Here is a 71,909-nt window from a genome sequence, read left to right on the forward strand (position 1 = left end):
GGCAGCACCGAGGGGAGGCTCTCGGCCCTCCCCAGGCAGCCTCGTGTTCTCTCGGTGGAAACACTGCGCCCTTTGTTGTCAGCGAATAGCGCGGGCGGGCACCCACACGCTGTATTCTGCCATCGGTCTTCTCGGTACGGGGTTAGAGCCCCTTATAAAATCATAGACATATATGTGTGTGTGTGTATTTAAATACGTATTCTAAATATGTATATACAACTAAGTACGTACAGCCCTGCACGCACACGACTAATGACGTACGCCACCGCCCTATACGGGCGCGGAGATGTCGAAGCCCTCCCCCTAACGGCCGCTGGGTGGGGCCGTGCGCGAGCCCCGCCCACCGCGCGGCTCTCGGCGGCGGGGGCGGGGCGCTCTCGGGGTGAGCTGTCCCTCGGAGGCCGCCGTCGCGGTCAGGTGGGCGGTGTCACATGACGGCGGTCGCTGGTGGGGCCGCTGCGGAGGGCGGCGGAGCGCAGCGGCGGGGCCTTCGGGTGTGCGGGCTCCCTGGGCCTGCCGAGGGGCGGCCGCAGCCTTCTCCCTCCCACAGCCCTGGCCCGCCGGCGTGCCCGTGGGGTGAGAGCTGCCCCCCACGGGGACGGGCGGGTGGGGGGTGCCGGGGTGGGGGCGTGCTGCCGCACGGCCGCTCACGGGGGCTCTGGCGGGCCCGGGGGCGATGCGAAGGTCTCCGCCTGGCGCCGCGGCTTCCCCCAGGGCTTGGGCGCCCCGGGCCCCTCAGCAGGCGGCCGTGTCTGTGAGCCTCTGCAGGGAGTGGCAGGACAGGGGCCAAGTGCCTGCCTCCCCCCGGCACCCCAGGCGTCTGCCGGCTTCTTCGGCTTGTCTGTATAGCTTGCACGCTCCTGAAACCGCTCCTACCGATGCCGCTTTCCTCTGCGGCTCGAGGAGTATTTAAATAGCTCTGGTTGGGTCATGTAAGAGCTAGGAAACGTTCCGTGGTCATTGAAGGACATAGTAAATGGTGCTGTCTTTGTGGGGGTTTGCTCACAGAAGTAGTTTCAAAGGGAGGACAGTTCTGCTGTTCCATTTGTTCAGGGTAGTTCCTTTTCTTGCTTTTGTTAGAATCATATTTTCATTCAGTTAGACAAACGAGGTATGTTTGTTAGGGATGGGGCAGAATGTGCCAGTTTGTTCTTGTTTGCTTCTGTAAAGGGAGCCAGTAAAGTCCAGAAACAGGCTGCGTGGAGAGGCTTGGTACGATTTAGGTCGTAGGGAGTTCCTGCTCCGTCCGGGTCTCAAGCCTCTGCAAACACACTTCTTGTTTTGGCATCGAAGTCAGGTGGAGATTAAACTGTAAAGGAGAGAGGAAGAAGTGGTGAAGGTCACTGTCTATGGTAATGTAGTATGTCCTGATGAAGAGCTTCTGTTCGTATTTATTTTTCAGTTTGCTTTCTGTGCAGTGATGATACGAATTTTCTTCTTAGTCTATGTAACATGGGTTTTAATTTATATAACTTGTGGGATTTTTTTTCTGAAGTTGTAGTTCATGTGTTTCTAATGTCTAAATACTTAAACAAATACTTGCACTAAATCAGCCCTAATATGTGGGGATGATTCCCCTTCCTTCGCTGATTTGGAAGGAAGGCATTTTCTGTTATCTGTAGGGCTGCTTGGGCATTGCAGAAGAGAGGTCTTTATTAAAATAACTTTATTTGATTGTTCAAGAATTTACAAGACTTGGAGTTATTTAGTAATGGTATGTATCTTTTATTTTAGCAAACTTGTGATTAGTTACAGTTTAGTGTGTAGGTATGGCTTATTTTTGTTTGTTTCTGGGACCTCACATTTTAGAGGCTTTACAAAACTGATTTCTCAGAAAGTACTGAGTACAGTTTTAGGGAATGGGACACCTGGAAACATATTTTCCTTTTTATTTCTTTAAAATATTGGACAGATACTCTGCTCTTTAATACTTTAATAAGAGGTCTCAAATCTGACTTTCATTTTTAGGTACATTTTAATTATCAATTAAGATGGATATCCGAGGTGCTGTAGATGCTGCCGTCCCAACAAACATCATTGCTGCCAAAGCTGCTGAAGTTCGGGCAAACAAAGTAAACTGGCAGTCATATCTCCAGTAAGTAAAAACGTTCCACAATTTCTTTTTCCCTTCCCTCTTGTTTTAGACTTTTTGAGATTTTGGGTTACATTGGAACATTAGGTTACAGTGAGGAACATTCTGTCTTGGTCCCATGGAAGTAGTTGGAAAAAGTCTACGTTAAATGGAAGTGGTTGGGGAAAATTTCCTTATTACCAGAAAGGGAACTCCACTTTTGTGAACTGAACGCTGTAGTAATAAATAATGTAAGTTTGCACAAATGTATGGTAAAACTGTCTGTTTTTTTCTCATCATTCAAACACCATTCTCAATTTTAGCCTTATTAGATGAGTACTGAAGTAAGAAAAGTTTACAGTAAGAGTTGTCTTACGTGTAGGTATGTTATCTCTAATGCTGAAGTGCCTTTTGTGTGAATACAAATTGTACTAGCAAAGCTGGACTGGTAGTCCAGGAAAATAAGCCGTACCTCAACTAAAGGAAGAATAGTGCTGGAGAGCAATTGGAGCAAGTAAGTTAGGGAGTAGGCTGAAACAAATACTTCAGTGTGGGGAGAGCTGTGCTGCCATTTCAGATAAGCTCAGTGTTTACGCTGGCAGGTATATAATGGTACTGGGAGTACCGAGAGAAATATTGTGAAGAGAGCACCTAGGGACAAGCTGAGGAAAATAGATTTGTGTATGAGGTAGGGAACAGGGGGAAGAAACAGACTTTTACTAGTCCTCTGTACTCCGAAGTGAAATGCAGGATTCTTGCATCCCTGCGTTCCTCATGACAGGTACCTATGAAGAATATTGGCAAAGTGTAAATTAGCATTATCTCTTGAGGGTCCACGTATAGTAGCACATTACTTCAGTGTTCGTTGCTTTGTAACTGAAGTAGCAGAAATCTTGATGATTCTAGAGGTACAAGCCATGCTGATGGTGCTTTGTGATTATCAACATTACACCACTTTGTAAAAGATAGGTTTTTTCAGATAGCTGTGATGCATAAATATATCATAGATATTAAAATAATGTTGCAAAACTGTACATATGCAAGCTGAGAAATGCTAACATGGTGGAACCTTATTAATGACTACCTGCTTTGCCCTGTGCTATGTAGCTCAGTCTTGCCTATTCCATTCATTCAGTTGTATTATTTTTTCTCTTTGTGTTTGTATATCTGCATTGTAAACTGGATTAAGGAACTGTTCTGCTGAAGAAACTTCCTTTTTCTAGGCTATTTTTTCAGATGTATCAGTTACTTGTTCAGTTTGTGGTGTGACATTACAGAAGCTTTGCAGGCAAAAGAGCAAGGTTGGTGTGGTAACTTGACAGTGGCAGCTACCAAGTATTTGTCAAACAATCTAAATGGCTTTTGCTGTTACTGTGTGCCCTGTTATCCATTTGATAGGAAGCGTGTCCTGGGGAAGCCTGGGCAGCTGTTCTTGCGCTGTCCTAGTGGCAAGTGAACAGCTAGTTTGCAGTTATTCAGGATGAAAGTGGGAGTACAATTGTTTACTGTCAATCTAAGCAAATATTGGATAGTCTTTTTCACTGTGTCTCTAGTGGTTCAGACTGTAGGGCTGGTGAGATTCATCTGTTGCTTTTGTTAGTACAGGGGATGGTTCTGTTTGGCAAGGAGTTGTATTTTGAATACATATGTAGTATTAATTGCTTGACTGTGCTTTATGTGGTCTACCGTTTATAATTTGCCTTCATTCTTGGGGTTCTGTCTCTCTTGTGCTGAATAAGGATGGGGAAGTTTTGTTTATTTATCTGTCAGCAAATTTCTGTGTAACTTCTTTTGACCAGGAGGCAGGGTTGATAGCTCTTCTTCAGATTCTAGATGAAGAATTTGGCTTTGTTTTGTTCTGGAATCCATGAAAGAAGAATGTACTAGTAATTTCCTCTCTTTGATGGATTAGCCAGGTTTTAGAGGCTACTGTAGTGCATCTGGTGAGTATTTGTGATCCCATGATGAGACTGCTCAATGCTTGGTGCGCTCTGTATGTCAATGACAGTGTGTCCTATTTATTATTGCTCTGAAATAAATGTAATCTTTGTGTCTTTGTATTTACGGATAACAGCCCGGCTGTCTGGCGAAGGTAACTTCAAGGATGAACTTTAAGTGGTGCCAGAGGGATTATGGAGCATTGTGAAGATAACTGTAGCTCCTTGGCTGAGGGGTTTGCTTATCATTAGTTATTGGAAAACATCAGCAGAACTTTTGGTGCTTCTAAAGAGGAAATAAAATTATACCTGGTTTTGGACATGTCCCTTTTACAACAGGCAGGTTTTGGACGTGATGGTGTCTTTGAGGCTGGTGCTTTAAGGGATTTGTTGAAAAGTCAGTTAGTGCAGCTATATTAACTCATTTCTAGAGTGAAGCATGTTATTAATGAGTGGAAGCTGCTTCTGATGTGCCTGTTAGAGGCAGGTCAGAGTGGTTTGTTCTGGTCTGTAGAGTAGATGGAAGGTGTCGTGCTGATGATTTTGAAGGACAGTTCTTTTGCTTTCTATTGAGCTCCCGTTATGTCAGTCTGTGCATTTAGTGTGACTTGCATATAAATATATGGATGCATACTTAAAGTCTTCAGATGTTTTTACATTAGAGGAAAGATTTTTATTTGTTTTCCCTAAGTTAACACATCAATTCAGGCATGACATAATTTGTATTCCTTGAACTGTAGGTAGTATTTATGTAGTTGGAGTCAAAGAACTTCACAAGAAACTCTGAAGTATTTTTTTGTTTTTAAATCTGGCTGTGACAGTTGTATGTGTATAAAGATGCTTTAAAGATTGCATCAGTTTCAACAGCACTGGAATCTGGGTCACACAGGAAGGCATTCTGAAGTTCTTTTCTGCTCTCTCTGTTCTTCAGTGGAAAAGTAAAATGGCTTACTAATAGTTGGGCAGACTCTAGTAGCCTGACGTCTCTTGTAGAGTCGGTTCAAGCTAAAGATTAACTGGCATATTGTTTATTCCATCTCTGAAGGTTATAACTGTAAACTAAATGTCAAACTATGCTAACACACGACTGCTGACTTCTAATGTTTTCTGTGTATACTGTTGGCACAGAAAGTGAAATATTTAGGTATGACAACTGTACATATTACTAGTTTGCCACTGTGTTTACTGCTCACTTCAAAATCAGGCTGTGGAAAAAGACTTTTTTCTTTTTTTTTTATGCTAAAATTTACACTTTCTTTGTGTTGAATTCCAGGTAGGGTCTGTGTCTGAGGGAGAAGAAAGTAGCAAAACTTGGAACAGTGGAAGGTGATGTGTAGGTCTAGCTACCTTCTGGAAACTAAACGTAGTTGAGGCCATTAGTTCTGTACAGACTGTCATGCCTTTGGATCTTGAGACTTCTAGTAGTTTAGAGGTGTCGATGTCCTCTGCTAGTTGAAAATACAGTGCATTGCTGTTGTGTACTGTGTGGTTGCTTTCAGCATTTGCCTCAGGGTGTCAGAATGCCTTTGGAGGGTGTGTTAGCTTGCTTGAAGCAAGTTTGGTTTTGCTTTCGAAGGGTAGTATGTGAGTTCTGTGGAAAAGTGAACTCGTTTCAGAGTTTAGCTTACATCTTACTGCACTGTAGGTTTTCTAGGTATACAGCATCTGACAATACTTCATATTTAATCAGGTGAGATACCTGATGGCCAATTTGTACATGGCCTCCCACATGTCTTCAAGTACTTTACATACATGTTTGAATTCTGATGTTAAAATATCTATTTTAGTTTCCTGGGCATGGGGGAATCTTGTGAAGTTGGTTAAATATCTTAGACTTTAAAAGTAAATCTTGTCTTAGAAGAAAGATAGAAGTTTCCTAACTTAGTGTGTGGGGCTTTTTTTTGTTTTGTTTTTTAAATTTGGTCCAGTCTTGTAGAGTACTTTCAGCCTATCTTACTGTTTTAATTTTGTAATATTAAAACTGTTGAGCAATTGGATCAAATTAATGTCTTAGGTACATGCAAAGTCCTGTAGATACCTGGATAAAAGAAATTATGCCTTGATGTGATGACTTCATATGAACTTCATATTTGCTGTAGATGTAGTCAAATGTTTGTGGGTTTTTTTTTAAAAAAAAACCCCAAAATTAAAAACCAAACAAAAAAACCTCCACCCTTTGCCTCCGGAATGACTTTTGTTAAGTCATTCAAACAAAAAAAAAGGAACAAGAGCTGCTGGAGGAAATGCATAATAGAAAGAAGGAATCACAAGTTTCTGAATCATCTTGAGAGACCAGGAAGTTTTAAAAAAAATGATAGTCTTACAAGTTCATGCTTTCTAAATCTTACAGAGCTTCAGTTCACTCCTCTGTAGCTAGTGCTCAAAGGCACGCCTCAGTATCTAAAGCACAGTGCTTTAAAATGTGGTTACAGGACTCCTGGTCTAAACCTGATATACCCAGACAACTGAAGCTCAGTCAAATTGAGTCTTACCTATTGACAAAAGACTGTATAGACACATCCTGGAAAATAAGAAATTAAATGGCTGTTAGGAAGAGGGATGGAGGGAAGCTTTGGTTACTTGCATTGTTTGTGGCAAGGTAATGAGAAATTCCTGTGTCTTTGAAGAGGGGATGAGGAAGATGTGGTAATAGCATCACGGCAGCCAGTACCAGCTGTCTGAGGCTGCTTTGCATTTTTTCATGGTTCTTTTGCACTGGTTGCTAAGGTTTACTACATAATCAGTAATTATAATTTTGAGATGAATGGAAATGGTTGCATTTGAAATTAATAAAACTATTAATCAGATGTGTGAGATCCCTGATAAAATATTAACAACTTGTTTACAAAGCTGTCAAATTCTTTGTACTGTTTTCTTTGGGTTGGAAAGTGTCTTTTTGAATGGTACTTGCAAAATAATAAAGAGTAAACCCTAACTTCTTTTCTTCTCAAGGCAACATCAATCCACACACCTTTTTTTTTTTTTTTTTTTTCCTTCTTTGTTTTCCTGTGGTGTAATGTAGGATGAAGCCAAAGGCTTGAAAGCTTTTTTTCCTTGACAGTTGGTAGAGCTCTTCTAATAGCCTGGCTATAAAGAAGCATCTTTCTTCGTGGGCTAAGGCTTTTTGAAGTGTTAAAACTAAAAATTAAGGGTCCACCTTATGTCAAAGTGCTTCCTAAATGGCAATGTTCTTACAAATAAGCAGCTCATCTTCCAGGAGTCCCTGGCTTGGCCAGCGTTGATTGAAACGTGAGAGGCTTCTAGTTATGGGTCATTAAGTCCAGTATTTGTGGTGGATGAATTGCCCTCCTCTTTCAACAACTGCTCAAATCCATCCTTAATAGGCAAGAAAGAATACAAGTCAATCTAAAAGGCATGTGATAGCAGCATGGTCATCATTGGCTAATTACTTTGTCATCTATAATTAGTTAAGTTTTAGTAGAAACTAGTTGAGGACTGCCACTGGCTTTTTGAATCTTCCATCTAGTAAGTCTTAATTGCCTTTGCTTTGCATATGAGAATATTTCTTACAAAGCAGCTAGAATACAGGAATGGTGTGCGTAGTACTGGATTACTTATGTTCTTTGCTTGAAAAGTAAATAGGTAAAAGATGGCTCTGTGATGAGGCCATCCTCAAGACAAAACCGTTTAAATAAGAGGGAAGATAAGAACACATTGTAGGTCTTATTTATATTTCTGTGTTTCAAGAATCCAGGCAAGCCAATTAAAAAAAAAAAAGCAAACATTTCATGTAAGTTTACAAGGATTTTAATGGAATCCCTAGTCATGGAACATCTAGAAACTGACTGGAACATGGAAAACATGGGTTAAAAGAATCTGTGCTACATAGCTTTGCTAAGTGGAAGAGGCATTTGACTCATGAAATGTAAGAGGAGATGAGTCTTGGAAATATCCGAGGGCAATGTCTAATACTTTCATCGCCTATTACTTCTGTATTGATGATGATGTGCAATTTTCTTCTTTCCTGAAGCGCTTCTGGTATTAACTAGTAAAGCTAGTCACCTATTAAAGTCTTGAGTATTTTCAGGACTGTTTGATTTAAAATTAATTTTCTTACCTGAAGAGTACCTGACTGTACCATTGCAACAAGTTTGTTATTTGTTGTGATGGTAAGTTTTGTATTCTAACAAAAAACGAACAGTATTCTGCCAGCTCTTCAGCTGAGTCAACAGCTTTCTGAAATAGCACTGATGATGGCAGTAACCCCTTGAATATTAAGTTAAAGAGAAGATCAAGTAGAGCTCTGTTAGCTTATAGGTGTCCACAGCAGTTCACTATATCAAGCCCCCTTGCTATGTGTTTGGATGAGCTTGCATACATATTGGTTTTTAATCTACCAGGAAAATCTGAAGTGTCATAAATAGTGAAAGCTAAAAATATATTAGGAACCAAGTTCTCTGTGCTCTTAAAATTCTCTTCAGTGCTTATGGCAAACTTAAAATAACAGTTCATTTTATTTTTCAGCACTTATTTCAGGTATGTCTAGACTATTATTCATGTTATGTATTATAATTTTGGCATATGTGCTAGCTGTGTCTATTTCAGTTCTTACAACTATTTCCACTGACCATTGTGTTCAGCCTTCAGTTTAAAAATTATTTAGAGAATGCTGTTGAGCAGAGGTGATGCATAAGGAAGAGTTTAGAGAGATCATTCTGTCATTAGGTTTAAATTCTTTGTGCATGAGACCTTTTGCAGAAAGTTCTACTGTGGGATATAGGATTGATAAAGCGGTACTGTTGAGATATCAAGTTGAAGAAAATAAGGTTTGTTTGGCGGGTTGACCTTGGCTGGCTGTCACGTACCCACCAGGACACTCTATTACTCTCCCTCCATTAGAAGGATAGGGGAAGAAATACGACAGAAAGTTCTTGGGTCGAGATAAGGACAGGGAAATCATTCACCAATTACCATCATGGGCAAAACAGACTCTACTTGGGGAAATTTAAATTAATTTATTGCCAATTAAATAGAGTAGGATAATGAGAAATAAGAACAAATCTAAAAAATACCTTCCCCCCATCCCTCCCTTCTTCACAGGCTCAACTTCACTCCCAACTTCTTTACCTCCTTGCCCTGAGTGGCGCAGGGGGACGGGGAATGGGGGCTGCAGCCAGTTCATAACACTTCATCTCTGCTGCTCCTTCCTTCTCATGCTCTTCCCCTGATCCAGGATGGGGCTCAGACACAGTCCTTCATGAACTGCACCAGCGTGGGTCCTTTGCCACAGGGTACAGTCCTTCAAGAACAGACTGCTCCAGCATGGGTCACAAGTCCTGCCAGTAAACCTGCTCTAGCATGGGCTCCTCTCCGTGGGGTCATAGGTCCTGCCGGGAGCCTGCTCTAGCGTGGGCTTTCCATAGACTGCAGCTTCCTTTAGGACATACCTACCTGCTCCAGTGTGGGGTCCTCTGCGAGCTGCAGGTGGATATCTGCTCCACCATGGACCTCCATGGGCTGCAGGGAGACAACCTGCCTCACCATGGTCTTCATCACGGGCTGCAGGGGAATCTCTGCTCCGGCACCTGGAGTACCTCCTCCCCCTTCTCCACTGAACTTGGTGTCTGCAGAGTTGTTTCTCTTATGTATTTTCACTCCTCTCTCCGCCTGCTGTTGTGCAGCAGTTTTTACTCCTTCTTAAATATGTTATCACAGAGGTGCTGCCACTGTTGTTGAGTGGCTCAGCCTTGGTCAGTGGCGGGTCCATCTTGGAGCTGGCTGGCACTGGCTATTGGACATGGGGGCCGCTTCTGGTGTCTTCTCATAGAAGCTGCCCCTGTAGCCCCTCCAGCTACCCAAGTCTTGCCACATAAGCCTAATACAGTTTGGAATAACTTACTGTTCATGTTGCTTATGGTTTCATATTTTGCTTTTCAGAGGGCAGATGATTTCGGGTGAAGACTGTGAATTTATTCAAAGATTTGAACAGAAAAGAAATCCAGAAGAAAAACAGGAGTTGTTGCAAACAGAAGGCAATCAAGTAACTTTCCTTTCTTTTAATAAACTATGTTTTGAGGAGGAGGATGGAAAGAAATTTTCGTACCAACTCTATTTTAATGTTGGCTGTATACAGTTAAGATGTTATGGAAGAAGTACAAAACTTGCTATTATGATTTTTTTTTTCTAGATATAGGTTGGACATTATTTTAAAAACCTATTTAATAATTATTAAATGTCATCTGACTTTGAAGGGCTCTGTTGTGGGACAAGCTAGCTCAAGTCTTTCCTCATCCCGGTTTACATAATCATGGACACTTGTACTTGAGTCACTTTTTTTATGAGCTTTTTTCCTTTTAGTTTATTGATGAGAGCTACTGCCAGTGATATTTCCACTTAGCTAGCTGAACAATTATAATGTAGTTCCAGCAACAGAACCCACAGGTGTTATTTTAGGCACTGTAAGATAAGAGACATCTGCACTGGACAGAGCTGATACAAGGTTGATAGGTGACCCATGGCATTTGACTTACGGAGTCTAGGCAAGATGCCCAAAGACACTTTAATGATACTTTAAGCAGTAGAATCTCAGCCTTGAGGCCTGAGGTTCTAGCAGACAATGTCAGACATCTAGAGGATTGGGTAAGGCAGCGCGGAAGAGTAGGAGATGCACTCAAGACACAAAACTTTCCAGCCCCTTTTTCTATTTTAATTTTAGGCTCTTCTGGGTTCCTCCCCCCCCAAAAAAAAATTGTATTGTGTGACTGCTATGTAATGGACCATAATTTGCATAATGACAACAGCATATATGGTGAACATTATATTCCACTATGTAATTACAGTGTAGCAGTTCAGAGCTCCATTTTTCTTTCAGTTTTAGTTGAATGTGGTGAAGTGGAAGGAGGAAGTGTAAAAAGTAGTGTTGTGACTGTTCCAGACTATTTTGTCTGTTGCTGAAATTGTAGAGTTGTTCAGGAGGCAGAAGACAGCTCAAATATGAACAAAGGTTTGTCTACAAGGTGTAGGAAGTGAACAGGTAAGAGTGACCTGTCTTCCCTCCTTCCCATTCAAGTTGCTGAAACCTTCTTACATCGTGTCTAAGTTTGTTTCTGTTTTGTAATTTACTGGGTTCTTCTCACTGCCATAAAAAAGGATGCTGATGAAGATTTTTCTAATCAGTCCTTCAACAAAGCACCTTGCTGACCTTCACTAGCGAATGCTTGTTATTTCATTTGAAAGCCATAAAACAGTTTATAAAGGGTAACAATCAATATGACAGAAAATTTTCTTTGTAATATAATGTCAAATGTATTAATCTCTTATTGCAATTGAGTAAGATGTTGGGATGCTGAATGCTTATGTAAGACTTAACTGTGAATTAATGAGGTCCTGTTTTATATTATCAAAAGGAAGGAAGATAATTGCTAATATTAATTTTAATGTCTCTTTTATTTTTCTAGTGTGCTAAAACATTTATAAACTTGATGACTCATATCTCCAAGGAACAGACAGTTCAGTACATTCTGACTATGGTTGATGATATGCTGCAAGTAGGTCAATAACCTGTCTTATTTTTAAGTCTTTAAATGCATGCTTGAATGTTTCCTTAGCCTAATTCAGGTCTCTTCAGGTGTTTGTCATACTGTATCAAAAATATTTTTTGAAATTTTCAGATCTTGTCTTCAGAAGTTAAATGTTAGGACTAAAGTTATATGGGTAACTTAGTCTTGTGTATATATATGTTCATATGCTGGAAATAAAACATACCTGTATGCTTGTCTGTTGGCTCTCAGCCATGTATGATGCAAAACTTGGATGTTAAGGGATGATGTGTGACCTCAGCCCTTTCCTGTTCTGTAGATAGCATGTAACTTCTAACATGAAGTTGTTGAAGCTTTTCCCATGAAGGTGTTAATTTGGCCACCCTCAGCAAGAAGGTTTGGTTTCTGCAGCTTCGGGTTTCCATCTAAAGGTAGACTGTTTAGGAGAACAGGTTCTGAAATTTTCTGCATGGTTTAATTATAAAACAGGAACTTATGATTCAGTGAAGTATATAGCTCTTTGTAGCTATGGGATACAGTGACTTACAAGAGTAGGCTATTAAATTTGGTGTCAGGACTGCTGTGCTGACCTGGACAAGTCAAGAGGAGACTTCACTCAATAGATAATCCTGGTTTTGCATTTCTTTGCTCTCTAGACTAAGAGAAGGTGGTTGGAGTGGTGATGTAACAAGATGGATTGAGCTGTGAAAGTCTTTCTCCTGGTATTCACATAGAATATCTGGCTGTTTGACAGTCTCTCTTCTGCTGTTTTATGTTACGTTTAATACAAGGTAACAGTGAAATGCATCTAGTGATACATGTGCCCTTGTGGCCAAGGCTGGACTGCCCATGTGGCCAAGAAGGCCAATGGTATCCCAGGGTGCATCAAGAAGAGTGTGGCTAGCAGGTCGAGGGAGGTTATCCTCCCCCTCTACTCTGCCCTGGTGAGGCTGCATCTGGAGTGCTGTGTCCAGTTCTGGGCTCCCCGGTTCAAGAAGGACAGGGAGCTGCTGGAGAGGGTACAGCACAGGGCTACAAAGACGATTAGGGGACTGGAACATCTTTCTTATGAGGAAAGGCTGAGGGATTTGGGTCTTTTTAGTCTGGAGAAGAGAAGACTGAGGGGGGCATCTTACTAATGCTTATAAATACTGAAGGGGTGAGTGCCAGGAGGATGGGGCCAGTCTTTTTTCAGTGGTGCCCACTGACAGGACAAGAGGTAACGGGCACAAACTTGGTCATAGGAAGTTCCATCTAAACATGAGGAGGAACTTCTTTACTTTGTGGGTGGCACAGCACTGGAACAAGTTGCCCAGGGAGGTTGTGGAGTCTCCTTCTCCGGAGATACTCAAAACTCGGCTGGACACATTCCTGTGCAATCTGCTCTAGGTGAACCTGCTCTGGCGGGGGGTTTGGGGTTGGACTAGATGATCTCCAGAGGTCCCTTCCAACCTCTATCATTCTGTGATAATGTAATGGTTTAGGGCGTTGCCCTAGGAGGTGAACCATGTGAATTCTAATTCCAGCTCTGATTACTCGGTATTGTCAACAGGAAAGTTGAAAAGTATGAATCTCTCCACAGTATGTATAACATGGGGATTATGGTGTTCTTTCAGGTGCCTGTGTGCACATTAGAGCCCCAAGTGAGTGTGCTGACTGCTAGAATAATAGCCTGTGGTGGTGGTGACCGTTTATTCATGCCCATCTGCAGCTTTGTCACTCTAACCCTCTTCCTCTTTTCTTTTAGATTTACTTTTTCTCAAATGTGAAACAGACATCAAGAAGCAGGGAAGACAAAAGGGATCCTTACTGTCATTTCTTGATTAGGACACTTACTTGGGACTACCTTGTTTCGGTGTATACATTTGATGACAAACTTTGTCTTAGTGTGCAAGAACTCTCTGTTATCGCTACTTTTGTAGGGAATGGGTCTTGTTTTCTGTGAGAGATATATTGGTGGCCATAGAAGTAATCATTTCACTTGCTCTTCTTCGGAGCTTTTTGTGAGCTTTAGTAGGCCTTGTCGAAGCGCGCATAAGCAAAACGTTAGCACATAGCTTGTAGCTACAATACGCGATAGCTGGTATCATCTCCTGTGCTGTGGAATTAATACCCCACAGATAAAGGCTTTCACTGGCCCACTCTTGAACAATTGCATTGCATTAGTTCTAGCTGGTCACAGAAAGTAGTTTTGAGTAATCTCTTATTTGCCATATTGGTGCTGTCATTATGTGTCTAGATGAACACGTTTTCTTGACTTTATGGTCATGCACTGACATTTCTGTATTCAGGGCCTTACCCTGCCACAGAACTGGCGTGTGTGGAATTCTTAGTGTTAAACATAATGACTTTAAATTGTCCAGGCTTTATAGTGATACAGGAGAATAGAGGTGTTGGTGCATAGTATATATTTGCTTTTGTTTGAAATTGGATGCCTTTTTCACTTTAGAAATTCTGCTTCAGTGTCTGAAAGGCTGCACTGGCTTTTGCAATGCTCTGTGTGACTTCATTATTTGGGGATATCTTGCTGCTGGCAAAGAGGGCTTGTGTGCAGGCATCTGCATGGCATCATCCCAGGGCTTCCTAACCCTCTATGCCTCCACTAGGCAAGGCTGAAACAGGACTTCTATTTTCTTTCGGTTATGTTCAGATGGTAGAACATGCTGTCAGTGATGCCTTATGGACCCTTGGTTGCACATTTTCAAGGTGTAAGATTCTTGTCAGAAAGCAGCATATTGGCCATTGACTGTGTGACTGTGAGTTTAGTGCAAGGGCTCTGCAGACTGCATGGACAGAAGAATCCACAACAGTGGATATGAAGCTTCCTGTCTTTGCCCAAGTAGTCTTAATTCAGTACGTGCAAGTATTTTAAGCGAGAAATTGTTCAAGGACATGGCCTGTCATGGTGCCACTGACTCTTTCAGTAAAATTGTGTTGAGCAATGATGTTCACTGCAGTTGCATGAGATGAACAAATAGTATTTGAAAGCTTCCTTTGATAGCTGAAACTTCTAGAAACTATCATAGGTAACAGTACTCAGCTTTTGTCTATGTTGATAATGACTGTCTGTAGTTCTTCTATTATCTTTCTATGCTTTTCTTGTGAGGTTGTAAAAAATCATATTAACTGTTTTCAGCACACCAAAAGCCTACCTGGGTGTCTAGGATTGTTCCAGCAGTTCTACTTATGGGTTTATCGTTCTAAAAAAGATTTCCTTTGGAGGCTGTCAGAAGTGAAATTAATGTGGTGATTGCCTTATAAGAATACCACCATTCTGCTTATTTCTGAAGGTGGAGAGTGTTAGCATACTGGAATCCCTGAGGAAACACTTCTTATTCTATTCATATGATAAATACTTGGAACAATTTCTCTGGATTAGTGATCTTGTCACACTGCACAGTGTGTTACTTGTGATATCTTCTAAGAGCCTGGACTGTAGTTGGTACAGGTAGCAGTACCAGCCAAGTGAGCTTCATTATGCTCCTTCAGAAATCACAGATGCTAAATTATTCAACTGTTGATGGGAGAACTTCAGGAATTCCTTTTTATTGGTGTAGTCAGTAGCTGCCTAGGAAGGTGCAGCACTATGTATTTCAGGGCCATAGGCAGTTCTCCACTCCTTCCCTCCTGTCTTTACCCCACACCTTAACAGCAAACTAGACTAGTCTTCTGATTGACAGCATGTTGAAGTTATTGCAGCTTTTCTGCTTCCAGACCTGTCTGTCTCCTCCTTAGTTATGTTGTAAACTGAACTCGTCGAGCTAGTTATTTTTGATCTTTTTAGCTAGACTCTGTGTAGCACAAGTGTAGATGCTAACAGTGATTTATTTGATCGAACTGCCATTTTTCATCAAACTAGGCCTCACAGAGTGGAGACTATCCGCCAAGGCACTGTGTTCCTAAGATCTTATTTTTTTTATTTCATAGTTTGAACAACAAATTTTGAGAAGGTTTTTGAGTGCTTTTTAATACATGCCGTATAGAACATTAATCACTGTAAGGGTTATGACTGTCAAATAACTAGTGACATCTGACCTGCCCCAGTCAGTGATCAGGACAGCAATTTGCAGCCCATGTGGTGCAGTAACTTTGATACTTTCATTGAAGGGTTGCTTGCAACTCTGATGCTTAATAAGATGCCAGTGTTTGGATCATGGAAACGTTCAGGTTGTCTTGTGCTTAATGGATTGTATTCTAACAAGCAGGCTTGCCTGGCTGATTCTTGGTCCATAGAGTTAATAATAGGGTGCTGAACTGAGGGAGGAAAGCCATTCAGCTAGAGGAGTTTGAAAATTAAATACATTGGGTAGTGGAGACTGAGATACTGTTCTCATACGAGTTTCCCAATTACAGCATTTCAAACAGTTTTGCTTTCCTTGATAGGAGTCGTATACTTCATTGTAGTAGCTTGCCTTCAATGGGGAGACATCTCTTTAGAACGAAAACTTACTATCCGCCAGGCTAGAAAGCATATGGAAATGCAGGGGAAAAGCAAGAATCCAGGTATTTGATTTTCTGGAAGACTGTCTGTTCTGGGCTATTAGGAGATAGCAGAGCTCCTCTTTCTCCTTCAGGTTCACATGGCCTCTTCTCTGGTCTGCTTTAAGGAGAACCATAATGGGTGCTTTTCACAGTGATTATTAGGTGAAGTGCTTGAAGAAACTGTGCATGGTGCCCAGGTTCAGGTACTTGTGGTTTCTTGTGGTTCAGCGTAGAAGCCCTAGAGAACAGACTTCTGGTAACTTATGTCCTCTCCTAGGTATGCAGGTTGCCTGACATAACAGCTGAACCAGTTGCAGCCTCATGTGGGAGAGAAGAGCTTGCTTCCTATTGGAAGGAATGGATAGGCAGGACTAGCTTATGTCTCCAAAGTTTTACTTGTAGCACACGCAGCCAAGTTGAACAACAGGCTTTTGTGTGGAAGTAGCAATACACAGAAAACTCTGTAGGGACTTCATCTAATCAATTATGCTTGAGTAAAGAGTAGTGTTCCTCTGGAAAGTAACAGTATTTAGCTAGTCTCTCATTTCCCTCATTCTGCTTGCTTGATCAAAAGGATACATCCATTTTTACTCAAGCAGGTGTTGGAGTACTGAGATACAACTAGGGTTTCAAAGTTTGTTTCCGCCCTGCCCTAAATCTCTAACCTTAATGTTGGAGTGCTGAAATGCACGTTATCCACAAGTAACTGTCAAACTGAAAAATTGTCATAGGCTGAAAGCCCATACAGGATACACTCTGATAATGTATGCCAACATAATGAGGAGCAGATAACTGTGTTATGTTGAGTGCTTTTACAAGTCTCTCATCTCTTCCCCTCTCCCAATTTCTACAGGAGAATCATCAGCGTGTTTGTATCTTCTTTGATTACGCAAAACGTGGTAAAAACACTGCATGGTCCTATTTTCTGCCCATGTTGAATCGGCAAGATCTTTTCACTGTGCATATGGTAAGTTTTAAATGCACCTGTCTCTGAAGATGGTCGAGAAAAATGCTGGTTTTATTTTTCTTTAGGAGACTTTGGAGTTTGAAGCTAAACTGCTGCCTGGGCTGGAAGGTTTTCCTCTTGCAGTCTAGATGAGTCATTCTTAATACAAGCTTCACTTGACCACATTTTAGAAAAGTTACATTGTTTATTGACATTGTTTTTTCTGGGAGATTAGAGCAGGTTTTAAAGGCTCAGAAAAGCAAGGATTTCAGAATTAATTAAGCACAGTAAGACATAACTAGAAAAATAACTTCTGTCACAACTGCCAGTCAATACTCCTCATACTGTACAAATATCAGAATTTAAGTTCTCATCCTGTGAAAGGAAAATATCTTTACCTTTGTATTGGGTTTGCATGGCAAAGTTTTGGTTGCGGGGTGGCTTCTGTGAGAAGCTGCTGGAAGCTTCCCCTATGTCCAATAGAGCCAATGCAGCCGGCTCCAAGATGGACCTGCTGCTGGCCAAGGCTGAGCCAATCAGCGACAGGGGTGGCACCTCTGGGATAACATATTTAAGGGCGGGGGGAGCGGGGGAACCTCACAGCAATTACAGCAGCAGACAGAGGAGTGAGAATATGGGAGAGAAACAACCCCACAGACACCAAGGTCAGTGAAGAAGGAGGAGGTGCTCCAGGTGCTAGAGCAGATTCCCCTGCAGCCTGTGATGAAGACCATGGTGAGGCAGGCTGTCCTGCAGCCAATGGTGGTCCATGGTGGAGCAGATATCCACCTGCAGCCCATGGAGGAACCCATGCCAGAGCTCGTGGATGCCTGAAGGAGGCTGTGACCCCATGGAAATCTCACACTGGAGCAGGCTCCTGGCAGGTCCTGTGGACCCGTGGAGAGAGGAGCCCACGCTGGAGCAGGTTTGCTGGCAGGACTTGTGACCCTGTAGGGGACCCACGCTGGAGCAGTCTGTCCTGAAGGACTGTAGCCCATGGAAAGGACACATGCTGGAGAAGTTCATGGAGGACTGTTTCCCATGGGAGAGTCCCCACACTGGATCAGGGGAAGAGTGTGAGGAGTCCTCCCACTAAGGAGGAAGGAGTGGCAGAGACAATGTGTGATGAAATGACCGCAACCCCCATTCCCCGTCCCCCTGTGCTGCTGGTGGGGAGGAGGTAGAGAATTCGGGAGTAAAGTTAAGCCTGGGAAGAAGGGAGGGGTGGGGGGAAGGTGTTTTAAGATTTAGTTTTTATTACTCATTACCCTACTCTGATTTGATTGGCAATAAATTAAACTAATTTCCCCAAGCAGAGTCTGTTTTGCCTGTGATGGTAATTCCTGAATGATCTCCTTGTCCTTATCTTGACCCATGAGCCTTTCATTGTATTTTCTCTCCCCTGTCCAGCTGAGGAGGGGAGTGATAGAGTGGCTTTGGTGAGCACCTGGCATCCAGCCAGGGTCAACCCACCACAGCCTTGTGCATTGTATGGTATCTGCTGTTCTTTGAGCCACTGGGTGCTGCTGGTGTATATGGAGTAACTTTTCTGGAATTATTAATATTAATGTCCGTGGTGAGAACTGGCCATTTCATCTCAGCAGTCTTTTTTCCTTGTGGGGGAAAAAATATGGTTGTATTATTGTAAATTCCTAATGGAGACCATAGTTTCCACCAATAAAACTTGTATTAGGGCTTGAAGACAGAGGAAACTGCACAGCTGTGAATTGTTCTTCACTGCATATGTTTATGCTGGCATGGAAGAACCAAATTAGTGGCTCAAACTACAAAACTACATACCTGGCCTCTGTTATGCTGTGGTGGCAGTACTGGCATAAGGAATTCCAGGCAAGTCGTGCTGTTTGCCCTTAGGTGTGGCCAGTGCAATTGTATTTGGGGCTGTGCTGTGTTTTGAACAGTGAGCTGGCCTGTTTTCAAGAAAAATGTCAGGCTTGATTTTTTTTTTTTTTTAATCTAACTGAATCACTGCATGGCTGTGGAATCAAGTTACTTGGTGCAGCTGAAGGAGGAGGCTGTTGGCGTTTTTTTGTTGGTGTGGGTTTTTTGTTTTGTTATTTTTGGTGGTATTGCTGCTGAGGACACATCTTGCAAAACTGCAGTCTGAGCAAACTCGGACAATATTGACTTCTCAAGTGTGCAGGTAAAGTGTAATTTTTAGACCCTTGCAGTGCAAACTAATTAGTCTTCCTAGAATGGTGACTTTCAAATGTATAGTGTAGAAATTTCTATGCCTAGTATTTCTCTGCTCACAGATGTGTCATTCAGATGTTGTTTTCTTTAGATACTGCAAAAATACACAAATAATTTTACAAGTCACAGAGGACCTCATGTAATGTGAATCCACTTTAAAACACTAAGTTTGCTCCCTTATTGTGCCTTTTAGTACTCTTTGTGCATGTATTTTTTTTTTTTCTTAAAGCACATGAATCTTTTCAAAACAAAATTTTGGGCTTGTGTTGGTTTTGTTGTTTTTTCTTTTTTTTTTCTTTCCCCTCCTTACTATGCACTCTGGGAGACTTTTGCTGCCACATCATTGTATCTGCATAGACAGATAAAAATACTTGTTCTCCGTGTTCAGGCTGACAATCTGCTAGACATGAATGGTCTCTTATTCAGGGATCAGGTAGCAGTTTTAACTTGGGAGCATGGTAGGCTAGCGATCTAGTATCTCATGTTTTAAAGCTGAAGGGATTTTATAGGGTTACTTGGCTGCCTTCAGAAGTGGATTTGACGCATTTCAGTGTAGAGATCGTTGTTCCAGACTCACTCATAATCCCTCTAGAAGTCAGTGGTGGTGGGGCTGAATGTCTGAATGCAGTATAGTGGAAAGATGCCGAGAATATTCTCCTCTTGGTGTCATGGAGCTGTAGGCAGACAAACGAACCCCTGCTTCCATAGTTTCTTGCTTAGACTGCCTCTTTATGTATAAGATGGCTCAAATGTTTCTGCAAATAAGCTGCAGGCTGCAATGTAGAGTTACTTCAAACATAATTTGGAAAGGCTGGCATAGAAATATTCTCTTGTTATATGTATTCTTGCGCCATAAGCATCATGAAAATTCTTAACCTGGCTACATTTTCACTCCTCAACTTCATTCTTAAATTCTACCTTCCCTTTTGGTTTTCTGCTTTTCTTTTCCTGGGCTTGAAACTTCTCCCTTCTTGAAGATGACTTGCTTCAGTCTAAGTACAAAATAATACTTCGCAACCATTTGTGTTGGCATATGCTGTAGTTCCTTCAAGTAAACCTGCTCACGAGTGTGTTTAGGCCATTAAGTGGCTTACTGTTGATGGATTTCTGACTGTAATGGTGTCCTACAGCGGTAGCTCATTGATAGCTCCACTCCACCCCCTTCTGAGTTCTTTTTTGGTACCTTGTGAACTTCATCAGCTACAGGTATCTGATAACACTGTTACTAGAAAGTAGAAGCAGCAGAAAGCTGAAAAAAACAAAATTACTAGGTATGAAGAGTCTGCTACATAGAAAACAGATTTCTGCAAGGGGCTTTTACCTAAACTTGGTTTCCAGAGCTTATAGGACTTCTCACTGAATCGTGAAGTTGTTGCATTTGAAAAATCTGTTTATTGCATTCTTTTTCAGGCAGCAAGAATTATTGCCAAACTGGCTGCGTGGGGGAGGGAACTTATGGAAGGCAGTGACTTGAATTACTATTTCAACTGGATTAAAACACAGCTCAGTTCACAGGTAAAAAGCTACTTCTGTTTAAATGTTACAGTGACTTAGGAAACTTTTTTCCAACAATGTGAATATATAGATGTGCAAACAGGAGCTTTTTTTTGTTTTTTAAAAATGAAATTTTACTTTATTTTTAAAGCTAAATATCTTTTATTCAAACACATGCTTTTTAATTTAGTATCTAATATTTTCTACTCCAGTCCTTGCAATTTAAATTAAAAATAAAAAAATAAGGATTTTTGCCTTTTCTGTTGGTAAATGTTTATTTTCTTCTGGACTGAGGAAACATATGATGAGGGGTTTTTGCCTCCTTGTGTTGTTTTGTTTCTCGGAGCTTTTTGCTAGGAAGAAAAGTCACATGGCAGCAGGAAGTGAATATCAAAACTTTTTTCCAGTTTACTGTAGTACAAAGCTTTTATTTTTAGTCCTGACACTTGAAACTAAATAAATCCTGACTTATTTTGACAGTATTTGTATGCCATTAGCTCAGTATGAACTGCTGACTTCTCCTTCAAAAATTAATTGTTCTCTTTTGTATTAATTTGTGGAGATTTTCCCTTCAATCCTTATCAAAACCCAGTGATTTGTCATTCTGTTGTAGCAGAAGTGGATTCTGGAGAGCAGAGAAACATTCAGTAGGTTTAGTAGGGGTATGTTTTTTTTCATAGTTTTCCAGACTGGGCTTATTAAAAATGAGTTTTATTTTTACTCTGGAAGAATAATCTTATAGTTGAAATTTCCTTCAGAAAGATTCAAGAGAACAGTTTTCAAATTCTAAGATAAAGACAGATAAAAGTCTCATGAGTAAATCCACACTTAAATTAAAAAAGAAGAAAGAAAAAAAATTACATTTTCATATACCAGGATTGGCTCCAAGCATATTCTTCTAGACATGATGGTGTGTGTGGGAAACAAATACAATATATTATCATAATATATTGAGCAGAAAAAGTATCTAATAGGTTCTTAATCTTTTTATGACTAAAGCGATGGGAGAATTGAAAGAAACTTGGTAACAACTGTTCTCTGAGGGTAAAGGACAGTTCTGGTTTTAAACTTTTATTTTTTTGCTAGAAACTGCGTGGTACAGGCGGTCCTGTGGAAACAGGAGCAGTCTCCACAAGTGATGTGAGTATATCTTTGAAATCTATCGATTTGCTGTTTTGGCCAGGTGATAACCACTCCTCAGATTAAGGTGCAGAGGTGTTCTGGTGTCAGTAATAGAAAGTACTTGGAATCAGAACTGTATGACAACAGAGTACCAGGTGATGGCGCCAAGAAACAAAAGTATTTTTAAAACACTGGTTTCACAGAGAATGCTGGCAGTGGAAGTATGTATTTTACAAGTTGGTTTGGGTTGTTAAAAACGTAGATGTATCTAGCATCCTCTTTGTTTAAAACTTGAAAAAATTATATGCGATTAATTTAATATTTGAACAATAATGTCTGTTTAGCACTGAACTGTCTGACTTGTAGAAGTAACCTGAGACTAAGGAGCTTTTGACTCTTGTAATGTGCGGAGCTTAGAAAAGGCACATCAGATATTGAAGCTAACATTGTCCCTCAAACCTCTGTAGCATGAAATTACAAGAGTGCTTTCAAAGCTGTAAGCTTTTCATATGTAAATAGCCTGAATTCAGGGAAAAATGGATTGTCATTTTCTCATCAGTATTTATACTGAATTTCATGTAGCTATAATGGCGGTTGAGCTTGGAGATGAACTGTGGCAGTGTAGCAAAAGCAAGTGATCATCATAACGGATTTTCTATTTTGTTCTGGCACGAGGTGGTTTATCATAGCTTGTGAATGTGGCGTAGGATTCAGTTTGGTCTTCTGTTCCTTTTGCAACCTGAAAGTGTTCACAGATTTTCAGAAGTCCTAAATATGAACCTGGAATTTGTTTCTCTTCTAAATGTAGTCATAGCTTTAAAGCGTTAGCTTCCTGTAGAGAAAAACCTGACCAAGGTTTAAAATAGAAAAGATGAAAGACACTTACGCATGACCATGGATAGGGGGTAAAATTACAGCCTGAGCATGGAAGTTGAAGTATTTCATGTGCAGTTCTGTGTGCCATACCGTTAGGTTTTGTTAGGCTGACAGCCCTCTGTCGTATAGCCTTAAGAGTAGCTCTACAGCACGCAACACCACTTGTTACGGAGCTGTGAGCTCTTCTAAGTTGCTTAGAAATGCATATTCATTGCACTGTAGCACTACATGGTTGTACTGTACCACTGCAGGGTCCCAAAGCAGCAGAACTGGTAGTGCAAATATGTTCTAGGATAATTAAGTTGGGTAAGTATTGTCTTGACTTCATCAGTGTTCTGTTTTAGATCTAGCTTGTGCAGGATTTCCATACAGGTCCTGACTAATTTATTTCAGAGTAAATTAGAGATGCAGTTGTAACATTTTACACAGGCAATGAGGTCTAGGTTCTGTTATGAAATTTCAGTTATAATAGTGTTGGAAGAGAATGCTTTTATGACAGACTCTTTAAAGAGAAAACGCCAAGTTCAGTAGTACACAGGTTGGTCATGAGATAAATTAATACATTATTTGGGGCGGGAGGGCTGTCTGTGTGTTTATAGCTGTTTTATTTGCTTGGTGTGTGAGTGAATACCTACTCAGGGAAATGAATATTCTGTATGGTGATTTGGGCCTAGATGTTCAGACTCAGTTTTTACATAAAGGGCTTAATCTCTGATGAGAGACACAGATTGAATTAATCTTTAATTTTAATTTCTGCTCATTGTCTCTTGTCTTTTTCTCTTCATATGGGATTGCCTAACTTCTTTACTCCATTAAATGTTTGAAAGGTTTGACCTTGTATTATGTGAGTGATCTACCATAATACTTTCAAGACACTTAGTAAAGAAAAAGGTTTATAGGAAAACCCCCCTGACATTTTATCATCAGCATATCTGAGCATTAGTGAAGATAAATGCCAGAAATTGAGCAAGAAGAGAGAAAAAAAATGCTACTTCTGTTGTACCTTGGGATCTTTCTGTTGCTGTAATGGAAGGGACAATGTGTTGACAAAATCCATTTTTGAACTGCAGCCTGTCTTATGTGTTACTACAGAAAATGCATGCTTTTAGAGGTGAAAAGCTGTTTAATGATTCTGTCTTTGTGACTGTTCATATAGGAGTGTAAGTGAAAATAGAATTCGGTGGTGTATCTCTCAGTGTTTTCCTGATGGGAGAGTTTTAGTCTTACTATTCTTAGCACAGTATACTGTGCTAAGTTTTTAATGAAAAGAAGAAAAAATTAAAATGCAAAGCTAAACTTTGCGGATGATTTTGCATACTCGTTTTTCTAATGGTATTTTTTTGTATAAATATACATCTCATTATGATAAGCGTGGTACTTACTGTGTGGCACATGTGTAGGGAACAATACCATTGTAATGACACCACTGCTGTTTCGAGTTGGAGAATGGGAGTGGGAGGAACCTGAGCTCAACATTCCTTTTTCTACAATGACCACTAGCAAACTTCTTCAAGCTTGGTAACCAGTTTGCTGATTTATTTCCTAAAGTTTGCTCAATGGAATAACAATTGACTCTGTGGATGAAAGGGCTCTGGCAGTATAATAAAACAGAAGACAGCCTTCATTCATAGATGCTAAAAGAAGGCATGTTCAAGCGGGCTATAAAAATCTGTTACAGTAGTGTAAAATGGTATCACTTGCATAACACTTCTTTCCTATTCAAAACTCTTCTCCATTTATATTTTGCTTTTCACAATCTTTTCTTGTGAGATTTTTTTTTTTAAATAGGGGGATGTAAAGCATTATAGGAGTGAGCCAGTTTAACTCTGAAATGTTGCTGAAGAAATGCGTGTTGAAGTATGCCAGTAAAGCCTAGTTTGGAAAACTGAACTTCAGTGGTTACTACCTAACTCTTCTTACAAGAAGTGATGTGTTCTTTTCACCAGAGCTCCCAGTATGTACAATGTGTTGCTGGATGTCTGCAGCTGATGCTCAGGGTCAATGAATATCGCTTTGCGTGGGTAGAAGCAGATGGAGTAAATTGGTGAGCATTTATTTCAATTTATATGGATATACTTGCACTTACAATAGCACGTTCTCCAGTGACCTCTTTTGGAATAGAACTCTCTTACAAAAGACAGCTGCTCTTTTTGTTTTCAAGCATTAATACAGTCAAACAGACAAATTAAACTTGCAGATATAGGTACCAATGTGGGGGCTTTAATGCTACTTTACTCCTCATGAAGAACTGCTTAAATAAGTATCTGAAGGGGAATACAGCCATTTGTCTTTAGCTGAAGATGCTCTGTTTTTCATTTAATAGAACAAGGACTAATGAAATGAGTTTCTGCTAATCTTCCTTGTCTTTCAGTTTGGATTTGTTCAGTCTGAAAATATTAGTGAAAGGAGAAACATGTTCTAAAGCTAAGCTCATTTTTTTTCTTCCGTATGTGGCTTCAAGTAGGTCATTCTTGTATCCAGATTCTCTTCATAAATAGCTCTGCATGAGGCTAGGATGTTGTCACTCATCATATTTAAAAAATGCCTGTTTATACATAACTTTTGTGCCATGCGTGCCTCTATTGGGGATGGTGGCTATACGATTTGCACTTTAAGAGAAAATACCCTTGTACTTTGAAATGGAGAAAATTCAAAGTTGCCAGTGAAGTGAAAGTTCAAAAGATGTTCACGTGTGTCAAGATGACACTATTATAACAAACTTTTTCACCAGGGAAGCTGTTTAATAAACTATTAAAGCATTACAGTAAGCCTGCATTTCAACAAGTGTGAATTTTTCTTAATTTTGTAGCAATGATCTTGAAAATAGTTCATTGTTTTTTTCTTTTTAAATTGGGTTAGCTTTTTTGGAATGGACTTGTAAATTGCTTATTAAATTTTCAGAACTTCAGCTGAACAAAGCTTCTGCCTGATTTCTTCTTGGAGATCTTGTGGTATTATTTATTCTCTAGCAGTGCTTTGTATATCTGTGATGTGTTATAGATATAAGCTGTTTTCTGAGAACTCACTTGTTGAATAATGACTACTTCAGCTCATTTTGGACGCTCTTGTGGAGAGATACAATTAAGGAAACAAGTTCAATTTGTGCAGATTTTGTTCTGTCTGCTTACTCCTTCTCTTTCCTAACTCTGAAGGAGAAGCTATGTGTTTCTCTGTTTCTCCTAGAATGACAAATAATGCTCTAAACATGCCAGTAGAAAAAGAGTCTCAGTGAACCTGAAGATGGATACAGTACCACATCAGTTCACATGGGGAAAACTTCTTTATAGCTGTAAGGCTAAGGAGGAAATAACTATTATCTTTAAAAGATGGCTTTCTGAACAAGCTGCTTGTACAATGATAAATACTGGTGCAGGATACTGTGAAGCCTGTGTGTATTCATCTTCAGCAGCTCTTTCTAATAAGTTCCTGTTAACCATTTCTTCTAATGTTTCGGTGGGGAGCAGTACGATCTATTCAGTCGTTATTTAAAAATCACATGTATACTATGTTAATCTTTCAGTATCATGGGGGTCTTGAGCAACAAATGCGGCTTCCAGCTCCAGTATCAGATGATTTTCTGTGTGTGGCTGCTGGCATTTAGCCCTCAAATGTGTGAATATCTCCGTCGATATAATATTGTTCCAGTACTGTCCGATATTCTTCAGGAGTCTGTCAAAGAGAAAGTAACTAGAATCATCCTTGCAGCATTTCGGGTAAGTGTCTGTTGACTGCAATTGCACTGCAGTTCTCTCTCAAATGAGCAGATTTCAGATGTTTCTGATGCACAGCTGTTTCTGCTAGACCTTGTCAGTATCCTGGATTGAAAGCTTAGTTTTCCATCTTTTTTTTTTTTTGAGAGCTGAATTTTGCTGCAGGTAGTAGACATGAAATTACAGGTAATAGATGTCTGCTATTCAATGTTGTCTTAAAATAAGGTTGACTAAAAAAACCTACGTTAACATGGGCATTAGTGATTTCCCTTCTTCAGTTCAAGATTCTTTTTTTCTACTGGTACTAGTGTAAAAGAATGGAGTTGTTAATGCCTGATAAATTTTTCTTTATGAAGCTTTAATTAAAAAATACTATTTTAAACATGTATCTGTTTGTCCAGCTGACTGACTTGCAAATTATTTTTATCAGCTAGTCCAAAAATGTTTTCTTGGTGACTCTGTAGAGATGAATGAGGATATCTGTGTAAGAGTTATTAGTTGACTTACTGTGTCCACGTTACCTAAAAATCACTGGTCCTATTTAAGATAATTTGGAATAACTAAGCACCGAGGCTTGATGTTTTCGTTGAGAGCACCAATTTGTGTTCACGGGTGCTAATCGTGTATGTGCACGTAGTTTTATGTGCATGCTTGTCAAGTGTCTTGTATGTGATACAGGAGTGCTGTAAGAACTTGTAATCCTGTTCTAAAACAGGACTTGTATCCTGAATAGATGATGTAGATCTTGGAAACTATTTGTTTTCCTGGGTACTGATTGTGTTCCAGTAGTAGGTGTTACAGGTAAATTAGGATGGGGAGAGGGGAATTGTTGCTTACTGACTTGCTGATCAGCAATAACGAGCTGTGTAAAGGCGCTTACTCTCTGACTTAAATGGTCTCTCTAGCCAAAAGCATCTGCTACTTTGAAAAATTTGTGGATAAGGTAGATCATAAGAATGTGCTATTTATCCTGTTGGTCAGTGGCGCAAGGTATTTAGCAGGAGCTTTTCTTACTATGTAGACCTCTGTAGCTGTTCTAGTGTCCTTTAGGATTTTAAAGTTAGGATTAAGCGGGGATGTACAGCAAGGTAGCTTGAAAAAAAAAAAATATTGAGGGGCTCAGCAGTTTATATTCAACTTCTTCCAGTTCTGAGGTCTTAAAAAGTAGGAGAAATAATTGCTAGTTTTTAGATTTAGTGTGTTTTGCAAGAGGAGACAAAAATGAAGCCAAGTTCTTTTAATAAAGAAAGGCTAAAAAAGAATAAGATGGTTCTGTTACAGGCTTCGGGGAAATTAACCTAGCTGTTTTTTCTCCAACATTAAAGATTAGTGTTGGCATGAAAATGAGCTTATAAACTGGCAGCCAGGAACTAATAGATTAGAAATTAGAGATCAGAGCTGTGAGTTCTAAAGCAAAATTAAAATAGGTAGCAGAGGCAAAATAGCCCTTTTCCTCTGTGAGAGGCCACAGTATCAGTTTATGCAGAAAAAAAAAAGAAAAAGAATTGCATAAAGGACTATGTTTGATTCCCCAAATCATCCCTACTGCCTGTGCATTACTGAAGGTATGCCATGAGTCTTGACAACTTGTGTATGTCTTCTCTGCTACCCGATTTCTCCTAATTTGACCTGTTTCACCGCTTTGGCAAGTTAATTCCCTGAAGTATGTCATTGTAATATATATATATTTTTTTCTCTATAAAGCAACAGGTATTGGGTACTTCAGTCTACTTTGAATCAATTACTTTCTCTCTTTACCTGTTAAAATATCTTTTCGTAATTTTTCATACTCTTATTGTCTTTTATGTCTGCTTCCTACCTGTAACTCATTTTGTACCTTAAGATTTTTTTATCGCTGAGTATTTTACTGATGCATTCTGTTTATTCTTGTGTTCCTGTTTGTACTTTCCTAACATATCCTTTCAATTTCACTATAAAAAGCTTGAATATGTCACTATGGTATGAGATAGGTAATAATATTTGGACTAGCTTCCACATCTGCCTATAATTCTCTTAACTAGGAGTTCTTTGGAAACTTTATCTACCTGCTCCCTGAACTTGTTGAATTTTGTCTTTTAAGATTCATTATTTGTTCTTTTAAATCTAAGTAATTTAGCATTACTTTCTGTAGATTACCTTTTACTTCTTAGTGGTTTTTGCACATTAAAGCTAATTGTATATGGCCATTAAAAGCGGTAAAATTACTTATTTTCAATATGCAAGTTGTAACATTTATTTGCAGTGTTCTGCCTTACTAATATGATGTCTGATGGATTTGAAACCTTAAATGTAATGATTCTTTAACATGAATGAGAGTGGTGCAGTCAAATACCTTCTATATGATTTCATTGCTTATTTTTGGTAGACATTAAGGCTTATTTATATGAACACTTTTGGTTTGTTAAGGACTTTTGTCTTTTTATATGGAATTCCTGTTTTCAGCTTTATCAAAGTGCAGGTGGCTAGCTGTGATTGAACAACATAGTTTGAAGCTGATTAAATTGAGTAGAAATGTATTGAATAAATGACATTGGAACTTGACTATTACATTCTGTGCTTGTAATTCCAGTCTTACTAACAAGCTTCTATTTGAATAAAAATGTCTAATTGGAATATTCCCAAATTCAAAAGCAGCTGATCTAATCCACATGGTAACTCTTTCAGGTGGAAAGATGACTGCAGGGTCTTCTAGGTTGGTTTTTTTAAGGCTTTCCTGCTTTATGCTATTGTTGCACAGAAAGCTAAGATGATAATCCCAGATAAAAGTAGTTGTTTATGGCAGAGACTTTGGGATATAAGCCTGCCCTTTTTCTTTGAATAGCCTTTGTAGTCAGCCCGATTTGATGGGGAAAATGATTGAAGCAGGTGAATTAATACTTTCTAGTATTGAAGGTAGTATACCAGGTAGGAGGGAAAAAGGTCTAGGTGACCTAAATTTGAATGCAGTGGTGATTATGCTTTTCAGTACATATGGTTGCATTACTTCTACCTTGCAAGACAGGGCCTGTTTGTGTGGGTTTTTTTCCTTAAGTTCCTTTTCATCTGCTGTAGTGACAGATATGAATGCTCCTCCTGTGTAGTAAGGTCAATCCTAGGCAATTTATGCTGCTAAATGTTAAGTGTAAAGCAGCCACTGTGCGGTAGAGACATACTTCACTTATTCTGAGAGATTATTTCGGGAAGTGGTCAATTCTGTCACTTACTAAATTAAAAAGTGCCAATAAGAATTTCTTAAAAATACCACTTTGTTTCAAAATAGCCTGTTGTTAAAACAAACAAAATAACTAAATTTTTATTTTCCTAGAATCTGTTAGAGAAATCTACTGAGAGAGAAACTCGTCAAGAATATGCTCTTGCCATGATTCAGTGTAAAGTTTTAAAGCAGCTAGAGAATTTGGATCAGCAGAAATATGATGATGAAGACATAAGTGAAGATATCAAATTTCTACTGGACAAGCTTGGTGAGAGTGTGCAGGACCTTAGGTATGCTTTGCAGTGTGAACTTTTAAAAGATGCAATTACATGAACGTTGGTAAAATCTTTTTTCTTTTTTAAGGCTAAAAAATATACAGAATTATGATACGTAAGTGCTAGCTGATAAGGTGGAGTATACAGAGATGCTGGTTGTATATAAAAGTTTCCTATTCTAAGTGTGTATTTACAAGCTGAATAGAAAATAAATCTTCACTTTTAGATATGTGATGTTCATAACTGATGAATTGTTAAAGAACTTCAGAGGGAGTTTACAGGAGTTCTAGCCTAAGCCAAAGATGACCTGATCAGAATACACCTTGCTGTCCAGATTAACTCAAGTTTTTGCTAGTGTTTACCTAGTTCTTGTTCTTGTGCATAAATTGAACTGCATATTGCAGTTCATGTCAAAGGTTTAATTGAATGAAAGGCAAGGACTGGGATTCTTGGTTGGGGAAGTATAAACCTAGAAAACAGGCATAACAGCCAATTAAATTCCCAAATGCTGTGGTGTTGTGGCTTGGGTTTTTCTTCTTTTTTGTGTTTTTTTTTTTTTTTCCTTCAGGAATTGTGTTTTGGGGTGGATGGAGGGGTATGTTTGAAAACAAATTTTTCTCTTGCCTTTCATGCCTTTCCTTATTTTTAAAGTGTTGAACTGTGAGACAAGGAAGGGTTCTCATGCTCTGCAGAGACCTGACTTCCAAATGTGTCATAGCAAGTTGTGCTCTAGCTTTGTCTTTATAGGGACAGGCTTGGGCCTGTCAAACTCTGTTCATAGATGCTTAGCCAATATTTCATTTAGGTCTTTTGTGTTGCAGCTCCTTTGATGAGTACAGTTCTGAGCTTAAGTCAGGAAGACTGGAGTGGAGTCCTGTACACAAGTCTGAGAAGTTCTGGCGGGAGAACGCTGTAAGACTGAATGAGAAGAATTATGAACTACTCAAGTAAGTTTTCAAGTCTTGAATCACATAATTCTTTAATATTTTCTGTGTTTAACTGAACCTGTATCTAATACAGGTTTTACATTTCACCACCAGGTAATGTCTAGAATGAAAGCAAGTCAGAACATCTTGCTATTTTTAGAATGTAGGGTCCTTACTCATGTGTGGTCCATTTTGTTCAAAAGCAGAATTGTTTATTTGTTTTTACTGGTCAAAATGTATTGATGATGATGATAGAGGGAATATCTCTAGCTTAACTTTCATGCAGATTTGTGCAGTTGACTCTTTTAATGCTTTCATTTGAAAAACAGTTATACTAATTGATGCAATCAAAAAAGTTTTTACCATACCTTAGTCTTAGTTTTATGCTGTTGTTGATCTGAGTAATGAACTGCTGTCTCAAATACTTGGGAGTTGAAAGTTGTTGAAAATATGACTTGCTGCACTATGTTGCAGTCTGTCTATTTTGTCTTGAGACTGTTTGGTGTACATAGATTGTAAGATGAGCTTCAGCTTCACTTCATCTATCCTTTTGGAGTCAAGGACTTATTTGCTGGCTTCTCAAAAGATGTCTAGGTCTTAAATAGCTTGTAGGAGCTCTTAATTGTTTAACTGCATTGTCATTAACTGATAATACATGGTGTTCTTCCTGTTCAGTATTTGCTAATAAGTGCCAGACCTAACAGAAATCAGAAGGTCGAGTGGACCGTGTGAGATGTTAGAAGGCATGGCAGGAGCAAGCTGATCCTGAGCTTTATGTGCATTTCAGTCTGCCTGGAAACATCACCAAAAATGTCTGAAATTCCTCCTTGACGGCATACTGCTAAATATGTAGACTGAAAAATTTTAGATGCTGCCAACTGCAACATGAAGTTGATGTTGAGGCTTAATATTTCCTGTAGCAATTCCAATGTTTTGCTGTATTCATCTCTCCTGGTTCTGGGACTGTTAGGTAAATTTATTGTGCTTGTGCTGCCACAAAGACAGTGATCTACACTAATTCGTTTAAAAACAAAAAACAAAGACCAAAAAAACCCCAAAAACGAACCAAACAAAAAACCCACCAGAAAACCCCATCCCCCCAGTGTGGTGGGGAGATTCTTGCACTGCAGAACTTCTTTTGCATTGTAAGGCATTTGACAGACAATCCTTTCTTTGCTTCAAGCCACATCATTTTACTTTCCCTTATCTGCCAGCTTACTTATTTTCTAACTCTAATATGCTTAAGCTTACTGTTAAACTTACTTTTTTTTCTGCTTTCCGCCATTACTGACTTCTTAAGCAAGTGATGCTGGACTTGTATTTTATTCAACGATATTGTATGGATCTTCAGTGTCTTCTGATTAGTGTTATGGTTTGAGTTTCTGTTCCTACTTCTTGTCCAAATTAGGAGTTATTTTAAAATGGGAAGTGTTTCATTTGTCACTTTCTGGCCTCTAGGGAGGCAGTGGCTCTGGTAATTTAATTTTACCAGAATGTTCTTTTTTTAATTCCAATTGAATTTTTAACCTACCTACCTATTTCAACTTGTTACTAACTTTCTGTGATTAGAACATGTTTGTCATCTTACTAAGCCTAGATGAGTCTAATTTTCCAGTGATCTGTGTGTTTAACCTTTTAAACTTATTATTAGTGCCTAACCTTCATAGCTGTGTCGTTTTTCCCCCCCTCCTCATTACTGGCTAGAGAACAGTGTTACTGGTAGCTGTTTTTCACTAAAACTGATTAACCAACTTAATTAAAAAATGCAGACAATATTAACAGTTGAGAAACTGTTTTCGAATTCTAACACCTCTGTATTTCTGTGCATGCTATCAAAATAACTAATAATCTGAAATCGGAGTCAATTACAAGGTGTAGCTTTCATCATCTCAGTCTTTGAGTTAGGACAGAACTGATTTTTAGACCACAACAGTTGACTGAACGAGTGATGTTTCTGAGATAAAGTTTATGGTCTTGAACTGAGAGAAGTTCACAGTTGCACAGACCAAAGAACTCAGTGTGGTACTTTGTTCTCAACTGCTAGGATGCCTTTTTATTTTTAAATGACTCTGTATAACAGTGTTCGGCATAAAATTCTGCCCTTCTTGTCCTTCTATCCTGCATGAGCAAGGCTACTGTTGTCATGTGGGGGAAGGAATAGAGTTGGGGAAAGGCTGATAGATAGTAGGCTTGTCATACCCCCTTTCTGTGTCACAAGCAATGTGGCCTTACCACTTTCTGAATCTGTAGTCCAGGATCCTGAGTGCAGCAGCTGGGAACAGCATGCAAGTGTGACTGAGGTCTGTTGTATAACAGAAGCAGCAGCATCTCTTGGCCTTATGTAGGCTTTGTGTTTGTGTCTCACCTCTGTCCCAGTCTATAAATATTTGTGTGTTTGGTTAATACAGCTTACCTTGAACTATTGGTCTTCAAGCCAATGTATAAAGAAAGGAGATATTTTGTAAACCTTCATTATAGGTATTTGTAGATGAGGTTCATGAAACTCACTCTAGTGAATGCTTTTAATAATTCTGTTAATTAGGGCAGGATCTCCGTTTCTTTAAGCGCAACTGCACGTTTGGAAAAAGTTCTATTCTAGCTTTGCTGTAAAGCATCTTTATGGTTATCGGCTTTGACATTTTAAGTTATCAGTGATTTTAAAAAACAACAACAAAGAAAACCCAAAACAAAAAAAAACCCAACTGAAAACCTGGGACTTGATTGTTTCAAATCCTTTCCTAGAATCCTTACAAAACTTCTGGAGGTTTCTGATGACCCACAAGTGCTGGCTGTAGCTGCTCATGATGTGGGAGAATATGTACGACACTATCCCCGTGGGAAACGGTAAGAAAAATGCCAGTATGTTGTTACTCAAGAGACTAGCTGGAGTATATACTTTGCCTGTGGCTTTTTTGGTCATTTATATTAAAATATACTACATAGGGATTGCAGGTTATGCTTAAGTTTAATTCACTGATAAGGTGAGAAAACATGTTCATAGATCAGATGAGAAAACACAAACTACATCTTTGACTTAATGTATTTCAGGGTCTTTTAACAGTGAAGGGAACCTATGTCTAAAGAAGTCTTGAATAAGTTGTTTAGACTAAAGCAGAAGACATGCACCAGAATAAATTAGAAGAGCTACCAAGAATGTAATCAATATATCATTTTTACTCTCTATGACTACTGGACTATAATGATTTGACTCACAGTAGGGATGGACTATTTCAACAATGTTTAAGTGTGACTTAAGACTACTGAGACAAGATTTTTCTCACAAACAATTGCTATTGTAATTTCAGTGATGTTCGCACAGATTCAGTTATCATTCTTCTATTTTAGCGTGTTTTCTTTTAGCTACACAAATACATATAAAAGTGTTAATGTTTATTGTAAACCTGAATTCCTGTCAAAATATACAGACTGACATTGCTATATTTTCTTGCTTTGTTTTGTTTTAAGAACTTGTGAGCAAAGATGTTTGCTGAATAATTGCATCTCTAAGGTAAAGAGACCACTGAAGCAGAAGGGGGCCTTTGGTTTTTGCAGGAATCATGCTCATTGGTCACCCAAAGGGACATGTGACTTAATTTTTGTAGCCAAGAAGTGGTCTGTTTCTAATTTCTGCATCGGGTTTAATGGGGAAGATGAGAATGGTCTTCTGAGGTTGTTGGGAATTTCATGAACACATCTTGTGCAGACTGCTGTCTTAACAGTAATAGAATCACGAACAACAGACTGAAGCTTCATGCCATATATATGCTAGAAAGATTTGTTCACTCTGGAGCACTCACAGCCCTTGTAGTCTTGTGGGCAACTTGAAGATATTTTTAGATTATGGGAACAAATTAACTGTTTTCTAGGTCCACTAAGAAAGGTCAGAGGTGTTCAGCATGTACTATTTGTATTAGGCAGTGCTGTGTATTTGCTAATTAGCTCTTGTATCTTCCAAAAGAGATTTATGACAAATGGTATTTCGAGGGGGAGGCAAGATATCCTCCAATAAGGTGGAAACTCATACTGCTGCCTGCAAGTGGCAGAGCTGAAGGACTAACACTGGTTGCTCCTGCTTTGAGCTACCCTTTGTCTGAAACCATTCTGTTAGGCATTTACCATAATCTTTAAATAGCTTGCACACATCTACTCAAATGTGGCATAATGCTTGGGCTAGTATGGCCATGCAGTTGCTGGACCAAAGCGATGAAGTTGGATGAGTGGATAAACAGGACCTGTATCTCTCTGTCTGTATTTAGGAAAATGTACTGCTGGTGGGACCACAGGTCTGCTCAGCTCCCAGGCTGTTAAGCCTATTCGGAAGTGCATCAACCTTCAAAAGGAGTTCTTATCAGCAAATAAGAAGTGTCCTAGATACTGTTCTAACCCACAATCTTATATGAAATTCTAAAACTTCAGCTGCTTTCTGCTTACAGACTTGGCTTATTTAGCTTTCTGTTCTGATGAACAAATTGAAATGCTTCAATCTCTTTCTTTTAAAGAATTCCCACTGTAATCCAGTATATTCTTACTAAGTATGACTTCAGCAGTTTTAGGACTAAAAGCTCCAAATACCTAAGGACTGTGTGTCAGTTCCCATGTAATAGTCCATTTTTTACCATGATGTTTTTTTGATATTTAGTTGTTTACTGCTCCCACGCCTGGTTAGCATTTCACACTCTCATTGCATGACTCACTTGGAGAGTGGATCCTATTCGTTGGCTTAGGAGAATAAGAGAATTAAAATGTCTTAAATACTTTTGTTTCCTCTAAGTGTTTATCCTCAACTCTTAACTGGATTGTCCTTTAGTCTTCGAAGGTTGCAGAGGTGAATTATAACCTAAAACTTCTTGAGTTTACCTGCTGTGCACAGCAGAGACCTAGAGTTACAGTTTTGGCTAACCTTTCCCTTTGTGTGACAAAAGAAAATGTTTGTTAAACTAAATGCTTTATTTCTGCTTGGCTGTTCTCTAATGTTGTCAGCTTAAATAATTTTAACTTGCCTTTAAAATAGCACATTGCAGACCAAGTTCTCAAGGCAATAGCACCGTGGGCTTCTAATGAGGCTCACCAACATGTGTTTTCTGACAATGCAACAGCAGAAATGAAGTACGGAATTGGCGTTTCCTGTCACTGAAAATAAATGCAGGTTGAACATCAGCCTCCAGTACAACTTTCATGTGGTCCAAGGGTTACTGCTATGTAAGATCAACACTTTCAATCACCTGAATGCCATGAACATGTGTTCTATGTTTTGCATGTACAAGAGGTTGACCTAGAGCCATTCCCTTCTTTAGCTCATAATTCAGAAAAAGCTTAATTGCTTTCCCTTTTTCACCTTGGTCTGCTTTTAGATATGTAGTGTGGATTTTATATTAATATTTTCTGCTGTAACAGTCTAAACTGTTCTCATTTGCCTTCTTCTATTTCCTCTTTCTCCCTTTAAATGGATCATGTTAAAATCTGTCTCTTCAGCATCCAGAAACTTGTTTGAATTGCCACTGTTTTGGTTTAGTGCGCTGTTGTTACGGGGAACAGTCCCTGCAGAAGGTATGCACGTACCATACATAACTGTCCCACTAGGCTCTATTACTGCTTGTAAGCAGAAGCTGAGGAGAGGGAAAACAGAACTAAAAGTAGTGTTTTGAGCAGGTTTGGAACTTGAAGCAATGTCATTCACTGTGAAACTTACTCACAGTTGCTTACCTTTTGGACTGAAACACATGGCTGGGAAGTGATTTGCACTAGTGTTATGCAAGAACAGTAACACTGTTCTTTGATTCTTTGTATTCTCAGCCATAATTTCACAGTGATTTACTGTCATCTGAAATACTCCATTTCCATTTGTAATTATAGGGTTTTAACTTTTCACTTTGATACTTGTATGCTCTTTGCAAAAGGCAGCTTTTGAGTTTAATGCCTCTTTTACCTCCTTTCACTTACTGAAAAAATCAGTGTTTAAGTCAGTCCTGTAATGAGGAAAAGGGATCTGTTTGTGTTTCAGTCTTGTCTTTGTGTGCAGTGGTTTTATATTTAAGTCATGATTAAAAATGTGAGGAGGCCTAAGGCAGGCATAAACTTTTTTTGAATCTGTTACATTACTAATAACTTCTTGAATTCTTGGTGAGGATTTTCTGGCTTAAAACAATTACATTTTTCTAAATGCATTCCTTTTATATGAAATATCTCTAAATGTTCTAATACTGTTGGGAAATAATTTTCCCTGTGGCCTCCAGGATAGTTTTGACTGAGGTATAAAATGAAATGGGAAATCATCTTTTTCATATCCACGCTATGTCTTTGTACTGTTCTGCGGTTTACAAAACCAGGGTGTGTTGTGAAGCAGTAATGCATTAATTTGGCAATGAAAATAATAGTAGTAAAACCAGACAGCTAATGCAAGCTTAGAATGGCAGGATAGCATCAGGCTAAGAGTTATGCAAACGATAGCCTCTTCACAGAATATTATGTTTAACTACTCGCTGGCCTGTGAGAGAACAGATATTAAAAACACATGCAAGTCAGTAATCCATTTATATATTCCTTGCAAATTCCCTCCAAACATTCTTTGTTATGACAGACCAAAATGCTGCATGTAGAGAATCATCTGGATGGTGATATTTTTTCAGGTTTTAAGTGTGTTGCCTTCCAGGTTTTTTTTAAGAAATGATATATTCATGACATGTGATACAAGGTTTCATCAGTATTTCATGGGGGGTTTGGGGTTTGGTATAGCTATTAAAAAGCTATGGATGACTACTATGGTTAAGTTTGTAGTGAAAGATGCAGCTCAAACATTCTGTTTTTCTGGAAATGGTAACTTAGCAGCCAGTTCTGCATCTTGTGCAAGAATAGCTGTTGCTCTAATACAGTTAGAATGGCAAAAAGCACTATGAGGAGTACCAGGTGTCTGGTTTAATAGGTGTTGGCGTGATTACAAGCATTTTTTCTGGATTAGGCAGTGCTGGATTGGATTGGGGCTTTAATCTTGCAAAAAATGGAGTGACTTCGTTATCATCAATTTACGGAGGGGAGGGCACTACCTCCTCCTAAATAATAATTGATCATCGTGTACCCTGCTAACCCTCTCAAGCCAATACTGAGTTCTTCAGCAAGCTGGGTAAAGCAAATAACCCTCTCTGAAAAGGACTTCTTCGATAAATTTTGAAATAAACAACTATCAAGGAAGTAAGTAGTGGGTAGCAAACAGAAGTCCAGTACAAACACTTTCCGATGTTGTGAATTCTTAGCAAAAAAAAAAATTAAAAAAATTCAGCAGGTAGTATGAGAGATCTGCATTTGTAACATGTCAAATAAGATGTATATGTTAGAAAATAAATACTTCTAATAAAATAAATATTCTGTGACTTAACCTTTTAATGCCTTGAACATGAAATGGTTGGATAGGATAGCTACCCAGAAGGTGAAGTAATGTCAAAACTTCTCCCCTCCTCTTTCAGAGTGATTGAACAACTTGGTGGTAAACAGCTTGTAATGAACCACATGCATCATGAAGACCAACAAGTTCGTTATAATGCACTACTGGCTGTGCAGAAGCTGATGGTTCATAACTGGTATGTGAAGATTATTTAACATACTACTGACAGTAAAAAATACTGGGCTGTGGAGAGAGGATTCAAGACAGTAGATTTCTTAAGAGGGGAACAACATTTTAAAGTGGGAAGACTGCAGTTCTTAAACAAAAGAGCAATATGATGCTGATGTGTAAGATCTTACTAGTTTTTCTGTATATTTTGGTTGCAGTTGAATTGAGTAGCTTGACCTTACATGATTGAATGTCACGAGTAATTCACTTGAACGATATATTTTAACTTACTTGAACTGCTTAATATTTAATACAAGCTGTAATTCTGAAAACTACAGTCTTAATTTTGGCTGAAGGAATTGGTAGCGTGATGTAGTTGTAAGAGTTGATATTTCAAGTAAGTAATTGGCAGTTGCTTTGCAAAGTGCATGCCTGACCGTTTTTGCATTGTTGTTCTTTGCTCTAGTCCTTTCCCCCACTGTACACTGTTATTTTTCTGTTGCCATTTTAAGGGGTGCAAGTGGAGTTTTTCTTGAGCTCCTGGAGTAGCAGAAGCTTGTGGGCTGGTTGGTTAGATGAAACTGAAAATCACTCGCTGGTATCTCTTTAATCATTTGCTGAGAACAGCATTTGAAGTGATGTTTTTCTTTTATTGTTTGTTGACTAGTTGTCTGACTGTTTCTCTAATAAAGCTCCAAAAACCCTGAAGACCTGGTGTGTTCTGCCACAGAACTTGCTGGTGGGTGATGCTGCCTTTGCAATAGAGCACAGGACCTTTATAGTGAATCATTGAAGGGCTGAAGTTCTGAAGAACTTCAGTGTTCACGTAAAAACTTTGTATAACTTGCCGAACTAATTGGGTATGCTAAGCATAAAGCATGGAGAGTTAAAAATACTAATTAGGAATCCTTAATCTGATTATTAATTATGATTTCACTAAAGCTCATATTTCAAATTTGGTATTGCCTTAGAGAAAGATAAAATGCAACAGTACATCAGAGTACATTGGAACACAGGTGTTGAGATACAAACAACTAATTTAATTTTGAACTTAAAACAACCTCTTATTTCTGAAAAGCTTGGAGCTTGGAAGTATCTATAACTCTTGTCAGTTTTTTCCCTTCTGACAGAATGTGATCTTTTTAAAAGGCTGAACAGTGATGATGCTAACGGTGTGAAAGTGGTGGGGGAACAAGGCTTATCAAGCGCATTCTTACAGGTTCTTCACGTCAGCTACTTGCTGTAGAAGACAGGCTAGCACAGGCTAGCTGACAAAGCTCCCGTCCCCTCTCCCTGCAGTGTATCTTCTGTAACACAAAGCTAGTTTTCCCCCTTTTCTTCTGAAGAATATGGGTTTTAACTCCCATGTGTGTTAGAATATTAATTTTATCCTGCTTCCTCCCTCTCTCATGCTGTGGGAACCTTCTATAGCAGAGAAAAACTTACACATTTGAACAACCTAGTAGGACAAATCCAGAGTTAACATTCTCCATGTGTAAGGAGGACTTTGGTAAATTAACACTGAATTTCTGTGCATGGAGATGGACACTAAATGTGTGGTCATGTGCAACCTAATTTTGGGGCAGTATGGTATTTGTATGTTGTGCTCCACCCTGCTTCTCAGTTTGGTGATATGCTTCTTTTCTCACAATGCTGTTCTGATATATTTGAAGCATTCTGAGTGTTATAAACCAGCTATAACTAAATCGAGATTACAGTGTGGAAGGCTTAATTACTGAATTTACCTTCTGCAGAGGGTACAGGTCTTACTTCATGTGTCTTTAAAATCTGGTAATAAAAATACAAAACTCTGGTCTTTCTCCAGCACAAACCTCACTGGTAGTGAAAGTTTTCCTGGATGCCTAACTTGGCTTTTTCTCATTTTCAACGTAAGCATACTAATTTTAAAAACATCATCTGGTCATCTAGATTTGTCTTGTTTTTTTAATGGCATGAACTTTTCAGTGCCTGCTTTTCACAGTTTGTGAACCTTTTTTTCACAGTTTGTGAACCTTTAGATTTGAGACTGAGAGATTGCAATTACATCTAGTTTCAAATCTTCAGAGGTGTCAATAAAAATTTGTAGGGAATATGTTCTTGTTTAGTTCTTACTGGAACAAGCCTCTGGGACACATTGTCCTTGGCTTATATTTGCCAAAGTAGTGTTCCCCCTGGAATGGACATCAGTTGGCTTGAGCTGAGGAAATGACACATTATTTGTATGTAAGCTAGATCTGTCTTTGTATAGATCTGGCTTTTGATGTGTATCCGGAGCTCTTCTGTTTCATAGCTTGTGTGGGGAGAAAGCAGAGTCCCCTGACTGCTGCACAGTGCAGTTCAAGTGCCTACTTATTTAGCTTTGCTTTGTTGTGAGATGGATTACTTGGCACCATCAAGGTTTTGCTTACCTTGCTCTTCAGAGCTGGGGAAACAATAAGCATTTTCCCCCTTGCTTCCAGAGCAAATAACTGGAATTCCAGTTATTTCACTCAAAGCAATTGTTTTTTTTCCTTGAATTTAATTGGCCTGGAACAACTCTGCATTACTATCTGTGACACGTGTGTGACAGAGGTAGTCAGGTTCCTTCTAGATCTGGAGACTAACCGAGAGAAGGATTAGAAAATAAAGGCTTGCTCTGCCAGGCTGAGACTTGGTGCAAGTGCTGTGCCTGGAGCAGCAGAGTAAGGAAAACTTCTGGTACCTGAACTGAGGGAGTGTCATGGGGCAGCTGAAGTGGCATTCTGCTTAAAATGCAGCTGTATCATTAGACTACTGATAACTCAACTTAGAAACAATTAACTCCTAAGTAATTTGAATAGTTCATTACACGCTGCTCAACTGGCTTTTCCTTAGGGGTTTTTAAGTCAGGGATAAATGGGGGGAAATCAGACTGTCAGGCATTCTGTTAAATGGTGAAGCTAGGTTGGCAAAAGCAGTAACTGCTGTCAGCTTTTCAGATGAGGTAAGTTCAGGAGAAATATTCCAGTTACATTTGCATGTTAAATGATCATGCACTGAATGAAGCAGGCAGTAAAGGTATCTTTTTAGCATCACTTCATGTCCTTAAATGGTAATTTATCCTGTGTTTTAATCTCACTTGAACTGTGTTAGTCGCAGCACCCCATGCTGATGGTAAAAACCTGTTATTGGCACATGGAGGAGTTCAGCATGGCAATGATGGTGCAGATTTTTTTGTTTGTCCTGTTCAATTTGTGGTTTAACTATGTACGAGAAACTTCATCTCTTTATTCCTTGTCTTTTCTGGTGTTCACAGGCAATACCAAACTTGACCGTTTTAGTATTAGGAACTGATTTTGGTAACCTAGTGCTGGTTGGAGCAATGTTTTTAGTGATGCAGACTTTTAAAGAATCAAATCACTAAGTTCTAAACTGACAGCACTTAAGTATATCACTCTAAAGAAACCCAATATGTTAATCTCTACAGATAAGCACGTGCCTTTCATGTGCTTCATGGCATGACGTTTTACTGCACTTCAGGGATGGGATTTTGTGACTCAAAGCACCTACAGTTAGAAGCCCAAGTTCCTTCTATGAACAATGGAGAGAAGCAGGTTGTTTTTCAGGGCAGTGCCTGAAGTTGAGCAGTGGCAATAATGCTCTAAGATTTGTGAACCTGTAGTCTCCTGGCTTCATTCTAAAGGGGTTAAATCCAACCTCCTATTACTTCACTAAAATAAGAGCTAGATGAAGTGCTAGGTGAATTCTAGATATTCTGTATTTAATGTGTAGTTTATTTATGACCTTGTTGGTCATCTAGAACATAGTGCATTAGTTTCCACCACTTGCTTGTCTTCTAGCTGGGTTAGGCCCAGGAAAGTTTGCTCATGACTCATGTAGTAAGTGCAGCATATTACTTTTTTCTTGCTCTGTCAGGAGCGGTGCTGTTGGGATTTGGGTGCCAGAGGTCAGAAGTAAAAAAGAATTGTTACAGTATTCAGTCTGGCTGACAGGTACAGAGATGGATCATGTGTGCTCTTTGTTCATACAAATGTAAAGTAAAATGCAGTGGCTTAACCTCTATAGCTCAAACATTCTTCAGTATTCATATGAGTGTTACTGAAACCATAGTGGATCTGATTGCACACTTCCTTGTTTTGCCTCAGGCTGAGTCAGGGTAATGATAGAACTCATAGCATCTTTTGGCAGTTGCTCCCATTGACTAAACTACTGGAGGAGGCTGAGGGGAGACCTTATCGCTCTCTACAACTACCTGAAAGGGGGTTGCAGAGAGGTGGGTGTTGGTCTCTTCTCCCAAGTGACTAGTGACAGGACTAGAGGAAATGGCCTCAAGTTGCGCCAGGGGAGGTTCAGGCTGGATATTAGGAAAAAGTTCTTCACTGAGAGAGTAGTGAAACATTGGAATAGGCTGCCCAGGGAGGTGGTAGAGTCACCCTCCCTGGAGGTATTCAAGGAGCGTGTGGATGTGGCATTGTGGGATGTAGCTTGATGGACATGGTGCTGTGTGGTGTTGGGTGGGTTGTGGCTTGTTGTTGTTGTGTGGTGGGTTTTTGGTGTGGGGTGTTTGGGGTTTTTTTTGTGGTTTTTTTTTTTTTTCTCCAGGTTGGACTTGATGATCTTACAGGTCTTTTCCAACCGTAGTGATTCTGTGATTCTGTGACTCTGTTGCCCCACCATTCTTCTTATGCCATAGTAGTGAGCTGCTGTCAGGGAGGGATTGCATCTGGGCTCAGGTATGATGCCTCATCTCCCCAGGGTCCTTTCACCTGTGCAGGCTCTGAGCTATAAACTTCCTTTAAACAGGCAGAGTTTCAGAATAAACTGCTATTCAATGAACTAATACCACCATGGAGAATATGAGTATGTTGGCAAATGCTAAACAATGGGAGTTAGGGTGCATCACTGATGCACGATCAAGTATGATATTGGAAGTAAAATTAATAAACAGCATACTGAATGAAGCAACAAATTCAGATAAGCTTTGAATATGCAACAGATTAATATATCATTTTCAGAGTGCACATACCAGACAAAATTACTTGCTTTCCATCTTTTAAAATGACTAGTTATGCAGAGAGACATTAAAAAATCTGAAACTGCCTAGGATTTGCAGTACACTGTATTTAGAAGCTGTTGTTCTGTAGAGTTAGCATGGAATATTCAGCATTTGTCACTATTCTTCTTTGGTATAAACTTCGTTCCATGAAGTTTGCCTGTCCCCCCGTCCTTTTTTTTTCCTGTCCCAACACTCGGGTGTGTAATACTTAATAGAGTAGGCTTAAATCTAGGAAACAATGCCTACATGATAATGCAATCCACTGTATTTATCCTGTTTCTTAGCCTTCATCATCAATACAATTCCTTTTTAATAGTTAACAGAAGTTAACTAACTGAAAAGTTTGAGAAAGATTGTGTCCCTGATAAAAAATTAGTATTTTTTTAAGAGGACAGTTCCTAGCTAGAATGAGACTAGTTAAGCAAAAATCCAATTAGTTATAGGCACACTTGATATCTAGTATGAGTGCTCCATCTTTTTATTTGAACATAAATATAAGTTCTTGTAGAGTTTCATTCCGTACGGGTAGGGACTGTGGTTTGTATTATGCATATGCTCTCTGGGATTTGACACTGTGATCATGTTTTCTGTCACGAGATCTGTACTGTTTGTAAAACACACTTTATTGCTAGAGCTTCTATTAATGTAGAGCAAATATTTTGCAAATATCGAACATCCTGGTCAGTTTACATTTTCTTTTTTCAAAGAAATTGTTCATTTTCATGTGTTATGCTGAAAAACATGTCACCAAAGAAAAAACTTTTTGATAGTTTCACTTCTGATTAGTGTTACTTTAACGATTTGATTTCCTGATAGGAAAATTCAGTTAAATATGATGTATGTCAGTCATTCTGAAGTATTTTGTGCAAAGTTAAAGCTCTTAAGTGTTGAAAGCATTTTGCTTACTATTCATTGTGGCAACTAAATCTTCTGATTAAATATAAAACCACTTTCAAACCAAGTTGCGTGGTTTAGTCAAGTTGGTTCTTTTTAATTTACAGAATGGCTCTGTGTGTTAGTTCATAGCGCACCTTGTGAGTGAAAAATTACTTCTACCTTGTCTCCCTAATAGAAAGGTATATATTGAATTGAATGTCATAGGTCTGTTCTTTTAAAATCTAATACTATGTTTGAGTAATAGTCTTGTAACAGGAGCTCATTGATACACTGTTTCTTTATAGCTTGTATGTAAAGTTGTGAGCTGGAAGTCTAGAATTACTCTTCCAAAAAATGGACAAAACCTCTCTGAAGAGAAATTGCTGAGTGAAAAGGACGTTCTTGCAGTGTCTCAGTCTGAAGACACATGTTAATTTTGCATTTCACATCTTAAGGAGGGCTAGGAACCGTGCTATGAATAATGTTTTCAGTAATCAGGAGATAATCTTTAGATTGTCTATTAATATTATTGCATTCAGCTGAAGATGGGCTCCATTTGAAAAAAGGATAACTTTCATGTAATGTGTATAATCCCTCTGCTCAACCATTCAGGCTGTTTAGTTTTAGTGTGCACATCAGAATGTTTGAATGTCTCTTTACTGTGAATAATTAAGGTGAAAAAATGTCCTAGGTGCTGTTCATCTTAACAGTTTGCTTTTGTTCTACCTGTTTGCATTAAGTGGAATCTGTTATACTAAACACTGAGGATTGCAGAGATTTTTGCAACATCTCCTCTGTCTTGAGATCCAAGGCCACGTGTATAGGTCAAGGAGATACTTGGTGAAAATCACCATGGTTCCACTGAAAATAAAGTAATTTATAAAAACTTCAAATTGATTATGTGGTGAAAGCCCAAACTGTTTGGTCAAAGGAGCTTTGATTCTGTTGTGTACATTTGTTTCTTCTTTGTTTTTGTTGTTTGTGCTGCTTACCTTCAGCACCGCTTATAGTCTGCATTGGTATAATAAAAAAATATTTTATAGTCTTTAACACTTTTTTTTAAATACTTTGTATTGCATTAATCCACTGAATCAAGGAAGAAAATTGTAGTCAGCAAACAAGTGACAAAGAATTGCAGTTTTCCTGTGTGATAGCACTCTAGCTTGGGCAGTCTTCCCAGCTCAGCTCTCTAGGAAGATGTCTCTTTGATTTTCAGTTTACTACTTTCATAGATGTACTGTTTCTGTTTACTTCTGTGAAGAGCAGTGCATGTAACGTATAAAATATTTATATTTAAAATATACAATATATATCTAGTATATATTTTTATATATAAAATAATATATAAAAATATGCAGTGGTATAATTTCTGATCCAGCAGTATGCCATGTTAATACTATATTTCAGGAACCAGATATTAACATAGCTCTAGTTTTGATTTGAGCCTGGCTGCTTTATTTTTTTTACTGACTTCCATGGCTGTGGCTCTGTGGCAAGGCAAATGCACCTGTGGTAGCCCCTCTCCAGCTCCACCTGTCTTTCTCCTAGCCACCGCTAGTGTTAATGTGCCACTGCAGTAACCAGGTCCAAGGGAGCTTATTAGCAGAAAGCAACTCACTTGAGAGTTAAATGAACAAAAAATGCTGTCTCGCTAGAATGCCTGGATGAGTGCCCTGTGAGAAAGGCAGGTTTACACGGCTGGAATGGGTTGAAGGGTGGCTGTGCCAGCTCTGTCCCCCACTGGATTAGATGGGGACTTGAGAAACGGTTGCAACCTTCTCCTGGTGTTGCCACTTCACGTCTACTACTCAGAAGGTTCCAGGGATTGTCACATCTGTGGAGATCTTTTTGCAGCAGTGTAACACTTACAAGACCAGTGCTTTCAATGGACAGTTTAGCCTGCTTAAAGCTGGGAATACATCAGTTGTGTAACTCAAATACCTATACGTGAAGCCACATTAAATTACTAAAACTGGTCTGTCTCTCTCAACAAATCCAGTTTATTAGACCTATAGTGGAAATGCAGAATAAAGATGGCAAAACTGTTCTATCTGTTCAAACTGTTCTATCTGTTCAAACTATTCCATCTGCTACCTGTCCTATGAACTTGTTGAAGGATTTGGCATATCTTTATGATTTGTCTGTAACAGCGTATGTTAGCAATGTCTTTTGAGTGGCTTGAGTCATGTGGCAGACTTCCTATTGTAGCTTTATGACACTTCTGTACTCTTTCATAAGGGGAAGAATTTCTTTAGAACTAGCTTTTCAATTTCACTTTCAAAAGCATGAGACGCTAGGTTTATGTTTAGAGAAAAATAAAATCAATATTTTTATATTGTTCTTTGTCAAAGGAAAGCATTCTGCCTCTTAGGAACCTCAGTCTGCTAAAACAAGCTAGGAATTACAGATGTTCAAGATGTCAAATATTTTTTTTATAACTTGGTTCTTTAATAAATTGGAAGCAAGATTTAAAATAAATATTGATAGAAAAGAGAGAATATGAAAATTTTACCCTTCCTTTTTTCTGTGCTTCATGTACTTTTCTTCCCTTGCCTGCTGAAAAGAAGAATTTTTAGTTTTCTTTAAAGGACAGGTAAATCTAACTGCACTAGAATTTGGAGTATAACACTAAAAGTAGTAGTACTAAAACTGCAAGGCTTGTTCCTTTTAGCACATGGCCTCTAGTAATCTGCTGTATGTACCTTAAAACTTTCCCGTCTATCATAGATTGTTGTTGACAATGGTCCTTTTCTCAATCTGAAAATTAGTATGACATTTTCAGGTAGGGTCTTGTGCCAGTTTGCAATTATCTCCTTATTCCATACCTGCTGAATTTGGTGGCTTATGTGTTGGATCACTTCCTTGTGCCTTTTCCTAAATGACCTTTAAGCATTTGTTGCAATAACCATGACACTTAAGTATATCTCAGCTTGTGGGTGTCAGTGTCTCCCATATGCCAACAAAACCAATTTAAATTAAATTGAATGAAGCAACAAATTAGAATAAGTATTTGAGTTGCAACAAATTCATGTATTCACTTCTAAGTTTCCTTTTCTTCTTGGAAAAAGCACTTTGGATACAGCAGAAAATGTGTGTTTAAAGATTAGCCCTGAAAAAGGGGAAATTGCTAGTGTGGAAGGAATCTCACTTGGTTATTCTAATATGAATGAAAAGATTAATTTGCAAATGGAAATTACTTATGCCTCACTGTCAGACTTCTGAATTACCAAGGAAGTGAGAAAATATGGTGTTTCAAGTTTTGTTGATCTGAGCTTTAGTTCAGAAATGGAGGATTTTGTAGTTACTCTCAAAAGTGACGTACTAAACTTGCATGTTTTGACACTTTTCTGCAGCGCAGAGGTAGTATTTTATGCTCTTGTATATTCTATACTGAATCAATTGTTTAATGTTTGAATGCAGTTAACTGTAAATGCAAGCTTGTCTGGACCAGCTTCAGCTACTTTGTAATAAGGATGGTTTTATGTAGAAGGAAGTCAGAAGGGGGCTAAAACTGACCTTTGTAGAAGCATTTCTGTTCTGGCGTGAGGAAAGCGGTCAAAGAGGAACTTCTTTTTCCAAAGAGCTTAACTTGCAAATTTGAACTCCCAAGGTACTTGGGCCTTTGCTCAATGAACTTTACATCTCTATTATTAATGCTGGAGGATGAATTGCCGCCTTATTCTTTGTTACATGGTTTCTAGTGTGGATTCTAAGTTAGTGCTACTAGGAAGTGTTGCAAGGTACCTTAAGAATATCCACGGAGTTCACCTCTACAATTCCAGCATGGGGAGTACACAAAATGACGTGCTTAATTGTAAGTCTATTTATGTTGAAGAGCACAGACATTTCCAGATGCTTATTGACTTGAGGGAGCACCATTAAGCATGTGGTAACTTTCCTTCCCTTTCTGGAAAGCAGTTAAGGAATAAAGCATTATATATAAACACGCTCAATATTACTGGACTAGTGGTACATAGAATTTCATTTCCTTTCATCCCCTTAAACGATTTGAAAGAAAAATGAGCCTTATATAATGGCTGGACAGCTGCTCTGTTTGTATTGAGAAAATGTTTACTACTTCTGACGGGCTTTTGAAGTATTAGATACAATACTACAATGCCTACTCAAGGTAAAAGGCAGCTTTCTAGTGGAAAGAATTGATGACTGAATTTGTTGTTGGCCAGGACAGTGTTTTGCTCTTTTTCCCCAACTTGTACTTGAATTTTCTACATCTTGTAGAACAGATACTGAGTGACACCCTGCAGATCTGGCCTGGTTAGAAGAGAAAAATGGTATTACTTCTAAGATTGTGTATTGAAAGACAACGGGTATGTAGGCCCCAAAGCTCGGCTATGTCAAAAGTTAGCAGGATATGTTTTGTCTTAGTCTCTAATATGAGCTGATCAGGACGCATGAATCTCTGCTAGTAGTGGCCACAGTTGTATACTTTTGCCTCTGAGTTAAACAATCTTAGAAACTTGATGTGCTTGCAAAAGACCAACCACAATGCCTTTGTTGTGGTAAAGATAGTTGTCTTCTGCAGTTGTGAAGGAAAGACTAACAAAATAAGGTTAAAATAGGGAGAAGTGGTCCAATTCATGGGTTTTATAGCTTGTAATTTTTAAAATCAAGTCTAGTACCTCATTACTTTCCATTGTAGCATGCATCTCTAATCTGTCAGATGCTGTTTTGAATATTTAGTGATTTGTTATCTTGGTGACAAGATCTATCCTTCTTCTTTCATCATAGATGCTCTTATAGTGCAATGTGGTGAATGCTTGCATTCTTAAAGATAGTTTTAATTCTGTGGGGGTAAACAGTAACTCTAAAACCCCAGTTTTTCTCTGAAGATTTAGCTAAGTAACAGTGCAGGATAAATAAAAAAATCTTAGACACTTGATTTGTAATAGCATAGTGATGGACACCTGTGTCCAGTTTATGTGTGAAGACTGAAGCTTACAGTGCTGCTTAACCTCCTGCTGTGATGAAATACCAGTATGTAAAAAATATACTTGAATCTTCTTGTCCTTTTAGTATGTATTTTAACAGAGGGAGAACAGGAGCCTACTGAAGCTACTCTCGTTAGCTTGAGTTTTAGTGGAAGATGGGAGGGAGAAGTGACCAAAGGCCTGGCAGAATAATCTGTCAGCCTGCTCTCCTAAGGCTGCACGTGAGAGCTTCATGTTGAGAAGCTGTCTAAAGCCCTCCTATTGGTCCCTTACCAATCCTTCTCTTCAGCCGGCATAGACCATGTAAGAACTTGTCCTAAGTTAATCAGTGACACTCAATTGGAAATGATAACCAAATGGAACTTGTAACAGCAGATGGAACAAGTTTTTTGCATTTCAGCAGCCCTTGGTGGTGGCTTGGTGATGGGATAGGGACAGTATGGGGTTTTCACCTGGGTTTGCAGCATGGCACCATAGAGCAGTAACTGCAGATACTCATTCTGTGTGGGGAAATGGGATAAGAGATATTCCTTGTCCCTGGACTTAAACGTCACACCTGCAAATGAATGACTGAAATAAAAGGTTTTGTAGGGAAGGTACTGTACTATCTACTGTATGTCCTTAAAAGTTGAATATGTCTGTTAAGGCACTAGGTGCCTACAAAATATGCTACTGCTCTGCCTTCAGAGATTTTTGCTGAATACACTGCACTATGGTTGGATTTTAGTAAGCCTTGAGCATGCATCTGAACCAGTGTAAGTTATGTGATAGTTGTACTGTTACAGATTGTTAGCTTGATTGATTTTTCTACTTCTAAGTGATTGCACAGGAATTTCACATTCAAAATGATTCATGTGTGCCTTAAGAATAAATAACTTTGCAGGCTTGTGATGCTGTGAGCAGAGCCATGTATGCAGCAAGTGTCAGTTGCTTTCAAGGCTGGATGTTGGACAAGAAATACTAGAATCAGTACATGCATATAGGCATGAAACAAAAAAAGCACTGAGGGAGCAGAAGGAGGTTTGGTGAGTTTGGAAGCCCTTCCATAGCTGCTTGCTGTGTTTTTGGATGGCTATCAAATGTTGTTTGTTTTGGTGGTACAATTTTGGGTCCTGGAAAACCGCAAAAGAGCAGGTCATTTCCTTCTTTGCCATCAGGAGTCTCTACTTTGAGGGTGGTAACCTATCTATTACGGTCAAGAGTCATACCCATTGAGTGCAGCTCTAAAATACTGTGATCCTGCAGCAACACCTGATATAGCTGTGAAGGAAGGTGTTGAATCATAACATATGGCTTAGCATACAAATTGTGTGGTATTTTCTTTGCTAGTGGAGTTTGAAGTTAACAGTATAGGAATTTGGCTTTTCTAGATACTTCACTTTAAAACTGAGAAAAGTGCTGTTGGGTGGTACAGTTGTGGTGCTAAACTTCATTGTGCGATAGGAATTGTAATGCATAGGGAATAGCTGTTCAACAGGAACTAAACTGAAAACTAGTTTTTGAAATGTGCAGTAAGAACTGATCTCTTTTTCTTTTTTAATTTTTTTTAAATAAAACAAAAGTGCATACTCTTGAGTTAGTCTTTTTTTAAAAAGGCTTAATTCTGAACATAATTCCTCTGAACAGCTTCTAATGTTTAACCTGTGTAGGTTGAAATACTTGTGTAGTGAGGAAAAACTGTGGTGCTAAGTGTACTGTCAGCAATGGAAAAAGAACGCCTACATTTCACAGGTCCTGAAACCTCTTTCAGCTGATACAGTGGTACAATTATTGAAGTTTGTCTTCTGTAACAAGCAGCAACCCAGATATTACTAAAGACCACTTTCATCTTTGTGGTTCTGTGAAGTGTTGAGCTCCTCTCACAGGAGGCAGTGAAAGATGGGAACATTCAGAAGACTTGTGCGGTATTTTTCCATATAATTTAAATATTGTTTCTCAAGGCAAATGCTAAGGTTTTGGGGTGTGTTTGTTCCAGTGTTGAGAGGACAGATATAAAATAAGTGACTTAGTGCACTTCGAAATACAGGTGAGGAAAACACATTAAAGAAAGTGTTGGTATACAGTGGGCCTGGCTTGGATATCTTTTCTTTCTTCCAACTTGAACATACAGTTCTTCAGTCAGTGTCTATTTTGCTAGGCTGTGGGTTCAATTACCAGTATGTCCATCAGTATTACTTGTGCTCATGCAGCTGGGTTATGGGAAGAGATCCTTTTAAATACTTTGCCACACGTTCTAATACGTATATTCAGCAATCTGTGGGTTTTGTGGGTGTTCTGTAACAGTTGCCAGGACTTCTAAATATTACCACTGGGCTTTTTCTTTTTCCAGACAGTTTTGTTGATGTTTGCTTCGTACCTTATTTTCAGAGGGACAGGTGATGGATACCTAAAGCTTAGGTACTCTCGTAGTAGCTCCAGTTGACTAAGGACAGTAGACATTATTTGAAGGAATAATTCTAAATTTAAAGTTTTTTCCTCTTTCTCTACTTCATACTTCCCACCACTATCCTACTCCCCATTTTCCAGAATGTTTCTCAATCTAATTTTTTGTTGTATTTCAGGGAATACCTTGGAAAGCAGTTGCAATCAGAACAACCTCAAACGGCCACCGCACGGAGCTAAACACTTCTGTCAGTTCATGCTTATAACTACAGTATGTTTGTCTTTAATATCAAGGAAACACTGAAATCAATGTTCTTTGCCTGCTACTAGCACATAAACTTTCCAGCTTCCCTCCAGTGTTGTTGTCTTAGTAAAAATTTGTTTAACTATTTCTGATGATTATGCCTATTAGCTTCCTGTTATATTCTGAATGTATATGAGGAAATGTGGTTAATATATTGCATTTGTTTTATGTATTTATTCTCATAATAAAGAATGTTATTAAAGGATACTAATTCCATGTTATAATTAGCCTAGAAAAATTGTTCTTTTCTTTTAGTGGGTTATCAGTGTTGTCACTTACTAAGGAAAGCAAGTTGTCCCAATATGTCTCCAGACAAATTAATAAAGCTTTGACTTGGTGTTCTGTAGAAAATGCAATAGCCTGAGAAATGTTGACTATCAATACTAAAATATATACCAAGTCTCAAAATATTGTTAAAATTGTATATAAAAGCAAATGTGTGGGGGCTTTTTTGTTGGGGGGTACTTCTCTCTTGTTAGAGACTACAGTAAAAAAATCTGGACAGGAGAAGAAGAAAAGAAAACGAACACTCCTCTAATGAAAATTGATGCACTTAAGATTATTAGTCAAGCTGTATAACATCAGTGTTAAGGCTGTAGATCAGAGATCAAGTTGGGGTTTTTTTAAATAGAAATGTGCAGTAACTGATGAACTTGGAGTGTTTTTATTATTGAAAATAATTGCAAATGTTAGGGTTCTTGTGTCATTCTAAAATCTATTGTATTTCCTTTATACTAGCCAAATAATTCAGCTATCAGTCTTTTCTGTGTTTTGTAGCTCCTGATAGTAAAGAAGATGTAAGCATCAATAAATCAAAGATGATATTGGATTGGCAGGTGAAAAGTCTTGTTGCATATACAGGAGCTTGGCTCCAGGCACTTATAAGCAGTTAATATTCTTGTGGTTCGTTTTTAGAACGGAAAAAAAAGATGCAAGAACATGACTTAATCTCATCAGTAGTCTTGTGTAGTGCAAGTCTCTGAGGAAGCTTAGGGTACTTTGTCATCAAGTGAAAAAACAAATTGGGAAAACTTTTCTTACCCAGTCTGGATTTCCATCATAGATAACTAAAATTTGACCAGTGCAATGGAGAGAAAAGACTTTTAGGGGATGACAATTTGTGGTGATTTCTTGGCCTGCTTAATTAAAATTGGATTGTGTAGATTAATGACTGTTGCTTACTTCTGCATGTAGGAGGTGTAGGCTTTGACATTGAAGTTAGTATCATGAGGATAGGTGCTGAAGCCTGAAAAGAATTAAACTGACTTTAGTTGGAGTGAGGGTTATCTGAATGGATCTTATCTCAGTGCTGCATGTTGCCACAGTGATGAGGGATACTGGTGGTGTGGAAAGCTGTTGGGAGAACAAGGGTGCACCTACGCTGCCATTTTTATCATGGGTTGGTTAAATGCTCTTGAAATAAATCTCTGAGCCTTCCCTGCTTTTCACATTTCAGTTTGCATCACATGATGGTGTTAGTGCATGAATGGGGTTCTTCTCTGATAAAGCTAAACTGCAGGACGTACATCCTGTGTGTCTTGGCTACTTGACAAGCATTCAGTCCACCAGACCAGTTAGGATTTTGTTTGAAGTATGGCCCTTTGAAATGCATGCAGAGTGAAAACTGGATTCTTAGCACCAAATATCTTGCTCTACAAGTCAGATTCTTGTGTCACACTTCTTGCTGTTGTAAGCATAGCCTAAGACCTATCTTGAAGGTGCTGTAAAAGGTTTGTCCTATGGTTACAGCTGTAACATTGGGAACAAGAACCATGACAGGGCATTAATGGGAAAGGAATATACCCTCATCTTCAAAACCAGAAATTCATGGTATTTCCTTTTTTTAAAGGGAACACTGAAGCACTGCTTGGTAAGGGGGTTTGGGTTTGAGTTGTATGAGTAAAGATGATGAATGCTACTGATGGCAACCCCTCCTATCTTGTGGGAGCTAGAAATAACCAAGTTATTCATAACATGAAATAAAATTGCTTACCAGGGTTGTCCTGAAGCATCTAAATACTTTGTTCATGTATTCTACAAATAAATCTCCTCTCTGTTGCTCTGCTATTATTACTCTGTGCATAGTTTAATTCTTCATTATATGGACTGTTTCCAAGCTATGTGATACATGGCATTCTCCTCCATTTAGTTAGAAATAAATCTGTTGCAGACAGAAGAAGGTATTTGAAGAAATGGTTGTGACTATTCACTTAGTATCAATACTGCACACAGATATATGGTGCCTGTGAAACCTGAAAGCCATGAGATTTCTAGCCCCTGATGGTAATGTTCAGGTGGCTCAAGGGTTGTGATCTTGGGGAGTTCGTGCCAATAATTATACAGTAAGAAGCCTGGAAACTTGGGTGGGGGATTATGGAGGACCTTTCTGTGCAGCCAGTAATTTGGACTGTGAAGTTGCCAGAGCTGAGATTTCTGCAGGAGTTGGAGTGCTCACTGTGTCCTAGAGATCCTGGGGAATCTTGACATAGCAGGGAGCTACAGACCGGTTTCCAGCTGTAAGTTCTCCATCTTCCATTCTATGGCAGGCCTATACCTGTAGGTGCTGGAAGACCATGGTCCCAAGAGAAAATGGGGCAGAGCTGTCCTGGAGCTTTTAACCTTGGAAATCAGGAAACTTGACCAAAACCTTTTGTTGAATTTCAACTAATTCATAAAACTTTCTACTGCATCTGGTTTTTGTCTGACAAGTTATGATTAGCTTTAGCTTTTGCTACTGAGCACTGTTTTTACTATTCACCTGTTTGCGTTAGCTCACTTAACTTGCTCAGCCTCATTCTCCCAAAATCTGGCATGGGGAGGGTAGGCAGATACCATGGTGGCAGACTGAACGCTTCAGGGACGTGTGATGACAGTGTGGGTAGAGCTCGGTGTTAGGAAGAGAATCATGTACCAGCAGCTTCCTTCCTTCCCTCTGGTGACAAGAAGATTTAGAGATGCCTGGAGATTAGCTGCCATGGACCAGATGACTAACTTGCTTCTAAAGCGAGGAGATACTGTTACCTTCCTCCAAATTAGGGTAATCAATATTTTTTCTTTATGAATTTTTTCTCCATTTTCCTAATTTTTGTTTTCATTCTTATGTTGCATCCAAGAATAAATGGAGTTTGATTTTCCTATAATGAAAGTAACTGAGTCTTTGAAATCTTCATAAGCTGTCTTTAAAGTTTTGCATTTGAGGTTTCTTTTGCTTTTCATGATACAGCTGCTTAAATGATTTTCTTTTAAACTTTGGTCTCAGTCTGAAATCTAAATGGGAAATAAATTTGAGTAAGTTTGCAAGATGCAGCAACTGTGAAAAGAATTTAAACCTGTCACAATTCAATGCAGGAGGGATGGAGGGGAGGCATGATGAAGAACAGTACTGACATCTGGAACTAAGGCAGGAAAATGCTTTAATCATATGCTTAGTGCATGTTTATTATTCCCACAAGCCATTTGAGATCTTAAGGCCTGCAGCCACATGGAGAGGAGGCCAGATCTTGGTCTCGGCCAGTGTGCTAAAAACTGTTAATATCCTTTATTTAAGAAAATTTTTCCTGACCTGCCCCTTGGCCTTACTGCTGCTTGTAAGCTAAGTTACTGTACAGTAAGGAGCATAATAAAAGCCAGAAATGGAGTAATGGCTGACTGTTACACAGAGTGTCTTGTTTTTGTTACTTGGTTGTATCAAAGAACATTTCTGTGCTATGGGAATGTAGTTTTTCTTGGGGGGGGGGCGGAACTTAAAAAGGAAAAAAATCCCTCTTTGTATAAAAGTGGGCAGTGGGACAATAATTGTTACTTTTTTTTTAACCTGATAATCTCACCGATTTTCCTGGAAGTGGACACTCCCCTCTGCACGGAAACTAAATCTGCAGAAGGGAACAATTAAGTTTTTCATGAGTCATCTTTGATGCTGTTATGTGCATATTCATGATACAGTTTTTTCAAGGCTCTTTAGTTAGTTTGCCTTGTCTGGATTCTGTGTAGAGACAAAACTGTCAAGCTGAAAATTTAAATAACTTTTTCAGTGTCGTCATAAGCTATTTTCAAAAGGCCGCACACATCCAGCTCTGTCAAGAAATGGGCATAGAAATTGGGTACACGATGACAGTTAAAACCTATTGATTTGGAAATCACAGAACTGCTACGGTATCAGATTATTTTGTAGCAAGAAAACATGACAAATTGCAGACTTGAAGGTCGTCATTCTCTAGAAAATTGCCATGAAAAGGAAGTGTGCAAAACAAGCCTATTCTGTCAGGTTCATGTGGCTAAAATACAGCTTCGAATTACGAGTCTGCCACTGTGGGGATCGCAGCTAATAGTTTGGTTGTGGATTTATGCAAATGTGGGGCAAGATACTTTGGCCATCAATTAAAAAGATGAAAGAATTTTGACATACAATACTGAGTAAAAAAACAACCTTTAGAAATGTTCTTTTTTTTGCTTTCAAGATTTTTCAGTGTTGCAACACTTTTTTCTTTTTTTTGGCTAGGAGATCACAGGATATTTTAATCTCAAAGCATTTACAAAGAATCACTTTCCCAGCTAGCGCATTTGAACTGAGCTGGTTCTTTCCTATCCAGGCATATGGTCATGAGACCACTGGTGAGATACTGAAATCCACCTGGGATGTCTTCAATTGGTGAAGTCCTTTTATAGGAGAAATTCTTAGTGCAAAGTGCACAAATTGTACCACCTGTTGCATTTCTGAATGTCATTCCTCTCTTAGTATTTCAGTTCTTAGTGACATCTAGTTCTTTCTATATTATAATCTAATCGCTCTTAGAATTGGTAGTATTTCCCAATTTAAATACATTGTGGTTCTATGTCAAGGAGATGATGGATGAGACCTAGAATAAGGGAAATGTTTTAGAAAAAAATAGTTATATCTTTCTCTGGTAAGAAAGGGCTATTTATGCCTCTTCTGTGGTCTTGTATTTTACCTGTTTTCCTTCTACATTCCAGTTCAAAATCTGTCAAATACTATTTCTAAAGGAAGAGTTAAGATTTTTATCCTATTCCTCTTAATCCAGCAAGCCTGTTTAAGTCCAGATCACTTTTTTTTTTGCACTTACAGACATTAAATTTCCTAAATTTTATCAGCCCTGACTACTATGCATTGTGTTGATTTTTTTCTAAGAAATCTGGAAAGGGATGAAATCTTCCCCTAAAAAGAATGCATTAAGCTCACTAGATTTTATTTCTATGGAGGTTTCCATTTCTTTACCCTGATTTTATTAGTCCATCTGAATAGCCTTTAGCCTGGGGCAAAGCCGAGCTTATACATCATGGCTTTCACTGCCCTGCAGGGACTAGGCACTGTAACTTCTTTCTAACAGCCTGTTTGTCCTGTCATGCCTCTGCGCCCTTTCTGAGATGAAAGGAATTCTATTGAAGATTGCCAGAATCTTCCTTTTTTTGTCTTTGTTTCCTGATCCAGTATAGTAATTGATAATTTTGAGAATCTTGTGATGTTGCAACTCAGCGTGGAGGATAAGTAGTGGATTATTCCAACAAACCACTGATACCTTTTTTCATCCTCTGTTCTCCATCCTCTGTCCCTGCTCTCAACAGTCTGAATTTCCTATTAGCTGGTTCACTGCATGGAAAAAAAAAGTCCTCAGTCATGTACAGTTACATCTTTTTCCCTGCGATGAACCTCTGGTTTTCTCTGGCTTTCCTTTCTTTTACACAATATTCTTCATGTCTCTCTTTTTTTTTTTCTCCACCCTGTCTTCTTTCTGCCCCTTTCTTCCTTGTTCTGAAGTGTTGCAAGGCTGTTCTTTTCTCCTTCACCTGATACCTCTTTGGTCACATAATTAAAGAACATTTTTCTCAGGTGTTTTTACTTAACCTGTACATACTGGGTTAACTTTTCTCCATTTCCTTAAAATTGCATATGAAATCCATTTCTAGATCCAACTTTAGTCTCCAGCTATGCAATGCTTTATGCAGGGAGAAAAGTCTTTTGAGTGCCTGTTCGAAACTATTAAGCAGAACTTCTCTCTATAGTCATCTTTATTAGGTCTTTCAGTGCTGCCTCAGTTGCCATCACTATCCATTCTCTTGCTCTTTTTTTTTTTTGAGGAATAAGGACCATTCATTCCTTACTTTGTAAAGTCATTTGCCAATTTTTATGTTGTTCATGCAAATGTATGTTTCTAAGTTTGTATTTTGAAGAGATGGAGGTGTTTTTTTCTACTGCAGTGGGGATGAAAACACAGCTCTCGCTGGCTGTGAGACTACAGCTTCATGTTAGTGTAGTTTAAATTTTTGTTGTAGGCAGATACGGCAAATCACAATTTGGGTTAAAAAAGCCAGTTCATACTGTGGAGTAATCCTAGATCACAAGACAACAATGAATATAAGATTTGAAATCAACGGATTTTTAACATATTCTTCTCCACCTCCTGCCCCAAGATGGCTTGAGAAACAGGTGTTGGAAAATGATGATTCTGAAGAGCATGTTCTTGAAGATATTTTTCACGTAGTGCTTGTAATAAAAGTATTCTGTATTCACTCTGGTCATATCTCACAAGATCCAGGCTCTGCACTATCAGCAGCATGATACTTGAAAATTAATTTGTCTGCTTTGGACTCCATAGCCTGACAGAATTAGGTAAGGTAGTCTCAATTTAAAATTCAGAAATAAAGTAATAAAAAAAACCCCAAACAACCAAAGGTAATTTTTTTCCTCATCACTTCCCTTTTTACCATAAATCAGCAACAGTGAAGTATAAACCACTTCGTGAGAAACACTCTGAAATGAACTCCATTGCAGCTCATGTAGGTGATGCTAATGACTTATACAAAAGCCAGTTAAATCTTAGTCTTTGTCAAAATAGACTGCTCTGTGCCATCTACTCCTCCCTCTGCTCAGTGTCTCAAGCTGTATTTCATTTGAGACGTCTGTGGTGCAACATCTCTAGCTGTTTGCTTCTCCCTTGTGCCCAGTCTGGATTCCACAGAAGTAATTGAATTGGGGGTGTTCGTCAGGTAAATGGATTCCAAAAGAGATCAGTAAATGGAAGATGATTTCTCAAGCTGCACTTCAGCTGTCAACAGCTTGTATGGCCTTAAATGAGTTGTAAAAGAATTGATATTGATGGCTCTCTGTAGACAGACAGCTACCACCTTGCTTACCTTAGAAGAAACCAACAAACAAAACCCCTTGAGAATATATGCTGAGGCTTCAGTGTAGTGCACATGTAGCTGTTGTTTGACTGTTCTCCGGAATGCGGCTAACCCTACTTCTATGCTGTGTTTTGATACAAATCCTGACTCCTAGGGCAGTGAAGAACTGCTTGCTGTTCCCACTTAACCTTTTGGCTTTCTGGGAGGCTGGCAAAGCAGCAGAAGGGGTTGCACGGCTTGTGCTCAATGTATTTCATTGCTGCCAACTTGTTTCCTTCTGTCCTTTTTCTCTCTTCCACAATGACTGCAGGAAAACCTGCTCCCCCGAGGCATAGACACCAGGCAAGCCAGGGGTGGTAGTATTTCCTCCTGGTGTAGTTATAGCTAAAGAGCTCCATGCAGCTTTTCCAGGGGTGAGAGTTGTTTGTACTTCCTTTAAAGCTGCTTTTTAAATCTCAATTATATTTTGTTCTATTATGTGAAGCTGTTAGAAATTGCAGATAAAACTTGTCATTTTATGAAGTGGTAGGCAAGCTATTTCCTACCTGAAGTGCCTGGGATCGAGTGAAATAGAGCCAGACGTGATCAAATGATGCTTCGGAGAATTATTCAAGGGGCTGATAATAGTCTTGCGGCTTTCTACCTTTCGGCTGATGCGTGTGCCAAGCCTGAGAGGACATCATTCACCTATATGGGGGCAGGAGGAGCTGTTTGGGTTGTGCAGGTAAAAAAACCTGGCAGCAAAGGCCCTGTGCAACTAAGGGGTGCTGCTGTGTCTCCATAGCCTGGCCGGGGAGTTGCAGCAGGGAGACATGGGGCTGAAGGGGCCTCGGGAATAACCTGGGTCCACGTGATGCTGAGGTTTGGGCACTGGGAGGTGGTACTGGGGGGAAACGTGCAGCTGCCTCTAGCTTCTACCTGAATTCCTGTTTTGGTAAGTTCACCTTCCCTGAGCCCCAACGTTCTGATTGAAGTTTTGGTATTAGTCTTTGACAAGTTAAACTGATGCCTTCTATACCTGAAGCAGTATGTATTTCTGTTTTACTTTCAGGGGGGCTTTTCTGAGCTTTTAGAAACTCTCTTGCCAGACCAGGTAGCAACTCATCTGTCCATTTAAAGTACCTTTTGGCTATAGTATTTTGAATACAATAATTGCCATGAAAGGCCTTTACAACAGGGTCTGCATAAAGCTTCTCTAAATATTTGGAAATTTGCTTGCCAAAAAGGGAAACATTACTTTGGTGAAAATGCATGCCCTTCTTTTAGCACTTTTTGAAATGGCAGAATGAAAATGAATGTCTGGTAAATACTAAGGGGGTGACCAAAGCAGAAGACAGATGGTGCTTTTTTCAGCACAACTTTGCAGTAAAGGAGTTAAAATAAAGGTTGCAGTATTATCAGGAGCTCCTGTCTAGCATAAATAACTTAGTGACACTGCTTAATTAAATGAGTGCTTGGGAATGCTATTTAATCACCACTGTTGCAGCACAAGATTTGTAATAAGCCAAAGAGGCTAAACAAAAGCAATCTGTGTTCTGATACAATTTGTTGTGAAAATAGTTGGTTATACGCCATGCAGACAGAGCAGGCTCCACAGCTAACTTGCCGTTAGCAAGCTAACCTCCAGCTAACCACAGCTAACCTCCCTTCTGATGTGTGGCATCAAGAGATAACTGGTTTGCATTAAACAACAAGGTTTTCATGAGAAGGGCCCAGCTTTTATAGCAGACGCAGTGAGCAGTGCGGGGCATTGCTCGGTAACCCCACGCCCTCCAGACCACTACGGCAGCGTGAGGTGGGCATCGGTGAGGGACCTGCTGCGTTTGGCTGCACTGGTGAATTGCCTGCAGCATAAAGGTTATTCTTGACTTCATCCCTCTTAAAGGCAAACTCAGCGCTTGTTTTCCCTGGGCAGGTCTTTGCAGAGGCCTCTCCTGAAGCAGAGGATTCAGACTAGCACAAGTGTCTGTGCACAGGGCGATGTTGCAGCAGGGAACGGGGAAGGTTTGCGCTGGGAGAAGGGAGGGCTCTGAAGCAAAGCCACTCCCCAGCTTCCCCAGGTATTTTTCCTAGGCCTTAACCAGTGTCCCTGAAAGGCTGTGCATCCTTGAATTTGTGGAAGCAGAGCACTGTAGGACAGGTTCAGGAAAGATCAGTGAAGGCCTGGCTTCTTGGTTCTCTGGTCCCCCATTCTCAGAGGCTGAAATATTAATTGCCTCTGTCTGCTAAGTTGTGTTTCTTTCTCCTACTCTTCCTCTTGGGAGACTGGAGCAGAAAAGCAGTCCTCTGATGGCTTCAAACCTTCTTGCTTCCAGATTTACTGAAGCTATGGTAAGGATATTATAACTTATTCTTGTGCTGATATTTTCCTATAGCTACTGAACCTTCGGTGGCAGTGACTCTCCTTCTTACACCTCCCAAAGAGAGAAATCGCTTAGAAACACTATTCCCTCTCTCTCTAGTGGGTCCTCGTAGTACTGCAAAGTCTGCTTTCGTCCTTGAGTCAGAATGCAAAAATTAAGAGCACCGCAAAGCTTGATGCATTACATGTGTTAGAAAGTCCTGACACAAACTTCACATCTGTGTTAGAGGGAACCATTTTATGAGACACGGGCTGTATATCTGTGTTATCTGTAATGGAGCTGATACCCCCTCACACGAAGTAAAATCTTAACCGTGAGGAACACAGGCAGAACTAATGAGCTATTGTATAACTGGAGCCTTAATTACTGAGCTGATATGCTGTGTTTCAATTGTCTTTGCCAGGTCAGACTCGTGGCTTTCTGGGGAAGGCTGCAATATTATAACTAAATTAAAAAATGCCTTTATTAAGCTGTTTACACACTCAACTATTTTTTTTGTTTACTTTTGTAGGGGAGAAAAACAGCTTTTGTAGACGCGGTACTTCATAATTATCTTGTGACTGAGTCCGCTGGTTTGACTTGTTTTTCACACAGAATGAACCGCCCTGTGATACGACAATACGCTTCTTGTGTGTTGTTACCTGAATTTGTTTTTTCTCTTGCATCCGGAGAACTATGTGGTCAAATATGTCAATCTTCGCTTCCCCCTTAACCATCCTAAGTCACTCAGGTATTATTTGCTATTGTATTATTGCTCGAGGGAGGTTATTCTCCCCCTCTACTCTGCCCTTGCAAGACCCCACCTGGAGTTCTGTGTTCAGCTCTGGGGCCCCCAACAGAAGATGGACATGGACCTGTTGGAATGAGTCCAGAGGAGGGCTGTGAAGATGATCAGAGGGCTGGAGCACCTCTCCTATGAAGAAAGGCTGGGAGAGTTGGTGTTGTTCAGCCCGGAGAAGAGAAGGCTCTGGGGAGACCTTTATAGCAGCCTTCCAGTGCCTGAAGGGGACCTACAAGAAAGCTGGAGAGGGACTTTTTACAAGGGCACATAGTGATAGGACAAGGGGTAATGGCTTTAAACTGAAAGAGGGTAGATTTAGATTAGATATAAGGAAGAAACTCTTCACTATGAGGGTGGTGAGGCACTGAAACAGGTTGCCCAGAGAAGTTGTGGATGCCCCCTCCCTGGAAGCATTCAAGGCCAGGTTGGACGGGGCTTTGAGCAACCTGGTCTACTGGAAGGTGTCCTTGCCCATGGTAGCGGGGTTGGAACTAGGTGATCTTTAAGGTCCTTTCCAACCTAAACCATTCTATGATACTATGATGATGATTTCTCCATTCCCATGGTGAAGTTCCCTTGAAGATAACAGAGAAAGTCACTTCTGTTGTCTCAAACTCTTTTCCCCCAAAGCTGTTTTCCTTTGAATAGTTTTTGATGTAAGTGCTATGATTTTCTGTTAAGATCACACAGGTATTCTTGTTTCATCAGTGCCTTTGCAGTGGCCTCATAATTTATTTGGCACGTAGCGAGTTGAAGGTACGAAGGGAAGATATGTAGCATTAAGTAGGTGTTCAGTCTGAGAAAATTCTGTGCTACCTTGTTAATCAGATGGTCCTTGATGGCAGTGTCACTGCCTTTACTATGCTGACCCATTTCACGTCAGTATGAAATCTGTGCAACAGTATTTGGGTTCTACCCATCCTTCCCCATTTCAGTTGTTTGCTCTGTTTGGCCTTTGCTAGTCCATATCTCAAAACACAGGCCAACGTAACCTAATTCTTGACTGCAGTGAATTAGGACCATCTGTGTTCCTGATGGGGATAACTGTTATAATCCTGTAAAAGCTTTGGAAGATTGCTGAATGTAAGGGTAGAATTTTTTTTACGTTTTGTTAGCAGAGAGGCTGAAACTTTTCTGCTTTCTCTAGAGCTGGAGCTAAGAATAGGTTAACTGCTGCTTGCAAGACTTAAAAGTCTTCTAATATGTTTTTCTGAAATGTGGGACTGGTTTTGCATGCATGTAGATACATAAGGAGCTCTAATTAAGAGGACTTGCAGTCTTCTTCCTGAGTTGAATTGCCCTGAAGTATTTCCAAAGTTTAACGGGGTGATTGTTAATGCAGCATGATTTTTCTTTTTTTTTGTATTTTTACAGATTTTTTTAGGTGATGAGCTGTTAGTGATTTGTTTACCTTAACTAAATTGCTTAGGTATTATGGTATTGGTAACTACTCGGAGCATGATACCAACTCTCCTGTGCATTTACCTTAAAAGGAGATAATTAATAGCTGTTGAACTAATGATGCAAATGTGAGGCTCTCCAAGAGAATGAACTGGGGGCTGGAGGGTTCCCAGTCTGAAATGGTAGTCAGCATCTTTGGATGGTTCTAGTTTGTATCCAGCTCCAAGCGGACAGTGGAGCTGATGCTGGAAACAGTTCGCCTCTTGATGCATTACTGTCTACCTTACATAGAAAGTTAAATATTGGGGCAGAGAATGGACAAAGTAGTCTGAGCACTTGTTACACACATGGAAGACAGTGGTTATACCTATTTCAGTGAATCAGCTATACAGCAAAGCAGATGGAGAAACTTCCCAAGAACGCTAGGCTGGTGGTTACAACACCCACCTGGAGAGAGATACCTGTTTCAAATTGATATTTCAGATTAGGCAGATGAGGTATTTGTACATGACTATTTGCAACCAGAATGGGTAGTCAAACCATTATTCTGAGGCTTACAGGTTTTTCCATTTAGACTTAAATTCCTAAATAGCTTAAATGCTTTTCAGAGTTAATGAGAACTCTCCATAAATAGAATGGAAATTAAATCCAGCCAGGCAAATGTGATTTCATCTTATATGGCAATATAAGTTAATCCACTTAACACCTGGATAGGAGATGGCTCTCATGCACACAAAAGAGCTGATATAATATTGTCTTGATTTTTAATGTAGCGGTTTATTGTTCTTCTCTGAAATTCACTGTAAAATTTCATCCATTTGGATAGAAGCAGTATTGAGTGGATAACTGCAGAATTTATTGGATTATTGAGATGAAGTTTGCTCATAAAATGCCTACAAGCAGGTTGTGATTCCATCAGGGTTATTTGTTCTTTAATTTATTTGACTTAATTTTCTGTTTAGAATTAGGTTTTGTTTGTCTCTTATTGTTGGCAGCAGTTATGTGATTAACTGATGCCATCAGTTTGAGCTAGGTGAGCTGCTGTAATTACATAAGTTGCAATCTGTCACTTGATATATCTTGACTGGAGGAAAACAGCTTTGTATTTGGGAGAAAAAGTGGAGGGCACGGGATGGGGAGAAGGATTTGACTCTTAGGGAGCAACAGTAAATGAAGAGGATCAGGGAACTTTTCTTGGCCTAAGCGGTATCTAAAATGTCAATCCCAGGCACAATAGCCTATTTTTATATCTCTACTGAGTTCAGATGTTAAAGGAAGTCGTCTTTTGCAAATTATTTATATTACAGTAGTTTCTCCCTGCCCCAATGGGGGCTGTTGCCCTTTTTGCTAGGTGTTGTGCACACTAACAGCATCTTGCTTGTTTGCCTGAAATAGGGCCCATCATCCCGTATGTGCTCTATTAGCTGAAGAGCCTTGGTGGTTTAAATGTTGAGCACTATTATTTATAACTTGAGTATCTGCAGTGGGTTGTTTCCTTGTTCTGGGAAGCAGGTGTAAAAGAAGTATGATCACGTTCAAGACAGTTATTTACTACTCAGCCTCCTTCTTCAGGTGCATAAAATATAGCACAGGATGAATTACCAGAAGTTATGGACAGTGATAAATGTTAATTTGTTTTATTAGTTTGGTGTGGGGACAGATCAAGTATCAGGAGGAAAAAATACCTGTTGTGATAATTTTTGGTTGTTGGACGCTTTTCCGTGTGAGTAGCTGTCTGGCTCTTTGTGGGAAGAGACATCAGCTCTGCGACTGTTGTGGTTACAAGATTACAATAATCCATAAGCAGAAATCTTTAATATGCTTTCTTGCAAATCTGCAAGCTGTTTCACCTTTCAGGTTACGGAACAGTAGCTTCTCCCTTATTCTGTGGTTTCTGAATGTGATTCGAGTCCTAACAGATGGACTTGGATGCTCAGCTCCTGAGTTTTGCTGTGAATCTTCATGAGCTGAGCAAAACCAACAGAGGGAATCATAAATGGTTTGCGTTGGAAGGAACCTCTCAAGATCATCTAGTCAACCCCCCTGCTATGGATGGCAAGGACATCTGTCACTAGATCAGGTTGCTCAAAGCCCTGTCCAACCTGGTGTTGAACACTTCCAGGGATGGGGCATCCACAACTTCTCTGGGAAATGTCATGCTCAGGTCCCGCACTATCCAATACATCCTCACTAACCACCACCCCGCTTCCCGTCCTTTGATATAATACACAGAAATCATTCCCCTAGTCTATGGAACACCCCTGTAAAATGTCTGTAAAAAGTCCACAAAATGTCCATTGTCAATAAGGTCTCCTTGGAGCCTTTTGCATTTTTGATTCCAGAATTTCTATGATATTTTACGACTTGAATTGTACGGATAGGGGAATAAGGGTTTTGCCAGTGTTCTGCAGACTTTGCTGTGCCCTGTTTATCTCATCCTTCTAGGGGTATATCTGCACTTGGCTTTGTCAATGGAATAAGCTCTGGCTGCCCAAGAAAATGGGTGTCTGCAGCATCCTAAATGCTTATATTCTCTGAAAGAGCTGTTGGAGCAGAGCTCCTGTTCCTCTGCAGGAAGATTAACATCTCTGGAAACAGCAGGTGTTTTTCACTGGCTGAGGAAAACCTATTTGAAACAAGGCAGGCAATTGGCATGTAAGAACTAAGGTCAAAAGGAGAATTGAATCCTCTGTACATATCTTCAGTGGTGGCTTCATTTGCATCTGTACAATGAGCTGTATAATCTGCTTGTTACTGGGGGACTGTGTGTTTTGTTTTTTTTCAAGGCTGAAGCCATATTCTCTTTAAATGTGTCTTCAGTGATATAGAAAATCACTACTAACAAAGGTGAAATAAATGACTCTCCATGGTGTCTGAGCAATATAAATTTTATTTAGTCTCCAATACTCATACCTGGTTTTCTGTTCTGGAAAGGAAAGTTATGGTTCTTCAGTTTACTCATTCACCTATTAAAACCTAGATGCTTATCGTAAAAAAAATACCAAAGTTCCCTATAGCTCTTCACAGAATTGTTTTTCCTTATGCTCTGTATCATGGGGAGTCCAGTGTTACAGAGCAGTATTTATTTCAAGCTATTTATTATTTGTTGGGTTTCCAGTGCTTTTGAAAAGAAGTGCATTTATGCTTTTTTTTTTAGATCACTTCTTATTACAAATGAGTACTCTAAAGCTTAAACTTTGTTCTCTGAAGGCTGACTGAAGTAAGAGAAGAAAATAGGTAAATTATTTGTAAGAATAGCAATCCATTCTAATGTAAGAGACTATGATTTTCTTGCATTAAACTTTATGTTCCTCTTGTGTCTTTTTTCCTATGGAATTAGTTAAAGTAAAAATTAGTAACTGATAGTCAGCCTAAAGTGTTTAGATCTCAAGAATACTCTGGAAATGCTAGGTGGCAGACGTTTGCTGAAACACTACCACTTTGTTACTCATTTGCAAATACAGACAGAGAAGGATGCTGGCACGTGCTTTTTATGTAGTCAACTCCCAAGTATTCTGTTTAGTGGAATGAGAGAATAAGAATAAAAATTAATTTTTGTTCTTAATTTAATCCTGTTGAAGATACAGGAGCAATGATGAATCAAACCATCTGAGAATTTGGAAGAATTATCCAAACAAGTTATTTTTTTTTCTTTTTTTCTATTAAGAGGTAGAAAAAGAAGAGGAGAGAAAAAACCAAATAACTGTTTAATGGAAAATTTAAATATATACCCACCATGTAAATTTTGAAAGATAATTTACAATCTGAATTTCAGAATGAAGTAGGCTAGCATGTGAAGACCACCATGGACTTCAAACTGCACAGAAGGACTGTGTTACCTCTGTAAACAGATATTTGGCAAAACCCTTTTATTTGCTTTCTGTTTTGCGCAGCACTTTGCCAACGTGATTTAAAAGCTTATTTAACGCAAGAGCAAGGGTTATTGCTCCCTTGCTATGTTTTCATTTCTGTCTTCAAACTCACCTTCAAAATACGGTTCCCCGAAACAGTTCTCTAATGTTCCCTTAATATAGTTTATCCACCCCAAATACCCGAAAGAAGATATTCTTCAGTTTCTAGCTGTCACTGCTGTGTGCGAAAGGCTCATGTGTTCTTGATAAGTAGAGCCAGCTGCAATTTAGCACTGCACAAAACACCATGGAGACTGAAGTGGACTGAAGTCCACAAAATTATTTTGTTGGTGTACAACCAATTAAGAGAGATCAATATAAAGGCTGTAATAATGAAGGCATAGCAAAAATCCAGGGATACAGAAGAACTCCAAAAAAGGAGAGACGAGATACTCTAGGAAGCTGCTGTAACCACTGCATATTGTTGTGGCAGAAATGCCTAGGAGATGCTTTTTATACAGTACGAGCTCTTTCTGTGCGAGCATAGAAAGCAGTGGCTGACAGCGTGGCAGTGCTTTAGGCCTTGAGCCATGGCCAAGGGTGATCCTGCTGGGAACATGTGGATATGGACTTGATGACTGAACTGACGACTGAAGGTGCCAAAAATGTTTGCAGAGTGCATCCCCCACCTGCTTGAGCAACAGCTCTTCAGACTGGAGTGGTACCACTCCGGGAGATGCACCTGATGCAGTTGTGTGTGCACAGGTCCGGCATTAGATGCATAATGTGCATGAGTTTGCAATGTATCATTTCACGCCACATCAACTATTCATGTCATTTTTTGCTTCTGCACCTAACCCTGTGAGTCCTGGAAGACGTGCTTGTTACCTGTTTGTTTAGAGGGAGGCTGTGGCAAAGGAGTGGTGGAGGGGAGCAGAGAAATATTTTCTCTCAATAAAAGCGAAGTAGAGTCCCGGGGCCACGCAGCAGCATATGAGCTGGTTGCGTGCTGCCTGTGCCTGCCTGTTGCTCTCAGTCAGTGTCTCTGTGTGGATAAAATAAGGTTTCCTTAGACCGTGTGCAGACATTGGCTTTTCTCTGCCTGGAGGCTGAGCTCCAGTGTCCCCAGAGCGCTGTGAGCAAGCAGAAGCAGCAGGAAACTGGTGTCACAGGTGGGGCGACAATCGAAAGGTGTGTTTTGTCAAATTTACAGAGGCATCATTTCTCATTTCCTTGCTTTACATGGACTCTAAATTATGTGGAAATGAGAGAGTGAAAAGCGTATCACCTTTATTCATAAGGTCAGGTTGGAAGAAAGGTCCATGACATCAGAACAATAGTACTTCAAAGGAGAGGTTTAACGAATGCCTGCTGGGCTACTCCTCACATATGTGGGAGGAGAGAGTTAGCATAACAAGACTTGTGAGCTTTTTAAATGATGAAAGGTATGTTTGTGATTGAGCAACCGCCAATTATTTCAAAGACAAAAAGAACACATATTAATAAAACGGCCATTTAAAAAAAAATACGGAAATTGAGATTTAAAGAGATTTTGGCTCTCTCTGTTCAATAGTGCATCAGTGGTTGGTAATCCTTTGTAAGGTGAAATAAATACAGTAACAACTGGATCATGATTCTTTTGCTTAATAAGTAGACAGCAAGCAAAGCATCTTCAGGGCCTTTTTGTGGATAACAGCACCAAAATGATGTGTGTGATGCATTGAACCTAAAATGATAGCTATTTATTTGGCCAATTTAGTTATAGGCTGGTTGGAATAATTTAAAAATCCTATCGCTACGGCACTTACAGCTGATAAGCATTATGTTAAACGTAGATGGACAAAACCTCAGGGAATGTGAACCACCAGATTTAGATAATAGCTTTATAAGCATGCACTGTGCAGAGAGTGTCTGCCAGGTTGCAATGAACAGTGAGCTTGTGGAACCAAAGCAGTGAATATGTAATTGTTTCAAAGGAAGTATTCCGTCTCTCTGTTCACCTTGGACCTGGTTTTAAACAGGGAAGGAGATACCACCATTGAGATCTCTTGTTTAAGTCTGGTTTTTTATCAAGTACAACAGGTGTTTATGAAGCTAGCTCTCATGCTCTCCTGTTATTGGGATGTCTGCCACCGAACAAAGCTGGAGTTAATAAGATGAATTGTGTGGGAAATCATCTGGTGGCATTGCTGGATTGTACCTCTCCCTCTTAACCGTTGTTTCTGTTACATGAAAATACGTACGTATGCAGTGTGCAGGAAGAATATTGCTTATAAATATTTAGTTGGATTAGGGTGGAGAGGGTGTTCTGTTCTTAGCACTACCCTGGGGGAAAAGCAGGTCCACCAGGGAGGCACCAGCCGTGCTCACCACATTTCTTTACTGAGAGAGTGGTGAAACACTGGAACAGGCTGCCCAGGGAGGTGGTGGAGTCACCATCCCTGGAGGTGTTCAAGGAACGTGTGGACATGGCATTGTGGGACATGGTTTAACGGGCATGGGGGTGTTGGGTTGATGGTTGGACTTGATGATCTTACAGGTCTTTTCCAACCTTAATGATTCTGTGATTTGTAGCAGACCGGAGGGTAAAATCAGTCCCTGCGCAGAAGGCCAATGTACAGGTCTCTATGGTATTGATAGCCACGGGGGAAAGAGAATAGCATTAAACTAGTTTGGCAGAAATCCTTTACTTTTCTGGCAGGACTTAAGAGGGGGATATGTACCTTCAAGCTAGATAACAGGCTGAACATTTGAGTCTGTTGGAAGGCTAAATCAATAAATATTTGTAACTTACTGCCAAAGCACTGAATAGCTCTGTGGATACTTCAAGCCCGTTCTTTGGACAAATAGCTGTGGGAAGATGACTGTGCCATAAATGACTTGGGACGTTATTTGTCTAGGGGCTCCTGGCAGGAGGACTGGGAAAAATATGTTGTGAGAGTTGTTGTTTGGGGTTTTCTGGGAAAAAAAGCTTTTTGTCAGTGAAGTTTGATCTGTTGGAAGACTGGCCTGCTAGGAGAAGTTATGGTGTAATAACTAAAATGTCATTTTATGGCTCCCTTAGTGACTTGTTTTATTCCCATCATGCTGTTGCTGTATCAGAGCAGCCTTCCCAGCGCATTGCCAGCTGGCTGGAGGAGCAGCGCAGGGAGGAAGAGCGCGGGACCGTGAGGAAGGCTGCGCTCGCCGAGGCCTGAAGTCTGTTTGTCACAGGAAGAGCAGGCAGCCCCAGAAAGCCAGGGAGCAGGGGAAGGGCAGGGTAACCTTGATAACGTCCTGAAGTGTTTTGCCAGCATCCAGTAAAGTTCAGGGACTTCTGGAGGGGGTTCATTTCTGTTTGCACCAAAATCTTTCTTTAATAATTTTCAGGTTTAATTTGTTTTGCACAAATTTGCTCAGCACCCTCTTGAACCCAACTCTTTATAGTTATAACATCCTATGGCAGAGTCCTGCAGTATAACCACCTCTCGGGTGAAGAAATTATCTGGTTTGGGGTTTTCTTCCCCCAAAATTGTTAGTGCTCTCTGTGTTCAGACCTTTAGCTTCCCCCTTGGAGCCACCTCTATGTTGGTGTTACTATATCTTGGAGGCACACTGACAGGAAGCCTCCACACAACACAATGAAGCATGGCATGGTGACAAAATTATTCCTGGGAGCAAAAAACACTATAGGCATCCAAACCAGTTTTCCAGAGAACTATTTTTGCTGGTTTATCTCTGACCTGTTAGCATTTAGTTGGAAAGCAATTGCACATTTGCTCTTGCTGCCCTTCTGTGAGAGTAAAAGCGGAGATGCAAAGATTTTTTTTTTTTTCTTTTCTTTCTTTCTAGCTGTGAAAGCTTCTTCCTGCAATAAGTAAAAACATTGGTAGCTGCATTGGTCACTGAGTCAATCCTTGTGAAGAACTGTGAACATGTTCTTTAAAAACAAATGTTCATTGCTTTGTAGGTCTTGAGAGATAGCAGTAATTCAAATCCATCCTCAGTAAAGGCAGAGTTTCATATACTGAAGTCAGGGAAAGCTTTCTCAGACCCTTCAATGACCCTTCAAACAGTCTGTCCTCTTAGAGAGCAGGATAAAGGAGCATCAGTCCAAGGATGAGTTGGATTCTCAGTCTCATTTTCCTCATATGCTATGTTGTTGCTCCTGAATTTTCCAAAATATATTTTGGAAAGGGAATTGAGCTGAATAATTTAAGGAATAATTTCCCGTATACTTGCCAATATTTCATTAGTATTTTTTCCTGAAGCTCACTTCTAGCTGCAAATGTCTACAAATGTAAACAGAGTATCAGTAAGGTTGGCTGCTATAAAAGTTAAATATAGTACAGTCATGATAAAACTTCCCCCCATGTAAGTAATATTTTGAAGGGGTTTTGTTTTATTGATTTTTTTTTTTTTAAAGTATTTATCCTGAGTTCCACTGTCTGTGACAGAATGTTTAAATAATGCAACAGCAGAAAAAGATAAACAACAACCATAAAAACAGCAGTTGCCCAGCTGGAGAGATTAAAGCAGTATTATGCCACTAGACCTAGGAAA

At 39.4% G+C, this 71,909-nt stretch overlaps 1 protein-coding gene across 2 annotated transcripts; it reads left to right on the top strand.

Annotated features, from left to right (window-relative positions):
* Window positions 1–519: 519 nt before the first annotated feature.
* ATP6V1H (ATPase H+ transporting V1 subunit H) lies at window positions 520–52,038 on the top strand. Of its 2 annotated transcripts, none has more exons than XM_059836008.1 (14): window positions 520–576; window positions 1,969–2,095; window positions 9,907–10,009; window positions 11,427–11,516; window positions 16,843–16,956; window positions 20,557–20,661; window positions 21,727–21,780; window positions 24,585–24,682; window positions 26,159–26,351; window positions 29,653–29,831; window positions 30,638–30,763; window positions 33,485–33,586; window positions 38,200–38,313; window positions 51,707–52,038. In XM_059836008.1, the coding sequence occupies exons 2-14, from the start codon at window positions 1,992–1,994 to the stop codon at window positions 51,765–51,767; spliced, it is 1,443 nt and encodes a 480-aa protein (XP_059691991.1). In that variant the 5' UTR covers window positions 520–576; window positions 1,969–1,991; the 3' UTR covers window positions 51,768–52,038. The 2 variants fall into 2 exon arrangements, with proteins under 2 accessions (XP_059691991.1, XP_059691992.1); XM_059836009.1 differs by lacking the exon at window positions 520–576 and adding an exon at window positions 1,325–1,352.
* Window positions 52,039–71,909: the final 19,871 nt, after the last annotated feature.

This window comes from Gavia stellata, chromosome 3 (assembly GCF_030936135.1).
Source record: "Gavia stellata isolate bGavSte3 chromosome 3, bGavSte3.hap2, whole genome shotgun sequence".
NCBI lineage: Eukaryota > Metazoa > Chordata > Aves > Gaviiformes > Gaviidae > Gavia > Gavia stellata.

What these genes read in the sequence shown, in the direction of transcription:
- ATP6V1H (XM_059836008.1), top strand. Translation starts at nt 1,992, where the DNA reads ATGGATATCCGAGGTGCTGTAGATGCTGCCGTCCCAACAAACATCATT. An exon ending in GAAGCAGATGGAGTAAATTG is followed by an intron (nt 24,683 to 26,158) that starts GTGAGCATTTAT and finishes TTAATCTTTCAG; the next exon opens with TATCATGGGGGTCTTGAGCA. An exon ending in TCATCCTTGCAGCATTTCGG is followed by an intron (nt 26,352 to 29,652) that starts GTAAGTGTCTGT and finishes TTATTTTCCTAG; the next exon opens with AATCTGTTAGAGAAATCTAC.